This window comes from Nelumbo nucifera, chromosome 1 (genome assembly GCF_055504915.1).
Source record: "Nelumbo nucifera cultivar China Antique chromosome 1, China Antique-T2T, whole genome shotgun sequence".
In the NCBI taxonomy this organism is placed as follows: domain Eukaryota; kingdom Viridiplantae; phylum Streptophyta; class Magnoliopsida; order Proteales; family Nelumbonaceae; genus Nelumbo; species Nelumbo nucifera.
The window spans coordinates 133,080,101-133,141,048 of NC_142649.1; the positions used below are offsets into that span (position 1 = coordinate 133,080,101).

The window sequence follows — 60,948 nt, forward strand, 5'->3', positions numbered from 1 at the left end:
ATTGAAAAACAATTTCAGAAAATAAAAATTGTAGAAAAAACACAAAAAGTTATAGAAAAACACAAAAATTGTAAATAAATAACAAAAATATAGAAAAAATTATAGATTGTAGAAAATAGAAAAATGTAAAAAATAGAAATTATAAAAAACATTGGAAATTATAACAAAACACTAAAAGTGCAAAAAAAAAAACAAGAAAAATGAAAACTGAAAAGACCATTTTCCTCTAATTCGCCATTCAAGGGTAATTTGGTCATAAAAATTGTTATTTATGCTGACATAGACACCTCTGTTCAGAAACATTAACGGTGCACTAATGGAAGATGAGTTTTGAAAAATAAAATATGGTTAATTTTACACATTTTAAAAAGTTGTGAATTTAAGAGAAATATTAAAAATACATGGTCATTTTAGACAATTTCCCTCTTTTTTTCTTTTATCGTGGACTGACCGGTGAGAACGGTGACTGCTGCCTGCTGGTGTTGGTCCCGTCCCTACTCCCTACGGGATTCCTGATCCTGAACGCCTCTGACACTTTCATGATTCCATTAGAAAAGAGCGCCCAACCGATGAGAACGCTCTCACTGAGAGTGAGAGTCACTCATCAACATTCCTATCCAAAACAGAACCCAGAACCCAGAAGCCAGATAAATGACTTTAGGGTTGTCGAGTGAGAGCGCTCTCATCCCATCACTATCCAAAACAGAGAGGCCGAGACGAATTAACTACCGAGCTGTCATTTCGAACATAGACAGGGATTTCTTAGGGTAAAGGATGTCAGCAACATCTGATCAAAACCAACCAAAGCTCCTCTCATGACCTCCACCCAAAAAGTTCACTGTTCTGTTCCGACTTCTGAGTGGCCTGGCCTGTTTGAAACAGCAGAACCCCAGTCCCCTGGAAATCCAATCCAATCCAAAACCCTTGTCAGAAAAGAAATCAGAATAAAACAAAGAGCAAATCAACGTAATGAACAGAAGAAATCAAGCTTCGGTGGCAGAAGACTCCGAAGGAGAAAAGAAGGAAGAGGAAGAAGGGCAAAGTAGTTCCTCAGACTCAGAGACCTGGGTTTTGTTAAGGAGATTGATGAGCAAGAGAAGAACATGGGCGTGTCTGTTGGTGTTGGTGTACGCTCTTCTTCTGTCTTCGTCATGGAACCTCCTCCGTTCCATTCTATCTTGGTACAATTCCAACGTCTCTTCCACTTCTTCTAATGGAGCTGGAGCTGCTGGGTGGCCGGCTCTTTACGCCTCGGTGCTCTTCGGCGCCTTGTTCGGTCTGCTTTCTATGGTGGCAGCGCTGGCCGTTGCCGTCCCTGCAACCGTTGTGACATGGATTACTGTGCTGGTGCTCCTCACTTTCTGCGGAAAGCCTCGCCGGTCTCTGGTGCTAGAAGGAAGGAAGATCACGGCAGATATTACGGGGTTTGCCATCAAAGTTGTGATCAGGGAAGGGAATATCGTGGCTGCCGTGTGTGCGCTTCTTGGGTACTTGGTGCTTGTCAGGAGGGCTGGTGAAGACGACTGATTTACTCCATTCACTGGTTCTTCCTTCTTCCTTCGTTCTCCTTTCCCTTCGTTCCTTTTCTTTTAGTTTTAGAGTTGGTTAATTAATGTAGTTATTCCCTTCAAGTTCTAGTCTGCTACTGATACAATACAACTAATCTTAGAGCTTTTTCTTTTCTCTCTCTCTCAGCTTGTTCTCCAAAATGAGGCATGTTATTTGTGTAAAATAGTACTGTTTACAGATTCAAGAGAAGTTTTTTTGTTAGAATGCTTAATGCTTTTGTTTCTTTTCTTGATACAATTGGCCATTACTTATGATTTTGCTTTTTTGAAATCGAAAACAGTTATGTGATATTTGCTTTTTTTTATTGAAAAACAAAATCATACACTCCATAAATTGTTTATGAGCAAGTCCTACCAATTATAGAATTAAACATTTTTGTTGAGGTTTGGTCAACTACTAGATCCTAATTGTCTTCATGAATGGATTTGGATGTAAACCCCCCGAGGCGCGAATTGGGCGGCTTTTCCCGATCTTAAACGGAGATGGAAAATTATTTTTGCTCTGAACCTGGAATGGATGGGATAAGGACGGGATTTGCATATAATTCCTAGAGCTAGCGTTTGAGCGAGAAAAACCGAAAAACTAATTTAAACCAAATCGAAAATCTGGTTAATTGAGTTGGGGGGGGGGGGGTATATATATATAGAAAACTGATCAGTATACATATATTTTTATATATTTTATTTATATTATATATATTTTAAATTAATAAATATGCACTATATATATAAATATAATATTTTATATATTGCTAGTTTTTTATTATTTATATATTTTTTATAATATATTGTAAATATAAAAAACCAAAAAATTAATGAACTAAACCAATGGTTAACTGAATCAGTTAATCAATAAATCGGTTGGCTTTGGTTCGGTTTCAATTACTGATTTTTTAGAAACTGGTAATACCAGTTCAGTTTGAAAAATAGGCCCATGGTTCGATACCGAACCGTGAGCACCCCTACCTTGAACTCACCCCACCCATAGTAATTATTAAAAATGTGCTTATGTTTCATATTAATTTCTAAAATATCCTTAAAATTTTCCCTAAATTCTTTAAAACCTTTAGTATTCCATAATCCAAGTTTTAAAATGCCCCAAATTCTCATAATTATATTTCTAAAATATCCCATGTATTTTTCGGTAATTGCCTCAAGGCGAGCAAAACTCAAAGATTCCCTATCGGGGATGGGAAGGTGCCCCACCCCGAACCAACCCCACCCACAGGGATGGGGAGGGGTTGCCCCACCTCGAATCCACCCCATTGCCATTCCTAAAACCCACTCACTCTTTATCATTTTCTATTACTAGTAAGTGTGCACATGCTTTGCACATGACAATTCTAGATGGCGATAATGATATTAATAGTATATCCAAAATTTTCTATAAATTTTATGTATTTTTAATTTTCTATTATTATTTTTTATTATTAATCGGATGCAAATTGCAAGGTCCAAATCTGATTAGATAAATACCTCATCCAAATATGTGGTAATCAAATCTAATTGTGAAGTTTCAAATATCATTGGCAGGCCTGCCTACCTACTCAACTAGATTCTTCATTTTGTAATGTTTATCTTTCTAATCTATCCTTTTTTTTTTGTTCATTTATCAAAAAATGCAAGATTTAAATAAAGAGAGTTGAGGTGAAAAGTAATAGTTCAATTTACAATTTAAAACCTTACAATTAAATAGGGACTAAATTAGAAAATGAGTATGTATTTTAGTCAAAAGAAAGTTTCACAATCTTATTCATATTTGTAATAGTAGTGTAAATATAGAATTATAGATGTGTTGAATTTCTTTTATATTTTTGTGTGTAAAAATAATTCTAATATACTTTTTGTTTAATATGATATTATACATGTGCTTAAATGCTTTTTTTTGCAAAGGTTGATATAAAAATATATATTTCATTTTTATATTTTGTTAATTTTTATTATTTATTTATGACATTAAAGGTTAACACATTTAACCCAAAAGTTGAACTATTTATTACTAATTTTTATATTTCATTTTTGGCTACTTATAAATTATATATTTCATTTTCATTATCAATAAAAATAATTCTTGTTTATTACACTTATTTTTTTATTGATTAATAAAAATATCATAAATGTGCCTATTATTTTTACATTTTTGTAATTTTCTTTGTTCATTTCTATTTTAAATGTTTTATTACCTAAGTATGACTCCATAGGTTGATTAATTTGATTCGGATGGTTGAATTGCTTAGCCACCACTTGGATAAAGAATTGTTTTGTTTTTGAGTCAGTTTTAATATATATATATATATATTTATTTTATTACAAATATTGACATAGATCTAATTAGTAGCATTTATTAGTGAAAATAATTTAAATATAGGATTTAATAAGAGAAAATGAGATTTAATACTTTAAGAATAATACTTAATGAGAGGGGATTAAATGAAATGGAAAGTAATAATTGAAGTTATATTTTCAACCTTTACAATTAGAGATAGACTAAATACACAAATATGGGCATTTAAGTAGCCACTAAAGCTAGCATTTAAGGTATAATAAAATGACTTTTATACCTTTTCTCAAACAAAGAAATAGAGGATAATTTTAGTCCAAAAAAAATTCATATACAATATTTTTTCTTATTCTATTACGATCTTACTCTTAAATTCTTCTTTTTTAAACTTAATAAATCATGTCCAACAATCGATTTCTTTGTAAATGATGATTTTATTGTCTACACTTGCAGTCGAGGGAGAGGTCCTCTCTTGTCGGGCAGTGTATGATCATTATGGGCTGAGAGGTTAAGTGTAAGACCATTGAGGATAACACCTGATGGGCTAATCTTGCATCTGCCCACAGTCCCTGGGTGTTACAAGGTGGCTTGGCCCAGGGACCACTTAGTGTAAGTGTTGGGCCCATAGAGCTCATTTGATGGGTTTCAGGGGGTACACTGTCTTCAACAGTGCATTCGGTCAGGCCTTGTAACAAAGGCTGGGCTGAACCCATGTGGCTGATGTGTAGATCAATGCTTGGGTCCCACGCCATACAAGGAAGCCCAACTGGGCAGCAATTTGGAAGGTTTTTGAGTACATAACCTTAAATGGGCCTTAAGCCCATTTCGAACTGGGCTTATTTGATCAGTCATCTAAAGGGGGCGAATTCTGAAGTGGGTCAGCTAAAAAGATTGGGCTTAGATCCTATCCACTCAGAGAGTCCAAGATCTAAATAAGATTTAGATCTGGAAACCTCCTAATTAGATTAGGAGATAGCTGATCTGATCTGTAGATAAGATAAGGATTATCCCTTATCACTAAGGGACTTCTAACCCAAATATGATTTGGATTAGCAACTCCTAATTTGATTAGGAGTTGATCCCTTTGAGATTATAAAAAGGGGAAGGGGGCGGTAGCCTTGGAACACACACAACATAATCAACAGCATTCTTCTCTTTAAAGAAAGAGAGATTGAGAGATTTCCTGCATACTGCGAATTCTCTTCTGCCGCCACCTTCCTGCCATTGCCATTCCTTCAGTTTGATCTCCAGTTCTTGGGAGCAATCAAGATTGGATCTTGATTTCAATCTTTTGTGAAAAGATTGGTTGGAGCTGTACTCACAAGCCGTCCAGTTGATTCTTGTGAAGGGTCAAGTTCTTTTGAAGAACGTTGCTGATTCTGCTCCATCCTGCACTGCGCCATCTTCAGTGGGAGCAGTCTTTGGATCATTCCTTGGGCGTGAACACCTCCATTGGGAGATAGTATTTCTCCGTATCAGGTATAATCCTCTCCCACTCCTTTTGGTTCAGATCTGGTTCAGTTTATGGTTCAAGATTGATCATTGAAAATATGATTTTCTAAATAGGGAATACGATTCCCAGTTGAAGGGAGAGAAAAAATTTTGAAATTCGCCCCTTATTCCGCAATCTTTGGGCGTCCATAGGATGGATCTCTCATCCCTTCAGATTTGGCCCTCCAGTGAAATTGTGACACATGGCACCTCGTGACAACTAAGCGACACCCAGGCAATAACTTACCAAGTTGGTGTCCCACCCGGGCACCGGCCTGGCGCGGCCTGGTGCGCGGCCTATGCATTGCCCGGCGCGGCCTGCGCGACCTGGCCGACCTGGATCGGCCTGCCACATGATCCGACCTAGCCGACCTGGATTAGCCCGGCACATGATCTAACCTGGCCAACCTAGCTGACCTGGATCAGCCTAGCACAAAACCCGACCTAGCCGACCTGGCAACCCATAAGACATGCCCACCGAGCTCGGTAGTTCACCAAGGAGCTCGCCAAGGAGTTCGGTAGCTCGCCAAGGAGCTAGGCAGCTCTCCAAGGAGCTAGGCAGCTCGGCAGAGTTCGCTACAAGGAGCTCGGCATAGCTCCCCCGGGCAGCTCGCCACTTGTAGGTAGCTCGGTACAGAAGAGCAGTTTGGCGTATCGTAGGAAGATCTCCTGCCTGACAACCGTACCTGACAGATCTGGAGACCTGCGCCCACGTCTCTCGCCAGGCGGCGCCTTGCCTGGCAGAGCCGTACTCTGCAACAGTCGCCTGCACCCGCCGCCTCAGCTCTGACAGCGACGACTACGGCAGAGAGACAGAGGCGGTTATGCCTGACTTGACAAAGGCGGTCACGCCTGATTTGACAGGACACCGCTATATACGGACTCCAACCCCCAAAGGCAAGGGGAGAGAAGGAAAAAATGGAGGTAATCCCTGCTCTCTAACTCTCTCATTCCTCTAATATCATCTTCAAGCTCTCGACAATCAGAGTGCTAACTTAGGCATCGGAGAGTCCCCGCCGAGTAAATACCCCCGGGCCCCATGGTTTAGTTCTCGCAGGTCCCTCAGCTCCCGCCGCCTACAAAGGAGAGGAGATCACCTCATGCAGAGGGCAGTTGGGTTGTGCTACACCAGGGAGCTCCACCATCCTCTGAGTTACAAGCCGCCTAGGAGCAGGTCAAATGACAAGTCCACCAAGGTAGCTCACTACCAGGGAGCTCAGCATAGCTCTCCCCCGGGCAGTTCGCCATCAGGGAGCTCGGCATAGCTCTCCCCAGCTTGGCATAGCTCGGGTAGCTCGGAATAGCTCTCCCCTAGGCAGTTAGCCATCAGGGAGCTCGTCACTAGGCAGCTCACCACCAGGGAGCTCGTTACCAAGTAGCTCGTCACCAGGGAGCTCGTCACCAAGTAGCTCGTCACCAGGCAGCTCACCACCAGGGAGCTCGTCACCAAGTAGCTTGTCACCAGGCAGCTCACCACCAGGGAGCTCGTCACCAAGTAGCTCGTCACCAGGGAGCTCGTCACTAAGTAGCTCATCACCAGGGAGCTCGTCACAAAGTAGCTCGTCACCAGGTAGCTCACCACCAGGGAGCTCGTCACCAGGTAGCTCACCACTAGGGAGTTCGTCACCAAGTAGCTCACCACCAGGTAATTCACCACCAGGGAGCTCCACCATCCTCTCTTGGGAAAAGGTCAAATGACGAGGCACTTAGCCAAAAAAAAATTGATACATCACAAAAAAATGATACGTGACCAGAAACGGTTACATCAATTGGCGTCGTCTGTGGGAACACGCTACAAAAAGCTATGTTCTCATCCTACAAAAGCTAAGTTCTCATCTTACCAAAGCTAAGTTCTCATCCTACAAAAGCTAGGTCCTCTTCTCCCAGAAAGCTAAGTCCTCACTTTTTAGAAATTGAAGTTATCGCTTTATAGTTTACACTTTTTAGGAACTCAAAGACTATGCAAGGTGCTAACAGACTAAGTAGCTCTACCAACCTTACTTTCAATTCAGATAAAATCTCATCAGTCCTCTCCGCAAGGTCCCTTCTACAAAGATGAGCTCTTCGTGGCTTCCGCGGGAGTTAGCGGCCAACAGACTACATAGGCACCCTTGTTGGTCGAGCCTTCCAAGGCTCCCGTGTGAGTTGGTGACCTAAAGATAGTAGTGCTGCCCCCGAAGGTCGAGCTCCTAGTAGCTTCTTGTAGGAGTGGGTGACCGGCATTACGAGGCTGATTCAGCTCAGCACCTGGTCAGCTCGGCACCTTACACGTAGCTCGGAACCTAGTCAGCTCGGCACCTTACAGGTAGCTAGACACCTGGTCAGCTCGGCACCTCACTGGTAGCTCAGTGCCTGGTCAGTTCGACACCTCACAGGCAAAGCCTACGGGCCACATTACTGCTAAAGACTCAGTCACCTCTTCGGCATGGGCAAAGTAAAAAAAGAGTGGACTACGAGTCACTCCCAAAGCCTACAGGCCACATTACTACTTAAGACCCAGTCGCCTCTTTGGCATGGGCAAAGTCAAGAAGAGTGGACTACGAGTCGCTCCCAGAGCCTAAGGGCTACACTACTGAACTGGCGGAGACCTCCTCACCTTATAGACAACTCGCTACTTGTAGGCAGCTCGCCACATACAGGTGATTCCCATGGCCTAAGGAATTAGATCGGCATTTACTAGCTCGTCGACTTACAGGCTAAAAGAAAAATATTCCCTTCACTGAGTTACTCTCAGCTCGGGAGTGGGGGGCAAATGATGAGGGCAGATTTGGCCCTCCAATGAAATTGTGACATGTGGCACCTCGTGACAACTAGGAGACACCCAGGCAATAACTTACCAAGTTGGTGTCCCACCCGGGCACCGGCCTAGCCGGCCTGGCGTGGCCTGCGCATTGCCTGGCGTGGCCTGCGCACTGCCTGGCGCTGCCTGCGCGCAGCCTGCACGACCTGGCCGACTTGGATCAGCCTGCCACATGATCCGACCTAGCCGACCTGGATTAGCCCGGCACATGATCCGACCTGGATCAGCCTGGCACACGACCTGACCTAGCCGACCTGGCAACCCATAAGACATGCCCACCAAGCTCAGTAGCTCACCAAGGAGCTAGGCAGCTCTCCAAGGAGCTCACCAAAGAGCTCGCCACCAAGGAGCCAGTCAGCTCGGCAGAGCTCGCCACAAGTAGCTCGGCATAGCCCAAGGAGCTCGGCATAGCTCCCCCGGGAAGCTCGCCACTTGTAGGGTAGCTCGGCACAGAAGAGCAGTTTGGCATATCGCAGGAAGATCTCCTGCCTAACAACCGTACCTAAGAGATCTGGAGACCTGCGCCCACGTCTCTCGCCAGGCGGCGCCTTGCCTGGCAGAGCCGTACTCTACAACAGTCGCCTGCACCTGCCGCCTTAGCTCTGACAGCGACGACTGTGGCAGAGAGACAGAGGCGGTTATGCCTGACTTGACAGAGGTGGTCACGCCTGATTTGACAAGACACCACTATATAAGGACTCCAACCCCCAAAGGCAAGGGGAGAGAAGGAAAAAATGGAGGTAATCCCTGCTTTCTAGCTCTCTCATTCCTCTAATATCATCTTCAAGCTCTCAACAATCAGAGTGCTAACTTAGGCATCAGAGAGTCCCCGCCGAGTAAATACCCCCGGGCCCCCTGGTTCAGTTCTCGCAGGTTCTTCAGCTCCCACTGCCTACAAAGAGGAGGAAAAGATGGAGTTCTAGCAGGTCCCTCAGCTCTCGCCGCCTACAAAGGAGAGGAGATCACCTCATGCAGAGGGCAGTTGGGTTGCACTACCAGGGAGCTCCACCATCCTCAGAGTTACAGGCCGCCTAGGAGTAGGTCAAATGACGAGTCCACCAAGGTAGCTCACCACCAGGGAGCTCAGCATAGCTCTCCCCCGGGTAGTTCGCCATCAGGGAGCTTGGCATAGCTCTCCCCAGCTCGGCATAGCTTGGGCAGCTCAGCATAGCTCTCCCCTAGGCAGTTAGCCATCAGGGAGCTCGTCACCAGGCAGCTCACCACCCGGGAGCTCGTCACCAAGTAGCTCGTCACCAGGCAGCTCACCACTAGGGAGCTCGTCACCAAGTAGCTCGTCACCAGGCAGCTCACCACCAGGGGGCTCGTCACCAAGTAGCTCGTCACCAGGTAGCTCACCACTAGGGAGCTCGTCACCAGGTAGCTCACCACTAGGGAGTTCATCACCAAGTAGCTCACCACCAGGGAGCTCCACCATCCTCTCCTGGGAGAAGGTCAAATGACGAGGCACTTAGCCAAAAAAAAATTGATACATCACAAAAAAATGATATGTGACCAGAAACGGTTACATCAATAGCTTAAAGTGCAAGAGAGCTAGATAGCAGAGATTATGTGTCCCTTTCATTCCCCGGGGGGGGGGGAGGGAGTCTTTATATGGTGGAGCCTTCGCAGGTTTTGCAGAGTGGTTTCGGGATCCTCGTTACGATGAGGTCTGTTTCCATGTTAATTGGGGATAACGCTGCTAACTTATAAGATTCATCATTTCTGCCCAAATCGGTCAGGGAGATAATGCTAGCTGTTACGAGGCATGATCGCATAGGGCGTGTTATCTGGTGGCGAGATCTTCGGGGTTGCCAAGCAGTGGTCGGTCAATACTACTCGAGCTAGTGCCCTTTGGATCTGACCTGGTATGAATGCCAAAGTGCCTTGGGACTGAGGTGGTCCTGATGCAATCGTGCCCTGAGGTGAACTTGTCCCGAGGTGGACTTGTTATCCGAGCTCTATTCGTTGTAGACTTGGTGCGTCGGAATGAGCTGTCATCCTAGTAGTTAGGTCATGTCCACGTGTCCCCCTATTACTAGATCGGGCCAAATCACCCTACATCAATTGCTCCCTACTCACCGAGCTAGGGGGTCCTGACCCAGTGCGGGGAGTTCATGACGAGTCAAGTGGATTTGGTCCGAAGTCCAGGCAGCTAGCCAGATGAATCACGGGTCGGACTTGTTCAGCTACCCAACTCAACCAGGAAAACCCAGGTCGCATCTGGCCTACGCGCGGACATCACACGATCTATAAATTTCGCGGACGTCAAAAAACACGCTAAACCGATTTTATCCTCGGGGGTCATGCAACCGGATTTCCTAGGAGCCATTGGATTGCTTCGATCTTGACCGTTAGTCTTCGGACATAGCGGCTATAAATAGGGGGTCCATGACTCATTTTTCTTGCCACAAATTCTATGATTGACCTTTTCCGAGGTCACGTCGGAGGAGTCTTTCAGCTCGCTTTCTCTTTGTTTTTGTGTTTCCCTTCGTTTGTTTCTCCTTTGTTTTTTAATCATGTCTAGCTCTAGCGTAGACAGGCTTTTAGGTAGCTCTAGTGAGGTTGAGGGTGCCGTGGTGCAATCCGCGGCCCCTACTGGGGAGGTCAGCTCGCCGCTGGGTGACTCCCCTATAGAGGAAACTTCCGTGCCCGAAGTTGAGCCATCTCGGCTCAGGGAGACCAAGGTTTGGGAAGAGGGTCCGTCCTCTAGAACGGAGGTTCTATCTTCTTCCCATGGTCGGGATCCAGATGACTTCGGTCCTTCTACTCTGACCTCGGATAAGCTAATGTACCTAGTAGCTCGCTATCGTCTTCCCGATAGCTTGGTCTTTAGTATTCCTTTAAGTCAATATCCTTGGGTTCATGATCACCATGAGCTCACAGTCTTTGAGGAGTAGCTCGCAGTCGGGCTGTGCTTCCCGCTCCACCCTTTCATTATAGAGGTAGTCAAGTTTTTCAACATCACCATCGACCAACTACACCCGAACTCTATCTGGAATATAGTTGGTACTATCTCCTTGTTCAACACATATAATCAGCCTCTATCCCTAGATACCTTTAGCTCGATCTGTGCGATCAAGTGAAATTCTGCTTGTCTGCGCGGGGACGTCAAACAAAGCTATTATATCTCACCTTGGCCTGGGTTCAAAATCCTATTCAGCTGCCCGAACAAGGTTCCAGCGTGGAAGAGGAGGTACTTCATTGTCCGAAATCCTGAAGGGTGGTCTTTTCCAACTCACTGGAGGGTGGCTATCATGGATCCCAGGGTGAGCTTAAATGCAGAAACTAGGGAAGTTATCAACTTGTGAAGGGACCTTGGCCTCAAGATGAAAGATTTCTTGGCCGAGGAGAAGCTTGTGCGAGCTGGTCTGAGCCCTCCTAGTAGGTTTCCACCTTGGTTTTTTACTTTAAGGTTCATTTTAGTTCGCGGCTAACCTTTTGCTCTTGTAGTTACCATGTCGGAGGTCGATGCCGAGAACCTTCTCAAGAGCTCTCAGAGAGGGAAGAAGAGGAAGGCTTCGAAGAAGCTTCGCCGGGAGGCCGGTCCTTCAGCCCCTGCCCCATCCGAAGTCCTGGCCGTGAAGCCAATCTCTGCCTAGCTCCCCGAGGAGGAGGTTCGTCCTCAACCCCCCGTTGTGGACCTGGATGATGACCAGGAGAAGGATGCTCAACCTCATGAACCGGGGAGCACTTCTATACCCGAGCAGGAAAGCGTCCAACCTCACAGGCCAGGGAGCGCTTCTACATCGAAGCCCAAGTCCTCCAAGGAGAGCATAATGACTCTTCGGCTCAGAATGCGCAAGAGTAGGGTTGCTGTATTTCCTGAAGAGGTTGCGGAGTGGGCTGACATGTCTACAGTCATGCTCGAAATCCGAGCTGCTGGTTATTGCATGGTGGTAAGTATCTTACTTTACATTTTATTTCTTTGTCAACTCCAAATGTACTTACCTCGGTTTTATTTGTTAGGTGAACTCCACCATTCATTCATTGATGTGTTAGTCCGAGATCCGCCTGAAGCAGGCTCGGGATGCTGAGGAAAAGGCGCGGCAGCTTCATCGCGAACTGGACATGGCTCGGGGCAAGATACTTCGAGCCAAGAATGGAGCTCAAAGCTAGCAGAAGCTGATATTGGTCATGACTGTTGAGAAGAAGAAACAACAGGAACTAATCTCCACACTGACCAAGGAAAAAATGAAGCAACAGGAGAAAATCTCAACGTTGATCGAGGAGAAGGCAAAGCTTCAACGAGAGATCGAGAATCTCGAAGTGACGATCCAGGAAAGGACTAAGATCTTCGAGACCACCATCTAAGAGGTGCGAGCTGAAGAGAGAAGCCACGCCATCGAATGCTTCAAGGGATCCTCGGAGTCCCAGGATCTCCTGGTCGAATATGGATTGAGCTCCTATCGTTTCGGGTTCAAACTGTGCAGGTACTTAGTGCCTTACCCCCGAGGAGTGTTAGACAGTTTTGTATGCCCTTAGCTTTAATCAGAATGATGTACTTTATGAGTTTATTGTAAATGAATAAAAGTGCATATTTGATTCATGTTCCCTTGGTATGTTTCTGTGTAATACTCTTAAACTGGACACTTAATGAGACTCGTGTTAGTTTAGAATGTTCACAGCCAGTGGGTCGGTCTGGGGAGACCTATCCTGACAAGGCTGACACTGTGGTGCCACCAAGTCGGTTGGGGTGGCCTGTCTCAGCTACTAGGGTGAGACCCTAAGCACACACAGTGTAGGATTAATTGAATCTATGAACTGGACCAGATTTCCAGTATTGCCCTGGACCTTGGAGATTGATGGGCAAAACTTGAAAGTTACACTCGACCCCTAGACTCGATTATGATACTGCACTAGGTGTCGGATTGGGCTGTCTTTGATGTATCAATCAGTGAGATCCTTAACAGGGGTCAAAACCTGGGTATGTTGGGACAGTCCAAGAATTCATCTGAGTGGGTGATCATAGTGACAGGATCAGCCCCTTTGTCGAACAAAGGTAATGATCGGGGATGCACTCTCACTGATGGAAACCAAGACTGCCGGCAGCCGATTTCAATCGTTGAGATTTGTTTTGCAAAGTATATTTTATATGAGATATAAAAGTATATATATTATGGTTTCTAAAATGTTTGCAAAAAGGTTTTAATTCCCGGGATCCATATAAGCTGAGAGTGCAATACTGTTCCTTGTAGCCGAGGAAGAAGTCCTCTCTTGTCGGGTAGTGTATGATCATTATGGGTTGAGAGGTTAAGTATAAGACCATTGAGGATAATACCTGATGGGCTAATCTTGCATCTGCCCACAGTCCTTGGGTGTTACAAGGTGGCTTGGCCCAAGGACCACTTAAGGTAAGTGTTGGGCCCATAGAGCCCATTCGATGGGTTTTAGGGGGTGCACTGTCTTTAACAGTGTATTCGGTCAGGCCTTGTAACAAAGGCTGGGCCGAACCCATGTGGCTGATGTGTAGATCAATGCTTGGGTCCCACTCCATACAGGGAAGCCCAACTGGGCAGCAGTTAGGAAGGTTAAGTAAGCACATAAGCTTAATGGGCCTAAAGCCCATTTCGAACTGGGCTATTTATTTAGTTAATAATGGGGCGAATTCTGAGATGGATTAGTATATTGACCCTATCCACTCAGAGAGTCCAGATCTGAATGTGATTCAGATTTAGAAACCTCCTAATGAGATTAGGAGAAAGCTAATCTAATCTACAGATAAGATAAGGGTTTATCCTTATCACCTAAAGAGAAGGCTGATCCAAATATGATTTGGATAAGTAACTCCTAATGAGATCAAGAGCTGATCTTTTAGGTTAACAAAAGAAGGGGGCGGCAGCCTAAGAGATACATCATCAGATTTTCTTTAGTGCTGAAATCAAGAAGAGAGAATTTTGCACCCTATGAATACTCTCTTGCCGCCTCCCTGTTCTTGCCGCCCTGTTTGCCAGTTCGATCTCCAATTGTGGGAGAAGTCAAGATTGGATCTTGACATCAGTTCTTTGAGAAAGGATTGAAAGGAAGCTGTGCTCACGTACCATTCTACTGATTCTTGCGAAGGACAGAGTTCTTGGGGAAGAACACTGCTGATTCTGCTCCATCCTGCACTGCGCCATCTTCAGTGGGAGCAGTCTTTGGATCCATCCTTGGGCGTGAACACCTTCGTTGGGAGATATTACTTCTCCGTATCAGGTATAATTCTCTCCTACTCCTTTTGGTTCAGATCTGGTTCAGTTTAGGGTTCAAGAATGATCCTTGAAAATTTGATTTTCTAAATAGGGAATGTGATTCCCAGTTGAAGGGAGAGAAAAATTTTTGAAATTTGCCCCTTATTCCGCAATCTTCGGGCGTCCAAGGGATGGATCTCTCATCCCTTCAGTGGTATTAGAGCCATGGTTCAAATCTTGAACCAGTTTGTTTCAGATCTGAACCTGCGCAAATGGGCAGAAGGTGTTCTACCTGATTTGCGCAGATATGGGTTTTGGGAAATTTGTTCCCAAACATAATAGGCGAATAATCCGAAATTAATTTTACATAAATCGGATTATTATTTAGAATTGTTCTTTATGATTTTCTTGATTTATGGGCTGTTCGTACAAGAGGAGATCGAATTCTTGGTTTGTGCAGGGAACCTGCGATTTTGCAGTTCTTGAATTTTGGCCTGTAAATATTTTTTTTTATTTTCTAGACTCAACGTATAGGTATTCGATTTGATGTAATTATTAATAGAAATAGGATTTCTATTTATTTTATTTTGGATCGAAGATGGCGGCACAGAAAAGGAGATTTCGCAGAGAAGGAGATTTCGCAGATGGGAGAATCGCTATCTGCGATTTGCAGCTTGTGAAACTGCATTCTGTGATCTAACCTCTGTTTTGCAGGATGGATTGTGCGAACAACCCTGATTACAGATTCTTGTTTTTCTTTTATCAGTATTTAATTTCAGGATTGTGCGATCTAACCTCTGTTATGCAGGATGGATTGATGTACTTTTGTTATTTAGTGGAAATAAATAAAGTGCATGTTTGATTCATGTTGTTTGGTTTAATTTTGTGTAAGACCCTAAAACTGGACACTAATAGAGACTCGTGTTAGTTTTAAATGTTCACAGCCATTGGATAAGTATGGGGAGATTTATCCTGCCAATGCTGATATTGATGTGCCACCAAGTGTTAGGATGGCTTGTCTCGGCCACCAGGGTAAGACCCAAGGCACATGCAGTATGGGATTACTCAGGGGTTTACTGAGTTTTTCAGTGAATTCGGCTGGGCCGAACCCATGTGGCTGGTGTGTAGATCAATGCTTGCGTCCCACACCATACAAAGAAACCCAACTGGGCTGCAGATTGGAAAGTAATTAAACACTGAACACTTAATGGGCCAAAAGCCCATTTCGAGGTGGGCTGATATGAGCACCCTTATGGGGCGAATCTGAGATTAATGTTAGCAAAAAGGATAGGGCCTTTAACCTTATCCACTCTAGGAGACCAAATTCAAATTAGATTTGAATCTGCTCACCTCTTGATAAGATCAGGAGTAAGCTAACTTAATCTGCATATAGGATTAAGATTATCCCCTATCCAAATACTGATTTGGATTGGGATAACTCCTAATTAGGATTTTCTTAATCAAGAAGAAAAGAGGAAAAACAAAGGGGTGGAGAAATATCAGATTTCAAACCACCTTTTGATATACAAGGGATACCTCCTGCGAATTGAGATCAGATCTCAATTGTACTCTAGAGAGAAGAGAAGCAAGTTTAGCCATCTTCGTTCTAGGAGTTCTCCTCCAGCCGCCACCATTCCCTCTTGCAAGATTCGATCTTTGCAGCAAAAGGAAGTCAAGAAAACAGTTCTTGACTTTAGTCTTGCAAGAAAGACTGAAATGACTCAGTGTTTAGTGTTTCCAGAGGGTTCTTGCGAAGGATCCAATGTGTAGGACACACCCTGCTGGTTCTGTTCCATCCACAGCTGTGTCATCTTTAGATCTATTTGCTGTTGGATCTGTCAGAGTGTTTCATAAGATGATAGGGGCATCATAGACCGATGTGGGAGGGGCTTCACCAGAAAATGGAAACTCTCTCACGGTACCTTGGCGTAACCTGAATATGATGGGTAAGCACTCACTGGATAGAAAGGTTTACCTGAAAACGACTCTGAACCTTGTCTGACAGAGGCCAAAGGGAAGCTCATTTGATGAGTGGATGTGATCCGTCACAGAAAGGTGGTGGGGTTATGCAGCTGAAACAGTTGGCTTCACGCACCCCATGTGATTTCCTACATTTCCAGAGACATTTCGTCGTCTTTGTCCCTGAGAAAGGAGGGAAATCTCAGAGATGAACAAATGGGAATGGAACATAGATTAAAAACCATACCTATGTAGGTAACATGAATCAAACTAAGGTTGTGGACTAACGTCTTTGCTGTTTTATCAGAAAATGGCAAACGGTCAATTTGCAAAGCTTCTAAATGATAACAAGCTTAAGGGCCCAAACTATGCCGACTGGTACAGAAATCTTATGTTGGTCCTAACTTCCGAAAGGTTAGACAAGGTGGTGAAAAATCATGCCCCGGAACATCCGGGTGATAGGGCTTCTGAGGCCCGTAGGAAGGACTACTAAGATTGGGAGGATAAGAACTCCCTAGCCCGCTGCTTTGTCATTGCCTCATTAGACAACTCAATACAGAGGCAGTTCGATCAAATCGAACTAGCCAAGGACATATTGGACAGTCTAAGAACAATGTATGAAGAGCAAAACCGTTCTACTCGACAGAAGGTCCTGAAATTGTTCATGACCGCGCAGATGTCCAAAGGGCAGAAAGTTCATGACCATTGTCTTCGGATGATGGGATACATTAACGAACTAGAATCTCTTGGATCCGGGCTAGATCTTGGCACGCAAGTGGATGCCATCCTAAATTCTTTGCCCTCTTCCTTCAATGCGTTCACAATGAACTACAATATGAATAAGCTAAATGTTAGCGTCCAGGAACTCAGCAATATGTTGCAGAGAGCCGAGGATCTACTCAAGAAGGATGAGCCTGTGGTTATGCTTGCTGACGCTAACAAATCGGGCAAGAAAAAGAGAAAGGCAAAGAAGCCCTAGAAGAAAACTACCAAACCTAAGAAGCAGAAGAAGAACAAGGCATCTGATGTCTGTCACTTCTGCAAGCAGACCGACCACTGGAAGAGGAATTGTCCTGCATACCTGGAATCTAAGAAAGGTAACATCGAAACTTGTGTCATAGAAACTAATATGTTAGTTACTTCTGTGTCCGGGTGTGTTGACTCCGGGGCTTCAACTCATGCGTGTAACTCACTGCAGGGGTTCAAAGTTTGCAGAAGGTTGAGTGAAGGCGAAGTGACACTGTTCTTGGGAATGACTGCAAGTGTTGCAGCTGCGGCAATAGGAACCGTAGAATTAGTTTTTAGAGAATGATTACTTGTACTTAAAGATTGTCTTTATGTACAGAACTTGAGAAGAAATTTAATTTATGTTTCCAAACTGTGTGCTGATGGATATACTGTTTATTTTAGTAATATGATTACTGTTAAACGGAATAACAAATTCATCGCATGTGGGGAACTGGAGAACGGTCTCTACGTTCTACATCCTTCTCTAGAAACTAACTTAACCAAAACTACGTCGGTCGAAAATCCCAAGAAAAGGAATCATGATACAGTAAATCCCACGTGCCTTTTGCATTACCGACTTGGCCATATCGGTGTTGACCGAAACACAAGGCTGGTAAAGGATGGTCCTTTGGATTTTCTAATCGTAGAAAATCTTCCCACTTGTGAACCTTGCCTTCAAGGTAAGATGTCTAAGCAGCCATTTGACGATAAGCCTGAAAGATCTGAAGGCACACTTGACCTAATACATACTGATGTATGTGGTCCCCTGAGTGTTAGGACACGGAATCAACACGTGTATTTCATCACCTTTACAGATGATTTTTCACAATATGGTTACGTGTACCTAATGAGACATAAGTCTGAATCCTTTGAAAAGTTCAAAGAGTTCAGACAGGAAGTCGAGAAACAGTTAGGGAGAGAAATTAAGGCCCTTCGATCAGATCGAGGTGGCAAGTATCTCTTTGACGAATTCAGGGACTACTTAAAGGTCAATGGGATAGTGTCACAATTAGCTCCTCCTGCTACATCTCAACTCAACGGTGTTTCAGAAAGGAGGAATAGGACCTTGTTGAACATGGTCCGATCACTTCTCGTACGCTCAGAATTACCCACATCCTTTTGGGGATACGCATTAGAGACTGCTATCTACGTGCTGAATCGGGTTCCAACCAAATCAGTTCCGAAAACTCCATATGAACTTTGGACCGGAAGGAAGCCAAGTGTAAGACACTTGAAGATTTGGGGTTGTCCTGCACACGTTAAAAGAACAAGTGCGGACAAGTTGGAATCTAAAACCAGTCGTTGCCTGTTTATAGGCTACCCAAAGGATTCGGTGGATTATCAATTCTATGACCCAAGTGAGCAGAAAGTGTTCTGTAGTCAAAACGCCCAATTCTTAGAATCCGAATACATCCTGGACACCCATCGTCAAGAAATAGTTCTTGATGAGGAGAGCTCAGGAGCAGTGAGAGATGTCCCACAAGTTCTAGGTAATGACCAACTTAGAAGGTCCACCCGGGTATCCAGACCACCAGTCCGATATGATTATGACCAGGATAGTTACCTGGTGGAAGCCTTGACTAGTGAAGAGGATCCCGTGACTTACGCGAAAGCTATGTTAGACATAGATTCCCAGAAGTGGGTGGAGGCTATGAGAGCCGAGATGGACTCGATGGAGACCAATGGAGTTTGGACTCTAGTAGATCCACCCTCCGGGGTAAAAGCAATCGGTTGCAAATGGATTTACAAGAGGAAGAAGGGCCCCGATGGTAAGGTTGAGACCTTCAAAGCTCGTCTGGTGGCGAAAGGGTACACTCAGAAAGAGGGCATCGACTATGAGGAAACTTTTTCGCCCGTGGCCATGCTTAAATCCATTAGGATCCTGCTGCTGGAATAAATTTGATGCACTTTTGTTATTTAGTGGAATAAATAAAGTGCATGTTTGATTCATGTTGTTTGGTTTAATTCTATCCAATTTGATGCACTTTTGTTACCGTTAGACAGTTTTTGTATGCCCTTAGCTTCAATCCAATTTGATGCACTTTTGTTATTTAGTGGAATAAATAAAGTGCATGTTTGATTCATGTTGTTTGGTTTAATTCTATGTAAGACCCTAAAACTGGACACTAATAGAGACTCGTGTTAGTTTTAAATGTTCACAGCCATTGGATAAGTCTGGGGAGATTTATCCTGCCAAGGCTGATACAGGTGTGCCACCAAGTGTTAGGATGGCTTGTCTCGGCCACCAGGGTAAGACCCAAGGCACATGCAGTATGGGATTACTCGAATCCTTGAACCGGACCAGATTTCCAGCATTGCCCTGGACCTTGGAGATAGATGGGCAAAACTAGAAAATTACACCTGACCCCTAGACTCGATTATGACACTTCACTAGATGTCGGATCGGGCTGTCTTTGATATGCCAATCAATGAGATCCTTAGATGGGGGTCAAAACCTGGGTATGTTGGGGCAGTTTGAGAATTCATCTGAGTGGGTGATAATAGTGACAGGATCAGCCACTTTGTCGGACAAAGGGTAATGATCGGGAATGCACTCTCTCTGATGGAAACCAAACTGCCGGCAGTTAATTTCAATCGTTGGAATTTAGTTTTGCAAAATTTATATATATATATATATATATATATATTTATATATGTACGGTTTCAAAATATTTGCAAATGGTTTTAATTCCCGGGATCCATGTGAGTGGAGAGTGCAGCACTGTTCCTTGCATCCGAGGGAGAGGTCCTCTCTTGTCGGGCAGTGCTTGATCATTCAGGGCTGAGAGGTTAAGTGTAAGACCATTTAGGATAGTACGTGATGGGTTAATCTTGCACCTTCCAACAGTCCCTGGGTTTTTATAAGATGGCTTGGCCCAGGGACCACTTAATGTAAGTGTTGGGCCCATAGGGTCCATATGATGGGCTCAAGGGTTTACTGAGTTTTTTAGTGAATTCGGCTGGGCCTTGTATTAAAGGCTGGGCCGAACCCATGTGGCTGGTGTGTAGATCATTGCTTGGGTCCCACGCCATACAAAGAAGCCCAACTGGGCAGCAGATTGGAAAGTAATTAAACACTGAACACTTAATGGGACAAAAGCCCATTTCGAGGTGGGCTGATATGATCACCCTTATCGGGCGAATCTGAGATTAATGTTAGCAAAAAGGATAGGGCCTTTAACTTATCCACTCTAGGAGACCAAATTCAAATTAGATTGGAATCTGGTAACCTCTAGATAGGATCAGGAGTAAGCTAACTTAATCTGCAAATAGGATTAAGATTATCCCCTATCCAAATTGGATTGGGATAACTCCTAATTAGGAGTTTTCTTAATCAAGAAGAAAAGAGGAAAAACAAAGGGGTGGAGAAATATCAGATTTTGAACCACCTTTTGATATACAAGGGATACCTCCTGCGAATTGAGATCAGATCTCAATTGTACTCCAGAGAGAAGAGAAGCAAGTTCAGCCATCTTCGTTCCAGAAGTTCTCCTCTAGCCGCCACCATTCCCTCTTGCAAGATTCGATCTTTGCAGCAAAAGGAACTCAAGAAATCAGTTCTTGACATTAATCTTGCAAGAAAGACTAAAATGAGTCAGTGTTTGTAGAGGGTTCTTGCGAAGGATCCAGTGTGTAGGACACACCCTGCTGGTTCTGTTTCATCCACAGTTGTGTCATCTTCAGCAGGAACGGATCTTGGTGTTTTCTTTGGGCGAGAACACCAACTTTGGGAGATACTGCTTCTCCGAATCAGGTATATTCCTCCCTTTTACCTTTTAGTTCAGATCTGGTTCGATTATGGTTCAAGTAAGATCATTGAATATGGTATTCTAAATTTAGGGAATACGATTCCCAGTTGGAAGAAGGTAGGAAAATTTTTGAAATTCGCTCACCCATTCCGCAACCTTTTTGGCGTCCATTAGATGGATCCTACCATTCTTTCATTTGTGGCATTTCCGACTTGGCCACATCGGTGTTGACCGAATCACAAGGTTGGTAAAGGATGGTCCTTTGGATTTTCTAACTGTAGAAAATCTTCCCACTTTTGAGCCTTGCCTATAAGGCAAGATGACGAAACCAACACGTGTATGTGGTCCCCTGAGTGTTAGGACATGAAATCAACACGTGTATTTCATCACCTTCACAGATGATTTTTCACGATATGGTTACATGTACCTAATGAGACACAAGTCTGATTCCTTTGAAAAGTTCAAAGAGTTTAGACAAGAGGTCGAGAAACAGTTTGGGAGAGAAATTAAAGCCCTTCGATCAAATCGAGGTGGCGAGTATCTCTCTGACGAATTCAGGGACTACTTAAAGGACAATGGGATAGTATCACAATTAGCTCCTCCTACTACACTACAACTTAACGGTGTTTCAGAGAGGAGGAATAGGACCTTACTGGATATGGTCCGGTCGCTTCTCATACACTCAGAGTTACCCACATCCTTTTGGGGTTACGCATTAGAGACTGCGATTTATGTGCTGAATCAGGTTCCAACCAAATCGGTTCCGAATATTCCATATGAACTTTGGACCGGAAAAAAACCAAGTGTCAGACACTTGAAGATTTGGGGTTGTCCAGCATACCTTAAAAGAACGAGTGCAGACAAGTTGGAATCCAAGACCAGTCGTTGCCTATTTGTAGGCTACCCAAAAGGCTCTGTAGGTTATCTATTCTATGACCCAAGTGAGTAGAAAGTGTTTTGCAGTCGAAATGCGCAATTCTTGGAAACCGATTATATCCTAGACACCCATCATCAGGAAATTGTTCTTGATGAGGAAAACTCAGGAGCAGTGGGAGATGCCCCACAAGTTCCAGGTAGTGACCAACCTAGAAGATCCACTCGGGTATCCAGGCCACCAGTCCGTTATGGTTATGATCAGGGTAGTTACCTGGTGGAAACCTTGACTAGTAAGGAGGATCCCGTGACTTACGCGGAAGCTATGCTGGACATAGATTACCAGAAGTGGGTGGAGGCCATGAGAGCAGAGATGGACTCAATGGAGACCAATGGAGTCTGGACTCTCGTAGATCTGCCCTCCGGGGTAAAAGCAATCTGTTGCAAATGGTTTTACAAGAGGAAGAAGGGCCACGATGGTAAAGTTGAGACCTTCAAAGCTCGTCTGGTGGCGAAAGGGTACACTCAGAAAGAGGGCATCGGTTATGAGGAAACATTTTCGTCTGTGGCCATGCTTAAATCCATTAGGATCCTACAAGCTGTAGCAGCATACCATGATTATGAGATTTGGCAGATGGATGTCAAAACTGCATTCCTGAATGGAGATCTTACTGAAGATATCTTTATGCAGCAGCCGCAAGGCTTCATTGCTGCAGGACAGGAAAACATGGTATGTAAACTTAACAGATCCATTTATGGACTTAAGCAAGCTTCTAAAAGTTGGAACATCCGTTTTAACTCTGTTGTCAAATCGTTTGACTTCGAGCAGAATCCGGATGAACCCTGTGTCTACAAGAAGTACAGTGGAGATAAGGTTACCTTCTTGGTTTTGTATGTAGATGACATTCTACTCATTGGGAATGATGTGCAGATAAGAAGAGAGCTAATCTAATCTGCAGATAAGATAAGGGTTTATCCTTATCACCTAAAGGGAAGGCTGATTCAAATAATATTTGGATAAGCAGCTCCTAATGAGATTAGGAGCTGATCTTTTAGGTTAACAAAAGAAGGGGGCGGCAGCCTAAGAGACACATCATCAGATTTTCTTCAGTGCTGAAATCAAGAAGAGAGAATTCTGCATCCTGCGAATACTCTCTTGCGGCCTCCATGTTTGCCAGTTCGATCTCCAGTTGTGGGAGAAGTCAAGATTGGATCTTGACATCAGTTCTTTGAGAAAGGATTGAAAGGAAGCTGTGCTCACGTACCATTCTACTGATTCTTGCGAAGGACAGAGTTCTTGGGGAAGAACACTGCTGATTCTGCTCCATCCTGCACTGCGCCATCTTCAGTGGGAGCAGTCTTTGGATCCTTCCTTGGGCGTGAACACCTTTGTTGGGAGATATTACTTCTCCGTGTCAGGTATAATTCTCTCCTACTCCTTTTGGTTCAGATCTGGTTCAGTTTAAGGTTCAGGAATGATCCTTGAAAATATGATTTTCTAAATAGGGAATTGTTATTCCCAGTTGAAGGGAGAGAAAAATTTTTGAAATTCGCCCCTTATTTCGCAATCTTCGGGCATCCAAGGGATGGATCTCTCATCCCTTCAAGGTGGCGAAGGCGGCAAATGAAGAGCTCAGCTCATCAGAGGAGGAAAGCGACGACGAAGTCGAAGACGTGGAAGAGCATATGGAGACTGACCCGGCTGACAGTCCTCATGAGTGATTCTGGCTTTTTCTTCTTTCTGTGTTTTGGATGTACGCCCCGAGTCAACCGAGCTCGGGTTACACTGATATCTTTGTACCTACACTCTTTTTATTAATGAATTACAAACTTTTCTAAGAAATCCTTGTGCAAAAAATATTCTAAGTGTAAATGACTCCCGATCTAGGCAATAAGTGTATAGGTTACCCAAATTGTCGAGCTACCGAGTTGGACAACAAGCAAGGATAACCAAAGTAAAAATTTATCTAAGCGTTTGTTACCCCAAATTGTCTACTTGAACTATTAGTAGGGGCAACTTTACGTAATGTACACCGAGGTGAGCAACATTGCAAGGTATATATGATGAGACTAAAAAGTACCCTATTTTTATCCCCTAATATTCACTCTTTTACATTTATTTAGCACTTAAATGGACTCATTACTCTTGTATTTCGATTCAAAGCAAGAAAGAAGGCAATTGGAAGAAAGCAGGGCAATTCGGATGATTTTGCACAGTTTCGGCAATAGTCAATAATCTGGGCATAACTCTCAATTCCGAACTCCGAATTGGACAATTCAAGAGGCATCAGAAAGATGAAAGAAAGGCCCACAAATTTTTGTTTTGGGTTTTGACAGATTTGGTCCACATCGAATACGAAACCGGGCCCGAAGTCGGAGCAAGTTCGTAGCCAGGCCTATTTCACAGCTGAAGCCCAACTCGCAGAAGTACCTTGAAGCAGCCCAAGTTATCAAGCAGCCCAACTCGAATTCAAGAGGCAAGAGCCCCAATTTCGAATGTAACCTCCAGAAAGAGAGTCTTATTAGATTTAAATTCTTGAATGTAATCATATCAAGATAAGAAGATTGGATTAGATCACTAGATAAGAGATAGGATAGGATTAGTTCAAAGCAGAACAGGACTTTCTAATTTGAGGTTAATCTCCTAGAAGGAGTTGGAGAGAGAGCCCCTCCTCCTAAAGCTATATAGGGGGGGGGGGACCAGCTTTAGGCATCACTAAATCCAAGATCCAAGAGATCATCAAGCAACTCAAGCTATCAAGAAAGCAGTTCGGCCATTGAGAAGCAGAGCATGGAGAATTCGAAGATCATGAGCAGCTAAGCTTTTCGTTTCTGGTTCAAAGGGGGAGGTTTGATTGTGCCATTGTGAGGTTCTGTATTTAATTTAAGATGTTTCTTTTTAATTCAAGTATTCATTGATTCTTGTGCATATTTCCATTGGATGTTAATGTTAATTAGTCTAACAAACTGAATTAATGTTGATTTTCCTACTACTATCCATAGTTCGGTGATCCGTAATTGTCATGAATAATGGTACAAGTAGCAATTAGGTTAATATCTTTCTGGGTCAATTGTTCGTGACAGCCTTTGACCAATGTATTGACATGTTTTAACCTAAAGGGAATCGATGGAACAGAATTCGATAATTGCAGCTATCTCAATTATTGTTATTATGGTTTAACTGTTTCCACAAAGCTTAATGCTGTCATTAGTGGATATGGAACGCTATCGTACCCAGTCGATTAGTGATAAGTGTTGATCGAATGTTGGGTTTGATCAGCTAATTTAGGAAAACACAAGGTTTATTATGGCTATCCTAATAAATCTAAGGTTAAATGCTTGAATTGCAAGACCACCGAAGTCTACCTAGGATCGATGGCCAATTGACTAAACCGAACCCTTGAACCAGAATTCGGTAAGACTGATTATTTCTTGTTAGTTGAATTTGCTATTGCTTTCTTGTTCTTTTAATTTCAGTTATTTAATTTTCCCACTCAGTGATAATATTCATTCAGCTAAGAGATTACTGTTAACTCCTGTGGGATTCGACCTAGTACCACTTTTACTACAAATATTTTATTGTGGGACTAGTACTAATTTTGAGGGCTTCGACAACCCGTCAAGATTTTGGCGCCGCTGCCGGGGAGCAACTTTAATTTCTTAGCTATTGCCTTCTTTTGTTAACCTTCTTGTTTTATGACTCGTGCTTCTCAACGAGGTGAACTCGAGTACAACCCCGAAATTGAGAGGACTACCCGTCATTTAAGGAAAGAGGCAAAGCAAAGGAAGGATCGTTCACCTAAAAGGGTGAATTCAGATTTCAATCTACCAACTTGTGATCAACCCATCTTCGAAGTGGAAGAAAGGATGGCTGATAGAGAGAGAACATTAAGGGAGTTGGCTGCACCGATCATGAACCAACAGCCCCTATGCATAACATATCCCACTCTTGAGGTAGCTTTCGAACTGAAATCTGGTTTAATACAATTACTGCCTATTTTTCATGGTTTTCTAGGTGATGACCCCCATAAGAATCTAAAGGAATTCCATGTCGTCTATTCGAGCATGAAGCCCCAAGGTATGACCGAGGACCAGGTAAAACTTATAGCTTTTCCATTTACTTTACGAGATAAAGCAAAGGATTGGTTATATATTCTTCCTCCCGGTTCAATACGCACATGGGATGAGATGAACAGGATATTTTTGGATAAATACTTCCCTACATCCCGGACTGCAAACATAAGAAAAGAAATATGTGGAGTTTGGCAATTTGGTGGTGAGACGCTATATGAATATTGGGAAAGGTTTAAACAACTTGTTGTTAGCTGTCCACACCACCAAATACCCGAACAACTGTTAATCCAATACTTCTATGAAGGGCTCCAACCCATGGATAGAAGTATGGTAGATGCAGCCAGTGGAGGAGCTTTAGTGAACAAAACACCCGAAGCTGCCAGGGAATTAATTTCCAACATGGCCAAAAATTCATAGCAGTTCGGTGCAAGGAGAAATGGTACCATTAGACATGTAAATGAGGTAAGCCATACTAATTTGGAAAATCAGATTTCAGATTTAACTGCTTTAGTTAGGCAACTCGCTGCAGGACAATTGCAACCAGCCAGGGTGTGTGGTATTTGTTCGATCCCTGGTCATCCTACGGACATGTGTCCATCACTACAGGATGGATCGATGCAGCAAGTAAGTGCCGTAGGAGGATTCCCGGGCCAGCCCCAACAAAAATATGATCCCTACTCCAATTACTACAATTCAGGGTGGAGGGATCATCCAAATCTAAGCTATGGGAACCAAGGAGGACAGCAGAAATACCAGCCCCAATTTTTCAGTCAACAACCCCATTTTTCAGCACATATCACAGCACAAGGCCAACCCCCAAATTTAGGTATGTCATTAGATGATATAGTTAAGGCTCTAGCTACTAATACTCAGCAATTTCAGTAGGAACCAAATCAGCCAACTTTCCACTTCCATTAGCAAGTTGGAGGCGCAGAGCTCCGGGAAACTACCATCACAAACGGTAGTTAACCCAAAGGACTAGTGCAGTAGTGTTGAGAAGTGAAAAGGAATTGCAGCCCCAACCAAGCTCACCATCGAAGGCAGCCAGGGAAGAGGAAAGACAAAGGTTAAACGACAGCTCCATTGAGGTAATATTCGACCCTCCTCTCCCTAAAGTTACTAACGATGTTGTACCACCTTTTCCTAGCAGGTTGGGAAAGTCCAAAAAAGAGGAATATGAGCAAGAAGTGCTAGAAACCTTCAGGAAGGTGGAGATCAACATCCCTTTGTTAGATGCAATAAAACAAATCCCAAAATATGCAAAATTTTTGAAAGAATTATGCACTAACAAAAGAATGCTGCGAATCGATGAGAATGTAAGAGTTGGAGAGAACATTTCAGCCATGATCAAGAGGACCTTACCAGAAAAGTGTGCTGATCCAGGTATGTTTACCCTACCTTGTGTGATTGGCAATAAACGAATCGAGCGTGCCATGCTGGACTTAGGTGCATCTATTAATGTCATGCCATACTCGATTTACTGTGCCTTGAGACTATGTCCTTTGAAAGAGACTAGAGTTGTTATTCAATTAGCTGATCGTTCTAATGCCTACCCAGAAGAGATTGTTGATGATGTATTGGTGCAGGTTAACGATCTAATTTTTCCAACTGATTTCTACATCCTGAAGATGGAGGAGGACACAACCACAAGCTCAGCCCCACCTCTATTAGGCAGGCCATTCTTGAAAACGACCAAGACCAAAATAGATGTGGACGAGGGTACCCTCTCTGTCGAATTCGATGGAGAGATTGTAAAATTTAATATTTTTTAAGCAATGAAATATCCTACTGAATGTCATTTGATTTGCTCTATTGATACCATTGATTCGATTGTGTAGGAAGTCTTTGGAGAGGAGGACATGGATGATGACTGGAATATAAGGCCCAATCGGACAAGGAAGAGGAGTTCGATGCATCCTATGATACTCTATAACCGATGCCGGAACAAGAGGTAAGCAATTCTCACACAAAATTGATGTCTTCTGTTTTGCAGGCTCCGGAGTTGGAACTGAAGACCCTACCTGATCATCTTAAATATCCATACTTGGGCAATAAAGAGACTCTGCCCGTGATCATTGCAAAAGGGTTGACTGAGGAGCAAGAGGAGAGGCTCATCAAAGTCCTAAAGGACCATAAAGCGACGATTGGTTGGACCTTAGCCAACATAAAGGGGGTCAGCCCCTCGATTTGCAAGCATAGGATCCTTTTGGAAGATAGCGCCAAACCTGTTAGAGAACCACAATGAAAACTCAACCCGGCAATGAAAGAGGTAGTAATGAAGGAAGTTCTTAAATTGTTAGATGAAGGGATAATTTATCCAATTTCAGACAGTAAATGGGTAAGTCTTATTCATGTTGTACCTAAGAAAGATGGGATTACTGTAGTAAAAAATCAAAATAATGAACTAATTCCCATGAGGGTACAAAGTGGCTGGTGAATGGTAATAGATTTTTGAAAACTTAACCTGGCCACTCGAAAGGACCACTTTCCCCTACCCTTCATCGATAAGATGTTAGAGAGATTAGCAGGTAAGGCCTTCTTTTGTTTTCTCGATGGGTTCTCAGGATATTATCAGATTGTTATTGCGCAGGAGGACCAAGAGAAAACAACCTTCACTTGCCCATTCGGCACCTTTGCTTACAGACGAATGCCCTTTGGTTTGTGTAACGCTCCAAGCACTTTTCAAAGATGCATGATGAGTATATTTTCTGATTTTATTGAGAAATGCATTGAAGTGTTCATGGATGATTTTACTGTTTATGGTGATTCGTTTGATGACTGCCTAAATAGTTTAAGTAAAATTCTGAATCGGTGTGTGGAAACAAATCTTGTCTTAAACTATGAAAAATTCCACTTTATGGTGAAGGAATGCATTGTGTTGGGACATGTCATTTCAGCTAGAGGAATAGAGGTCGACAAGGCAAAAATTGATTTGATTGTGAGCTTACCCTACCCTACAAATGTTAGGGAGGTTCGTTCCTTTCTTGGATATGCAGGGTTTTATCGCAGGTTCATCAAGGATTTTTCAAAAATTGCCCTACCATTGTCCAATTTGCTGCAAAAGGTTGTGCCTTTCGATTTTGGTGATGAGTGCTAGGAAGCATTTGACAAGCCTAAGAATTTATTAACAATTGCACCCATTATTCAACCACCCGATTGGAACTTGCCCTTTGAGATCATGACCGATACAAGCAACTATGTGGTAGGGGCTGTTCTAGGTCAACGAATTGATGGGAAGAGCCACGTCATCTACTATGCTTCCAAAAAATTGAATGTTGCACAGAGCAACTACACAACTACTGAAAAGGAGCTATTGGCTATTATGTTTGCTTTAGACAAATTTTGATCATATTTGCTTGGCTCTAAAATACTTGTATTTTCTGACCATGTAGCTTTGAAATACCTAATAGCGAAGAAGGAGTCAAAACTGAGGCTGATAAGGTGGATACTCTTGCTCCAAGAGTTTGATTTAGAAATTAAGGATCGAAAGGGAGCTGAAAACTCGGTGGCGGATCATCTAAGTAGGTTGGTGAAAGATAAGGACTCCTCACCCATCTATGAGTTGTTTCCTAATGAGCTGTTGTTTCACATGAAAGGTATAGTTCCATGGTATGTTGATATTGTGAACTACTTGGTCACCGGATTTTTGCCTAATGACCTTAGCAAATCCTGATGCGATTGTGCCCTGAGGTGAACTTGTCCTGAGGTGGACTTGTTATCCGAGCTCGATTCATTGCAGACTTGGTGCATCGAACTGATCTGTCATCCTGGTAGTTAGGTCGTGTCCATGTGTCCCCCTATTAGGTGGGGCCAAATCACCCTACATCAGTGCATTTTATGAAAATTGTTGCAACATAACTCAAAGTGAATGAACCAATTATAAGGTGATACATCTCAATAACATCTTTAACGTGATTTATCCAAATTTTAATGTAACATGCCCTAAATATTTTAAAATGCACTATAGGTACACTTTTCTTATAATTACTTTTTATATAATTTGTTTAAATTATTTGATTAATTTGAATTGTAATGGTTTAAAAGGGTATGATTTCACAAACAAGAATGATGATTTTTTACCAAAGCCAACAGGTTTTCAACTATTACCAGATTTAAGGTAAAATGGATTATCAACCCCGGCCCAACCCTAATCATTGGACTTAAGGTCCAAGCAGACCAAGCTCATACCGAGCTTGAGGTCAAACTTGATCTTCATCTTCCCAATTCATGCTCATTTTGAATTGAAATTCAACATAATAGGGTGAATTCGGATCTCCTTCCAACAAAAAAGTCCCAATACATTCCCACATGATACGTGTTTGCATATCTCCCGATATGGTGGTGCTAGTCTTATGATGAGATGTGCAAACAGCCAAACACAGATCATGCTGGAAGTATGCTGGGACAGTTTCTGTTGGGAGGAGATTCCAATTCTAATAGGGCAGGGCTGCTTAGGCATAGTATATAAAATATATATAGCAAGACAATTCACCTCATCTTGCTTCTCTTTGCTCCATTACCCCAACCATGCTTTCTCCTTGACTCTCTCCTTTCCACCTTCACATCACTCCCAATTTGTCATCTCAGCAACCTCTCTCTTCATTCTTCTTCCTTCCCGGTTCTCTCACTTTCTATAACAAACTAACTTCTCTCCATAATTAGCTCAATATATGTTTTATCCTCACCATGATTTATTAAAATATTGTTTAACAAATCAAACAATATTTATATCTATAGACATGATTTCAATGAAAGAGAGGGGAGCAAGGGGAATTCGATGTTTCCTATATATTCATGGCATCTTCCATTATTGTTAAATAATCTATTATTAAATAATAATATATTTTTAAACAATTCATTAGTTATGAAAGTTATTAAAAATTTCTAGAAAATATTCTACCAAAAATTATGAAATAATTATTTCAGAAATAATCCATCATTTAACAAATATTAAATAATATAATAATCTACCAAAAATTAATAAACAATCCATTATTTAATAATTTATTGTTATTAATAAATGTTCAAAATTTCAACGCTTAGCATAATTTAGATTAATCATTGTAATTAAATAAAATTTTATTAAATTTTTACAATAATAACTTATTGATAAAAGATATTACTAATTAGCATAATTTACTAATTTCTATAAAATCAATAATTATAGTTAAAAATTATCAAATAATTTAGGGAAACTCTTTAACTAATAATACATAATTATTTTTTAAATAAGTAATTGAAAATTAGGAAATTACTCTATGAAAATATATTCTCAAAAACTATTTAAATAATAATCCACTATTATTATTAAACTAAATAATTATTAAAAAGTTAGGAAAATTGAATTAGAAAATTAATCTATCAGAAATTATTTCATAATTATTTAAATAACAATCCATTATTGTTATTTTAATAAATAATTATTAAATAATTTAGGAAAACTATTAAATCCATCCACACCGATCTAGACCACTTGGTTGACTTTGATCATACATGGTTTTACATTAATTAACAATAAATGGTTTGCTTTTAATTAAAAATAATGTAATTTACCATAATTACATTAGTTTACTATAATTACATTTACTTTAATTAATAGTAAATAATTTAGGCTTAAAAATAAATAATTTAAATTAATTTATTGTTATTGTAAATAATCAATTTATTATACATTACTACTAATCAATAGCAATTTCAATAATTTTTTGGAAATTATCATAAAATATTGTAATTGATTGTCATTTAATTTACTGTTAGTTAATTAGTAATAGAAAATTATTATAATTATAGGGATGACAAATTTCCATATAAAACTAGAGCCCTACCTTGCCCCACCCCTAACACTGCAAGTTTTCTCAAATCTTAAACAGGGATGAGGAAGAGACAGGGTGGGGACAGGGAAAATATTTTTGCCCCAAATTAGAGATGGGGTTTGCATATAATTCCCCAAACCCAATAGTAAACTAGTAAAATATCTAAAGATTTAATATTCAATTTTAAAAATATCTCTATGTTTTCCTCATACTTATAATCCTAGGATACAATAATTTCATTTATAAAATATCCCCAAATTGTCATTTTCCAATTTCTAAAATACCCTAAAAGTTCTCATAATCCTAGTTGTAAAATTTCCACAAATTAAATTTTTTTAGGCGATTGTGTCAGGGTGGAAAAATTTGGGGATTCCCTATCCCTAACGGGGAATGGGTGCCTTGCCCCAAACTCGCCCCACCACTGGGATCAGGTAGGAATGGAGTAGAATGTTTTGACTTATGGGGGCAAGTAGACCTGTTCATGGGCCGAGTTGGGCCAGGTTTGGGCTGGGCTTTGCCTCTTTATCAACAGAAAATGTCCAAGCCCAAGCCCAAGCCCGACCCGACCTTCGGGCCTAGATCTTGAGCCCGAGCCCAACCCTTATATAAGGCCCAAAGACCGAGCCTAAGCCTGAAGCCTGATCTGCAGATTCTACACATAAAACATCCTATTTGTTGTATAATTTAATAAACTAATATTATATTAATTTGGTAATAATTTAATAAATTAATTCATATTTCCTTAATAGTAAATTAATATTTGATAATAACTAGGGAGATGTTCTCAATGCACAGTGAGATGTGTCTGTGAGGTCAATGTGAGGCACCATGTGTGAGTAGCAGATCTGGTCTTGGATGGGTCAGGCTCAGCTTGGGCTGGGCCCGCCCGCCCTAATTGGTCCCCGTAGGCCTAAAGATAATACTTGGTGAATGAAATCGATCTAGCAATTGAGAGCTAGGCGTGTTGTGTTTCTGAGAGCTCACTTGGGCAAAATGCTGATTTTGGGATCATTGCTAGATCGAGAGAGATGTGTTCATTACTGCAGTGTTCATGTTTCCTGCAATTGATGGAGGCCATGGCAATTCGATTACAAAGAATTGGTGACCATTTTGTTTGAGGTTTGAACAAAGGAGCTGGGGGTTGTGACTAGATAGGCCAAAGATTTGAACTTCATTGGTATATTTGAATTCAGATCAAATTAGATATCCAGAGAAGGAAAAAAAATTAGATTTCTGACTGATCCAAGTGACCAACGAATTTTTTCAAAGCCCACGTAAAGTTATGAAAAGAAAAGCTTTAGCTTTGACGTTTATTTCATGCTTTCCGATCCTTATCTACTGTAAAAAATGAGCTTTGTGTCTGATCTACAGAGGTCAGATGGTCCATTTTCTAATCTGGAGTCTATTATGGCAGAAAATGGTCAAACCGGCCAATTCATTTAATCTCATTTACATCAGCCACCCGCTACTTATTCCAGGTATTCAAACTGTTGTCCTGATTATCAGGATTTGCCCGGCTTTGTTAGATAGAGGGATCATTTAGAAATTAGAAGTTTTGACGATTCTATTCAACCATTCACGCGTCATTTGAAATGCAATAAAACAGAAAATGGAAAGATGGAAAAGGAAATAGAAAGTACAAGAAGAACAATCACCTTGTATGATTCAAAAAGTGATCAACAAATGAGATGGATACGCGAAACCCAACACGAGAATTGAAAGACAGAGAAAAATAGGTAGAGAGAGAAACAGAGCGAGCGAGAACGATTTTCTTTTCTTCTCTTTTGTTGTTGTTGTTGTTGTTATTGACCACATAGCTCATTTCTTTCGTGGCTCAAACTCCTCGTCATCGTCTTCGTCTTCGTCTTCATCTTCATCACCATCAAAGTCGTCGAAATCACCCTCGTCCATATCTTCGTCGTCAAACTCATCGAATTCTTCGTCATCGTCCTCGTCGGATTCGCTGCTGCTCATAACAGGTCGGCCACGAGCGAACCTACGCGACTGATCTACGCTGAAAGGCGACGGCATGGCAGGACCCCAGGAGACAAGATGATAACGTACAGGGTTTATCGGAGCAGCGACGATTTGCCGGCAATAGAGAAGAGACGGTCGGGACGAGGCACCAACCAGCCTCAACACCCTCGATGCGATTGCCGCCGATGACCGCAACATCTGGACGACCTTTTCTATTTCTCTGTACTCTGTAGTGAGTTCAGGTGGCGGCGAGCGCCAACGGAAATACGAAAATGGAAGCAGAGAGACTTGCTACTACGACGGTTTCGAGGTTAGGGCTTTGAGTTTCTAATGTCATTTATAGTGAGAATAAACTGAGACGTGTTCCTTCCTGATATGAACACGTGGCATAGGAATGTGCTAGAAACCTTGAAAAGAAGCCTACCGTTAACAGTAGGGCTTTAATTTTTACCAGGTTGCTATAACGTTCATAAAGTTTTTTACCCTTGCAATTGCAATTACATCCCTAATCTAACATAGTTACAACTTAGATAGAATGTTCTACCAAGAGGCTCAAAATTTTGAAAATACCCATGCAGTTACAATTGACATTGAATTTTATAAAAAAAGACAATAAACTATATGCGGTCTCCGACAAAAACCCCCTGTACTTTATTATGAGAAAAAACCCCTTTCGGTTAGATTTTCATCCAAAAAGACCATTATAATATTTTTTTAATTCCCATATTACCCTTATAATAAATATTTGAACCAGAAAAATATTATTATTCATTTTCCCCGACCTCACAATGCACAAATAGCAACGGCGATAATCCCCGTATGGAATGGGATCGTGAGGCTAGTGAAACACCTCGCTTCAACAAGAATGTTCAAATTCGCTTGTGTGCTGTTGAAATGTTCAAGCACACGACTCTTGAGTTCATTTCAACAGAGATCTCTGTTGAACAGTTCGCTTGGCAGAGATCTTTCGGACGATAAGCCCATTTCAACAGCAGAGATCTCTGGGACGATGTTGAACAATTCGCAATTCGCTTGGCAGAGATCTCTGAGTTGGAAGTTGTAAGAATGGGTAGTACTGGCTTTCACGGCCAATGCTGCCATGTCAGAAGCCATCAGGCAGTAGTGCATCCGGGTGAGGGGGAGGACGAAGTAGAGTTGTCCAGACTGGAGTTGCTGGGCGGGGTGCAAAGGTGGAATGAGGGAGTCGTAGAAAAGCTTGTTGGAGTTGCAGATGAAGCACGGCGACATGTACTCGCAAAGCTTGCCGTTGACGAAGATGACTTTGACTGTTGGGGAAGCAGAGGAGTTGCTAGATTCGGAGGAAAAGCAAGAGCCCATCTTCGAGACGGTTGGCGTTGTCGTCGGTGTCTGACCAATCTGAAGGGTACCCAGAGCGAGGCGGCCAGCTTTCCCATGATCGCGGCATCGTCGGCAATGGCTATAGAGACGAGATTGAAGACGGAGAAGAGAAAAAAGGAAAGATGAGAAATAGGTGAGGGAGGGGAAAAGAAGAGAAGAAAGGGAAAACAATAGGTTAAATAAGTTTTAAGAGAAAAAGGACAAAAAAAAGAAAATAAAAAAAGTTTAGTGTGGTATTTTAGTAATTTAATGTATTCTGTTATTTGGCTTAAGAGTCAAGGGAGGCTTTTGTCTCAGGGTTATAGTATAGGGTTATAGTATAGGGGGTCTTTATAATTTACCCAAAAAAAGAATTTAACTTTACCGTTTAGCAATTGATACGAAGGGTAAATTTGAAAAATAAATCGATTTCAGAAAAGAAATTGGAAGGGTTTAGGGTAGCAGTTGAAATGAAGAGAAAATTTGGAAAATAAAAACTTTAGTCAAAAGTAACTCTACATGAGTACATGGGTATTTAGTATATTTCCAAACCTATTGTTAGATGATTTTAACATAGGGTCTACTTGCAACTAGACCTGTTCATGGGCCGGGTAGCCTGATGGCCTAGCCTACACCCCGATCGGGCTTGGTCATGTAATTAGGCCCGCAGGCCTGACCTCAAGCCTAACACAGAAAGCCCGATTGTGTTTCAGGTCAGGCTCGGGATTTGTCAAAAAAGCCCGGCCCCACTCAGCATAATATATTTTATAAAATATATAATATGTATTTTATATATTATGTAAAATATATAAATAATATAATATTTATTAAAATATATATTTATAATTTAATATATAGATTTTTTTATTCTTTTCTCTCTCTCTCTCTCTCTCTCTCTCTCTCTCTCTCTCTCTATTCAGCCGCTAATAGTATGGGCAAAATTTCGGGCTTGGGCCCAGGCCCGGGCTTCGGGCTTTTTATGAGGGTCGGGCTCGGGCCCAAGTTATAGGCCCGATGGCCGGCCCAAGCCCGGCCCATGAACAGGTCTACTTGCAACCAAGGTTTTTAAAACTAATCTAGAAACGGAATCGTTTTGGGCACCGTTTTCCAGTTCAGCAGTTCAACCATCTAGATCTAACGGTTCAACCTGTGACATCATAAATAAATAAATAACAAAAAATATTCATATATAATAAAAACACCATAAAAATTTAAATAAAATACAAAAAGTATATAGAAAAATACAGGAAAAAACAACATATAAAAAAATAAAAATATCCAAATATAAAAATAATAAAATACAAAAAAATCCAAAAAACACAGAAAATTTTCCAAAAAAATATAGAAAAAAATCCAAAAAATACAGAACCCAACTAATGGTGTGCTACCAATATTAATTTTTTTAGAGACGTAGACCTGAACCAAAGCTAATACTAGGTCATCCGTCTAAACTAGACAAAGAAAATTATTTTATTGATGCAACCCAACTATAGCTATCTATTGTGCAGATCTCTAAAGTCAACAAGTTTCAAAATATCTTTTTGTTAGGAAAAATTTGAGGTGGGGAGGGTGAATGTTCAATCCCAGGTTAGTATGAAATACATCTTATCACTTTACCAGATGAGCCAGCCGAGTGCCGCTGCAAATTTTTCAGATAGCTACTGCAAGCTCACCGTCCACTGTTGCAAGTCATTGCTACAAGTTCTGGTCACCATTGGTCGGTGTGTGTCACCGTCGGATGCCGAAGATGATTACTGTCGTAGGTGGTCGGTCAATAAGGTGTGAGGGTTGAGACTTGAGAGAACTAAGGAGCGAACTCGAGAAGGGTTAGAAATTATAAGCCTAAAGCTAAAGGGATTCGAACTGGGTTGAGATATAATAGGTATTTTATTTTTTTAAAAACATTAAAAATAAAAATACTAACCTACGGACAACTGCCCGGGTCAAACGGTTTAGCGGTCCGATCGCCCAGGCAAGCGGTTTTCTGACCTTTTCAACATTTTTTTAGCAATTTCCTGTTTTTAGTAAAACCGGACCCGAGGGATTGACCGGTTGCCGGTTTTTAACAATTTCCTGTTTTTAACAATCCGATTTTGAAAACCATGCTTGTAACTGTGTTAGAAAATTCAAGGGAGATAACTGCAATTACCAAACTTTAGGATAGTTTCAGCAATTGCCAGCCGCTTCAATGGAGGTTTTATCAATTGACCCAATAAAATATATGAAAGGTAAACTTTAAATAACCCCCAACAGTTTGGGACTTATCACTTTAACTCCAAAACCTTTTTTTGGTCAAATTCCCCCAAAATTTCACTCGTTATATCACATGAATCACTCAATTAGCATTCCATCAAGGAATGGATGTAATATGTGCATATGACTTGTTAGATATTTTAAAAACCTTAAAATGCCCTTATCTTCATTTATTTGTAAGATGGTTTTAGGGTTCGATTACAATACATTTTGAATGTATGTGACATGTTAACCCTTATCTTAGATTGGGTTAAGTTTGAGGTCTTGGGCAACTCGACCCAATCCAGACCCAACATGTCTTCAAATATGTGTATGCATCCATCAATGTTTATATCTTTTCACAATGAACCACATCAAGTTTTTGGCGCCGTTGTTGGGGATTTATGGAAGCAATATTAAAAACTATTGGTCATTCTTAATCTGGTTTTTAGTATTGCATTCATGGCTGGTTTTCAATTTTTCATCTTATTTCAGTCTTTGATGCAATGACTGCATTGATGGAGCCATGTTTCTTCTCTTGATACTTGATTGTTCCATCCTTTGTTTCAGTTTTAGTGTAGCTGAACTAGATCTGATTTCTCTTTTTTTGTGATTCTCTTATCTCCAAAAAGAAAAAAAAAATCTTTAAATCTCAAAATGAGTTCAGATTTGAATTGCATTCAGCAATCAGACCTACACTCATCCAAAAAGATTTTGGTTGCCTTGCTGTTATCTGTTTTAGCTTTCTTCCATTCTAAAAAGAAAAAGAAAAAATATAGAAAAGGAAAAGAAAAAGAAAAAAATGAATGAAAGAATGGCATGTGAGCTTTCAGATCTGAAACTCAAATTTGAGTTCAGATCTGAGCTCAACTGCTTGTAGGTCTGAATGCATCTGGGTTCCTGAACCCACTCAATTCTGATGTGAATTCGGGTAGTAACAGCACCCAATTCACAATTTGATGCATCAGACTTGTCTCATTGATGAAAGTATAAGCAATGAATGGTAAAATCAGATCTGAAGTGCATGAGAATCTGAGACAGTATGAGATCTGAAATCTCTGTGGACTGATGTTTTGTTTTAGATCACTTGCACCCAATCTGAAATTTCTGAAGACTGATGCTTTGATTGGTTGGGACTGATGTTTGTGAGGCCTAAAAGATCCAAAAAGGGCATCATATTTTGGATTGTAACTTACTGGCATCAGAACTGAATTAAGGTTGCTTACAATATAAAATTGCATACCTAATTTCAAGCTTCTACAATTACTTAATATAAGAGCTACACAAATATGGACTGATATGGACTAATATGGACTAATATGGACTAGTATGAGATCTGATACAGAGTATGATCTGAAATATCTATGGACTGAGTTTTGTTTTGTAAAACTGCTAACATCAGTTCTGAATTGCAGCTGCTAACAATACCAGACATTGCAGACCTGATTTCAGGTCTTAGAAATTATTTGATATATATGAGCTATACAGGTTTGGACTTCAATTGCAAAGCTTAAAACCCTTAAACCAAGCCTAACTCAGGTTTGGTTACAGTTTATTTCAGGTCCTTTTGATATATTTTAAGATTTCAGATCAGATCTAATATCAGCCCTATAGTATAACAGATCCGATCCCAACCCTAATTGATGTATCCTTGAGTGCAGCATTTTTTTTTTCAGATCCACTGTCCTAGCATCTGGTAGTTGTTGTATATGATTGAATAAACAACTGTGTATTTGATTTCAGCTGCTATAAAAATTCACAATAACCACTGATTTCAGTATCAGTGGCTACTGTAATTTCAGATCTAAACTTAGATCCAAAGGTGGTTGTTTTCAGTAGGTAAGTTTGCAGATCTGATTTCAGGTCTATGCAATTAATTGAGGCATACAAGACATATAAGTTGGGACTTGAAAGAGAAGTCTTAAGCTCTTGGGATCAGACTTATTTTAGACCTAATTGCAACAGATTTTAGACCTACTTATTGATATTAGGTTTGGAATTTTTGTAAGTGATCCAACTTAGTACATGTATGAGGAAAAGGGGGGCTGAATATGTCTTTCATCATGATTAGCCTTAACTACCTCCATTTATATGGAAGCTCTTGATTTCATCATTAATGGTCAGTCGAGCTAGGTCACACCTGAATTGCTATGCATGAGATTCAACAAATGCAAAAGGGACAAAGCCCAAATTGACTTTGCTATTCTAAGCTAAATAATAAAACTAGCAGCTTAGAACATGAGTCTTGTTATCTGCCTCAAGCCTGTGACCAGTGTGAGATGGAGCATAAAATGCACTCACACTAAAAGCGGAAGAAAATGGTGAGATGGAGCATAAAATGCACTCACCCCTAGAAAAAAGTGACAAAGAAAATGTGGTGACAACTGAGGTTCAAAGGGGCATAATGAAGTTGAATTCTCAATGAGATGTAGTTATAGATATGAAACCCAGTTCAAAGTGATTATAAATTTTGACAATCAAGGAGCTGATCTATATATCGAATGGGAGTGAAAGTTGGAACTTGAAGAAACTCATATTCTCCTTTCCTTGCCTCTTATACATGTGTTAAATGGTAGTTTACAAGAATAGGAGTTGAACACTTGCAAAAGTTTCCTGACCACTCAATCCATTTCCCTCCTAAAAATTCACCCGGTAAATGATGAGAATAAAAGGGGGGAATGTTCAGTTTATGGCTGATGTCTTTGCTTGAGGACAAGCAAAAGCTTAAGTGTGGGGGTATTTGATGAACACGCAATTTACCTATAATTTATGAGGTCTTTGCATGGAGTTTTATGCCGATTTAATTAAATTTCGCCCTATTTTAGCTTGATTGCAAGAAATATTTCAAGGGCAACCAACTCAAGGAAAAGAATGCTAAAAGCAAGAAAAGAAAGCCAAAATTTTATCAAATTCAGCCCAGCCCAGCCATGAGAGAAAGGGAGTATCATTCGGCCCAAGTAGTGCAAGCTAACTCTTTGAGAAAACCCAAGGAAATAAGCCTAGCAAGAAGGAAATTTCGGCCTAGCAAAGTGGAGGCCCATTTTTTAGCCCAAAGAATAGCCTAGAGTGCAACTAACATGTGCTCAAAAGCAAGATAAGTTGCAGCTCAAATAGCAACCCAAAGGGAGCTAGGGGCGGCAACTCCTAGAAGTTTCTTGAAGAGAAAGAGGGAGCACTCTAGAAGGTTCAAAAGGGGTGTAATACACCCAATTCTAGAGGCTTCAAGAAGAGGCAAGAGCTTCCTTGAAAGCCTATATAAGGAGGCCTCTAGAGGGGGGAGAGGTGTTTATTTGCTCAAGTTCAATGCTTTCCATTCCTTTGGGGTTCGAATTCCTTGAAGAGAATAAGAGAGAAGAATGAGCTAGGCGCAAGAAGAAGAAGGGCTGAAGAGATTCAAACAAAGAAGAATAGAAGAAGGTGAGTTTGAAATTGGGGAAATTTTGATTGAGAGATCCTTTATTTTATTCCTACTTAGTTTTTATTTTCTTGAGTTCGAATTCAACTTCTATCTATGTAATTTTCTCTTTCTCTCTTTCATTCTTTCTTGTTGTAATCAATGTTGTAAAATTTCAGATTGAGTAATCAAATTTCTTTATCATTCGAGTAGACCATATCTCTTCTTGTTGTTTCTTGAATAGAGTGTGAATTCTAGATCAGATTGGCCGATTTTATCTCTCACAAACTCAGATCTGAAATCTCAGATCTGAGATTTGTAAGATCTAAATTGCTTGAGAAAGAATTCAGATCTTCAATTTTCAGGTTGGCTGATTTGATCTAATGCTTGAAATTTCTAGAGTGCTTGAGAGAGACTCTAGGAATTCATATCTACTATTCAAGAACTGAATTGCATGCAAGGTTAGAGATAACTTGCACAATTCAATTGATAATCAATTCATATTTGAATTGATGCCCTTGATGTGTTTGAATTAATGCATGCATGAATGATCAAATCCTTGATAGAGATATAAGGACCACCATTCATGCATATGATGAACATGCTCTTGAAAAAGGTTGTTCGTGACCTTGAGGTTTCACCAAACCAAAGCTAAATCATGGCCTATTCGAATGAATTAAGTAGTTTGTTTGCTGAATCATGAAATTGGATTTTCTTGCTTACTCTTTTAACTTGAATAGAAGGTATTTGACCCAACGCTTTTTAGCTAGATTTTAGCTTAGGTTTTAATTTTTGAATAAAGTTATGATGTTTTGTTAATCAGATAAGAATTGGTCAATTTAATATTAGTAGTTGTTTCCTAAATCCTCATGGGAACGATACTCTATTCACCTCTTTACTATTTGAACGGCTAGTGCATTTGCTAGTGTCACAATGAACCACATCAAGTTTTTGGCGCCGTTCATGTAGTAAAGAGGTGAATAGAGTATCGTTCCCATGAGGATTTAGGAAACAACTACTAATATTAAATTGGTCAATTCTTATCTGATTAACAAAACATCATAAATTTATTCAAAAATTAAAATCCTAAGCTAAAATCTAACTAAAAAGCATTGGCTCAAATACCTTCTATTCAAGTTAAAAGAGTAAGCAAGAAAATCCAATTTCATGATTCAGCAAACAAACTACTTAACTCATTCGAATAGGCCATGATTTAGCATTGGTTTGGTGAAACCCCAAGGTCATGAACAACATTTTTCAAGAGCATGTTCATCCTATGCATGAATGGTGATCCTTATATCTCTATCAAGGATCTAATCATTCATGCATGCATTATTTCAAACACATCAAGGGCATCAATTCAAATATGAATTGATTACCAATTGAATTATACAAGTTATTTCTAACCTTGCATGCAATTTAGTTCTTGAATAGTAGATCTGAATTCCTAGAGTCTCTCTCAAGCACTCTAGAAATTCCAAGCATTAGATCAAATCGGTCAACCTAAAAATTGAAGATCTGAATTCTTTCTCAAGCAATTCAGATCTTACAAATCTCAGATCTGAGTTTGTGAGAGATAAAATCGGCCAATCTGATCTAGAATTCACACTCTATTCAAGAAACAACAAGAAGAGATCTGGTCTACTCGAATGATAAAGAAATTTGATTACTCAATCTGAAATTTTACAACATTGATTACAACAAGAAAGAATGAAAGAGAGAAAGAGAAAATTACATAGATAGAAGTTGAATTCGAACTCAAGAAAATAAAAACTAAGTAGGAATAGAATAAAGGATCTCTCAATCAAATTTTCCCCAATTTCGAACTCACCTTCTTCTCTTCTTCTTTGCTTGAATCTCTTCAGCCCTTCTCCTTCTTACGCCTAGCTCCTTCTTTTCTCTTCTTCTCTTCGAGGAATTCGAACCCCAAAGGAATGGAGAGCCTTGAACTTGGGCAAATGAACACCTCTCCCCCCTCTAGATGCCTCCTTATATAGGCTTTCAAGGAAGCTCTTGCCTCTTCTTGAAGCCTCTAAAATTGGGTGTATTACACCCCTCTTGAACTTTCTAGAGTGCTCCCTCCTTCTCTTCAAGAAACTTCTAGGAGTTGCCGCCCCTAGCTCCCTTTGGGCTGTTATTTGGGCTGCAACTTAGCTTGCTTTTGAACACATGTTGGCTGCACTCTAGGCTATTCTTTGTGCTGAAAATGGGCCTCCACTTTGCTGGGCCGAAATTTCCTTCTTGCTAGGCTTCTTTCCTTGGGTTTTTCCAAAGAGTTAGCTTGCACTACTTGGGCCGAATGATACTCCCTTTCTCTCATGACTGGGCTGGGCTGAATTTGATAAAATTTTGTCTTTCTTTTCTTGCTTTTAGCCTTCTTTTCCTTGAGTTGGTTGCCCTTGAAACCTTTCTTGCAATCAAGATAAAATAGGGTAAAATTTAATTAAACTGGCATAAAACTCCATGCAAAGACCTCATAAAGTATAGGTAAATTGTGTGTTCATCATCTATGTATGAATTAATAATTTAAGTTGACGAGGGCCTTCTTTTTTCGGATTTTGAGAAGGGGGAGTTGGTCAATGGGATTTTGATTCCCATTGACCAAGAATCTCATGTTCTTTTTTCAGATTTATGTGAGGAGTAAGGAAAGTTTATTTTCCTGGGTATTACTTACCTGGATAAGTGGCACCCATCTCCTAGGTGGATAAATAAATTTTCCACCTAGAGGGAAAGTTGGTGACACTTGAATGAGACAAAAATACATTTTTTAATAATGAATTTTTATAGCTAAAATAGTAATTGCCTTATTTATATGACAAATAAAAGAAAAAGGGTAAATGCACTTACCCGGGTAAGTGTTTCTCAGGAAAAACTTACCCAACTAAATGCATTTACCCGAATAAGTAACTTACCGAAAAGAGAATGGGGCCTAAAAGAAAAAATTTTCTGTGCTCCTAAAGAACTAGAATTAGCCAAATTCGAAATTAAACTCGAAGCTATTCTGGAAAATGTGCAATCTCATATTTTTGGTCCCATTTTACAGTCCATTTAACAGGAAAATCAGACATAAATTGCATATTTTTGTATATCAAATCTAAAAACTCTTAAAGTATGCTTTCCAACACCTTAAGTAGAGCAGAATTTTGACTGTGGGATTCCAAAAAAGCATTAAATACAAATCTGTCAAGTTTCTCTATGCATATCTCTACTTTCTAAATCCGTGTTTTCTAGAGCAATTCATAAATCTTGTGATTCATTGTAAATAGTTTTCGTATTATTTACAGAACTTAAGGGGTTATTTTAAGCAAATCTATATAAAGATGTCTTAATTCAATTAAATACAATTTGAGCCTTTGGCTTTTCTTTTATTTATTTATTTTTTTTTTTGATAGGTCAGGGAGTGCAAACAAAGAAAACTAAAAAGATTCATGACGCTTGGAGAAATGCCCCCAAGCATCAAAGAAGCAAATAAAGGGTAACTTCACATCAGAAATACTTAGAATTGAAAACTGAAATACTGTGTCCTAGGTACACAAGACGATCAGCCGCGAAATTCCCCTCCCTCATGACATGCACGCAAGAAACTTCGGGCTTATGTCTTGTACACATCTCCTGGCATTCTTTGATGAAACTGTTGATGTTCCACAGGGGCTCCATCTAGCCATGCAGACAATTGATGACGATACTCGAATCTCCTTCAGTAATGCATTTGGACTGAAGAAACTTGGCAGCAACAATGTGGGGCTTCGAGGGCAGCCCAAGCTTCAGCTTCATTAGAAGTGGAGACTCCAATATCACGACACCTAATTCATACGTCCTTCTCATCTCATCTCTCATGATGACCCCAATCGCACACTTACCATCTCCATCTTTTGAAGCATCAAAAATTACCTTAAGACTATGTTTGGTTTGAAGGAAAATGTAGGGAAAGGTAGGGAAACTTTTACAATCCTTGTATTGGTTTCTCTTTCTTTTCCTTTCTTTTCCTACCTTTTCCTTCAAACCAAACATAACCTAAGGGAACCCTGGTCCGTATGTTTCCATGGAATTAGAATGTTTTTTTTTTTTCCTGACTAGGGGGTGTAAGGTTTTTTGCTATCTAAGTCAATTGTCATTCTTATCCTATCCAGGAGGATATGATTAGGAGTGGATTTGTTTTGAAAAATTGTCATTCTTATTCTTCCACATACTTTTTTCCATAGGGACTCACCATTAACAGGTTTTATCTTGCTCTTATCTCATTGCTCTTTATCTCTTTTGTAGATTTCTTAGAGTGGCAAGCTTCCCTTTTTGACTTATCCCTTGCATCTCTTTCCTCAACCCCATTTATGAAAATTTTTCTAGCATCGGGTTGGTATCCGAGCATTATTATAGTTTTTCCATTATCATATAAATAATGCTAAAGTGAATTAAACTTGATATTAAGTCCAAAAAACAAGAAGATATCAACTAAAAGAGGTGAAGCAATTTGGCCAATCTGATCCCAACCCAGCCCAAAGTCATCAGATTGGATTAGAATTTGGCTTGGGGTTCCAACTGGTTGGGTTAGGCTTGATCTCAACCTGACCTAAACCCGGTCTAACTTTTACCTCTAATGCTTTTAGTTAACACACAAAGAATACATACACGAGCGCTACTTATCCCACATTCCTAGTTCCCACCCACTCAAGCTAAATCCTTTGCTACCAGATATGGGTTTAAACAGTCAAGTGACCATAGTTGGGACACATTACACCATGATGACATCTCTCTGATTCCTACAGGTTCCTCCGACACCATAAGGCCGGCCCCATATTCTGAAGGGAGCAGCCATGGACTCATGGCCTCTTATATACCTTTGTAAAGCTAGAGGGTCCTTAGATCCGATACTCTTCTAACACAGAATGTTGACACCAATGTTTTAAAAACTGACCCGGAGGTTAAACCATTTTTGCCTCTGGGTCATGGGGTCACTGGTTCAACCGTCCAAATTAAATGGGTCAGACCAGGCCACATCAGCAATACGTATATATAGATTTAATTTATGCCTTTAATTCAGTTTTTAATTTTTTATTTGTACAAAATATTAAAATTTGCAATTTGATTCAATTTGCATACACAAATGTGTAACCCATGACCTAATCACCAGGTTGAATGAGTTAATGGTCCAACCACTTGGATCGGATTATTTTTTAATGGGTCAATGGTTTTGGACTAAATTTCTAGGTTTTACTAAAACCGGACCAAAAATCTTGACCAGGTGACGGTTCAAACTGTTCAACCAACCAAATCAACAGTGGGTTGAAAACACCAAGGGACGCATAATTAAGAAGAATTGCTAGAGCCTAGGGAGTAGGAGATGCCGACTTCTGAGGCCATGGTCCCTTGTCATCGCCAAAATCTAAGGCAAGGTGAAGGACGGGGGTTCATCATGGTCCTAGAGGCCAGATGATCAAATTTCCTCTTTCTTCAAAGTTGAAATGTGGTTTCAATGCACCAATATTTCTCAAACATTAGCATTTTATTGTTTCTTACTGTCATTGGAAGCCACAGAAAAACATAAAAACATCCAAAATAATATCATTAATCTACTAACAAGCCATCAAGCAACATAGTTACATCTCCCGTTGAGTTAAATAATCGTCCCTCAACACCCATAAAGTAATCAACAGACCATTATGCAACACAGTTACATCACCATGTTCTTCTTGGTTATTTACTTAATTAATTCAGCATATGCAAGTATGCAACAAACCTCAGTAATAAAAATGAATACATTTTTCTTTGCTGGTTGAGTGGGCAGAGACATAACAGCTATCTTTATTCTTTGTCAACCATGCATAACTTCTTTTCTCTCTCTTTTTTCCAGAATTCTTTTGGAACTAAGGTACACGAGTACAGAAAGTACAACCTTTAGCATCTTAGATATGTCTACGACAAGTACCTTAATGATTACATACTTATTTTTCCACACCATTCCCTGGATCAATGAATTGGCTGCAATCGAATCCCTTGTTTGTAAAACTCTTAACAAGTTGGGGGAAAATCTTTGCTAGCATGATCCTGAAACCTGTGGAACTGCGCCTTTGAGTTTCTTGCTCAGCCACTCCACGTCCAAATGCACAGCCAACTGGGCAACCTTCCATATATTCCTTGCAAGCGAGGAGAATGGAGCGTGAGCGACTTCGGAAGTGCTCTTCCACCAGGGCCTCAAAATGCTGGATCAGATAAAAATTAATAAATAAAACTGATCCTGTTCAACTTTTTTGTGATACTTATGAAGAAAGAGTTATAATACTAAGATTTAAGAATGGATACTTTATCGTACCATGGGTGGGTTTCGTAGAACGTATAGCATGGACTTGCAAGAGAGAAGGAAAGCATTCTCATTATATGTAACAGAATTTTTCTCTCCCTCAGCTCTTCCTATATGTTTATCATATCCCGCCTCATTGAAGTATGGCTTCTCATTAAGTACAAGTGCCTGGAGGGAAAGGAGGACCTGAAGAATGGTGGAGTTTACTGGATTCCATACTTCTGTGCCTGTGCCTGTCCATGTCTTGAGGAGACTGAGACAGATCCTTCCTGACTCATACAGATTTGGGTTGAGACGAAGCCCTCCAGAATTGTAGTGCACCAACTGCACAAAATTTCGTTTAGATTGGACATTCATGTTTGCAAATATACACATTAAACCTACATGCCTTCACAATACGTGCATACTTAATTGCAAAGAAAGTGTGTAAGTTGCCCAAGAAAATGAGACAAACCAGTATTATTAGTGCTGACTAGTTGCCCAACTAGTCAGTCGATGACTGGACTAATGCTTCACTAACTAGTCGGACAATACGTATACTCATGTTGTAGTCACCTGGGATAACTAGCATTGACTAGGTCGACTAGTTGATCACAGTTTTTTTTAGCTTTATTTGCTTGTGTCTATCTCCAATTACTTAAAATAATATGGTGTATGCTTTCATTTTTATATGTATCCCATTGCTTCATGTATTTTTTATTGAACATGGTTGGTTGATGGCATATAAAATAGAAAAAGGTAAAAAATTAAGTGGAAAATAGGTTCTTTTTTCTTCCAAGTTCCAACAAATTGTTTGCTGCTAAGCATCAGTCCAAAAATGGAGGCATAGATCAAATCCATAGAAATGCAGACTCTCCGTGGTATTACATATTCCCCACTAATGTGAAATGTGCAATACCACCAAAAAGAAAAACCCTGTGCTTCTATGGAGTAGCCACAAACAAGGGGTTCAACAAAGATTGTAAACTGAATCTTTAATCTATGGAGTAGCCGCAAACAAGGGGTTCAACAAACATGGTTGCATTTTTTTCTTTTAAAAAGAAGGCTATAACTCTCCATCCTAGCATATCCAGCCTAACTTCTATTATGTTTGCAAAACAAAGATTGTAAACTGAATCTTTAATATCATCATTTTAACTTTTTTTCATATTTTCAATCTTTATTTAACTTATTTATGGATTGCATCAATCTCTTAAATTTAAAATACATCTTTTTTCTGGTCATCTAATCAGCACCTAGGCACTGACAAGTAATTGCTTCAACTAGAGAGGCCAAAGAAAGTAGTCATTGCTTCAATGCAATGATAAAACTGAATGAAAATACTAAAAAATGACACACTTACAGGTGGTTCATGGGGATAATCTGGAGGAAGGAAAAAGTCAAAGAAGAAGAGGCCATCATGATATGGAGTTCCAGGTGCCCCAACAATGGCCGCCCTCAAAAGATCCATCCTTTCTTCATAAATGCGAACATAGATTGTATCTGTTGAGATTGAAAAGTCATTACTTCTAAGAGAAAAAGAAGTATATTTGCACAAAAAAAAAACCCTTTCTCAATATATTCCAATTCAAGAAATGGCAGAGCACAATAGTAAGTAAATACATATATGGCACAAATACAAGTATACAACATAGAAAACGTTTGTGTAATTTCATCTAGAGAAAAAAGAATAGTGAAAAGATGTTACTTCTAAGATAAAAATAAGTATAGTGAAAATTCAGTCAAAAGATCCGTCCTTTCTTCATAAATGAGAACATAGATTGTATCTGTTGAGGTTGAAAAGTTATTACTTCTAAACAAAAAAGAAGTATATTTTCTCAAAAAGCCCTTTCTCAATATATTCCTGTTAGAGAATATCAACCTATTCAAGGACCTCACCTAATAGCTTAAGCTTTTAGGTTGAATGGTTCTTTGAGATGGTATCAGAGCCATTTAGACCAAGTGGCCTAGTGTTCGATCCTTGTCACCCCCATATATGGCACAAATACAACATAGAAAACGTTTGTGTAATTTCATCTAGAGCAAAAAGAGCAGTGAAAATTCAGTCGAATAAAAATGATGAAGTATAAGATCGGCTAAATTTGTGTTGTGTTCAATACAGTTTCATTTAAAGTCATAACAAGCATGAGTATCTCCCCTTGAACCTCAGAAGGAAACAGAAAGTGTTGGTTAAGAGCTTCCGACTCTAGGATATTTCGCCTCACCCCCTTAATCAAATATAGACACACACAGTCACTCTTCTCCCATCCAAGATCATCTGAATTGAGCCAATCATCTCCTAATGTTTTAGATGTATAAAATTATAAATGATTTTTTTTTTCGTTCTTTCATTGTTACTCTCTCTATGAAATGATCAACTACCGTTTCCTAATCAATACCTATCATAGAAAGGTTAAAAAAACTACCATATTCATAATGGTTTAACGATACGCACATTACTAATATTTAAATTTCTTTAAAAAGTTTACTCTGTTAAATGTCATTGAGATATCTAGAACAGATCCATGGCAAACTATTTGTCATTGCCATAAGTTCTCAAGAGGAAAGTTCAATGAATATCTCTCAGTTTTTATGCCTAAATTGGAGAGTTGTTACAACTGATTACATTAACTTCTTCATTTTTATTATCATATCATCCATGTAAGTAATTGCTTTATATCTGACCACATTTGTTGTTCTTCAATTCTTCTTAGTATATGACGATCTTTCATACTATAAAGTAACCCAACTTTAACTAAAATCAAGGTTCAAAGTATATACACATGAACTTGCACATTGGGTGTTTAAAAAGTACGTCCCTCTTTTTTTTTAGTTTTTTCCAAATTTTCATAGGGCGTCGGTCTTAGGCCTGGCTACTAGGGGTGTCAATTGGACTGGATTTGGTCCAATCCGATCCAGTCCAATGTAAGTCCATTACAAATGGACCAGGCCCAATCCAATCCAATTAATATTTTGGACCGGCCCAATTCAATGTCTGGACCGTCCAATCTGTTCAAATTTGTTTTAATTTAGATTCATTCTAACCCAAACCTGGTCCATTGACACCTATATTCTTATCTTCTTTCAATGGACCAGATATTGGCTCAATCCAATAGAAATTCATTACGGATGGACCAGGTCCAATCCAATATGTCTTCTTGATCCGTCCAATCTGTCCAAGTTAATTTTGGTTTGGATGGGGTCCAGTCCAAAACTGGTCCATTGACACCCTTACTGGTTACCCCCTGAAAATCATCAAACCCCAAAATACCTTGTATTTAGCATATCAGGACACCCCTACTGCCCCAATATGTTGCAATTTTTTGTAACTTTTACAAAAATAAGCATGGTATTCTTTCATGTATCTTATGTTGCATGAATGTATCTTGAACGTTTTCAAGGAATAAAGATAATGACAAGAATCTGGACATCAATCAGGGTCAAATACCAGTATCTTTACTCAAAAGAGCCACGGGACCAACACAATAAAGCATCAATTGAGCATCAGCATATCATGTAGCTGGGAACTTACTGGTGCTACCACATTACTAGATAACATGATACAGAAAACCAATCTTGACTAGCAATTTAGCAATAATGCAAATAACTTGATAAAATGCTTTTAATGTGATTCAAACTCAAACAGGAGAAAAGGAAAAGGACTGACCAGGAAGATCTTTCTCTAGAATGCTCCACTCTTGCTGTACCTTTCTCAACCAACATTTTTTCATCTGTTAAGGAAAAAAACACAATTTTATCTTGACTGGTTTGAATGACAACCATAACTGGTGTAGCTAAAGATATTGATGGATCTTACCTGAGACAATATCAATTCCTTTCCAGAACCATTGACAAAATGGTGGTCTTTGCAATTACTTACAATATCAAATTGCTTAAAAAGTACCAAATTCTCACTGCCTGATTGAATTAACCCTTTTTCCCCTTGATCCTTTTCTATCTTCTGTTTCAAATTTGTCTCTCTAAATTTCAGAAGATCGTCCACAACTGAAGGTCGTCCCTCAATGTTCACATTGCAATATTTAAGCTCTTCTTTCTCATGGAGAGATCCTGATTTGGCCATGTTTTCTAAAGGTGTCCTGTTGAGATCAGGTTTGCATTTTCCAATGAGACCACCAAAATGACTGGAATTCATTGAGCCTGAAAGTGAAATGGAACCACAGGAACCAAATAAACTTGCAGCAACATTTGAGAAAAACCCAATAGCAGCTCGCGGAAAAGAAAAGACACTAGTTTCAAATATATCTTTCTTGCATTCTTCACCAACAGCTTCAAAAGCCTTCTCTGGCACCTGCATGAATAGTACCTTTTCATTTTATCAAGTTCATGCATATGGGTGCATAGACATAAGACAAACATTCTGACTTACTGACTGAAAGAATTTTTGTTGGGCCTCACCTTTTCTTTCAATTCCGAAGATTGTTTGCCATGATCAAGCATGCCTTTACTCAAACTATCCTCAATAGCTCCATCATATGGCACATGAGTTGCAGCTGATTCTGATTCCTCAGATTTTTCAATTCCAACAATTTCATAAGGCCCAACCTGAAAACAATTTACCAGATCCTTAACCCACAGTTAAAGGCTCCTTATAAATACATAAAAATCAAAAGAAAAAGAAAATGGCAAGATGGATTAAAAAATGATTTCTAATCTACAACTGCAACCCTGCCAGCTAAAGTGCAAGTCAACAAAGACAATATGGCAGAATATCCATATTCATGGAGATATCCACAAAATGACTGTTGATTATCCTTCTGATTCTATGATCTTTGAAATTGAACTTTTTTACAGGCCTCAAGAATTGCCCCCAACGGGCTTCCTAATTGGACTTTCAAGAACAGCTCACCAGTTCCAGATCTTACCTATCAAGATCTATTTTCTTGATTTTCCCTCTTCATTCCTCATATCTGGTCAGGCCCAAAATTTTATCTATATTCATCCATAAACCTTGCTGTAAACGCTAAACCTTAATTTTTCGCCCTAACTCCATGTTAGAACCCCTAAACCCTCTTGATCAACAATAAAACATATTGCCATATTCCATCATCCCTAAGACCTTTTAATAAATCCTAAAACCCTTTTCTACTTGTAACCTGCATGACCATAACCTTTCAGAGCTTAACATCTGTTATCCACTCTGTATATATAAAAACAATATATAATACATATAGATGTAATGCACATATAGGGGCCATTGCCTGGTGTAATGGTAAAATCTCGGGCTGGCATGTGTGAGAACACAAGTTTGAATCTGAGGATTGCCACTTTGTGTGGAAGAAAAATGCAAAAGGTTAGGACATAGCCAGTCTACCCCACCCAAAACCCCAGATTGCTAGGTCCAACATTGGGTAGTGGCCTTTTAGGCATGAATGCACATATATACACTTTGTTTTAAGAACCATTATCTCTTGTTTACCATTCCCTATGAAGTCAAGTTATTAATTGCTTATGAGATCCATTCTGCAAAAAAAGAAAGAAAGAAAGAAGGAAACTCACTAGCAATATACCCAGCAATATTTTTAGAGGAAAACTAATATTACACTGATCTGGCATTCATTCAAAATTAAAAGAAAATGCATCAACCATCTTGCATCACATGAAAATCTAAACTACAAGTAAAGCATACAGTTTTAGAAAGATGACAAGAACTTATTTACATACCTTAGATGTAAGACCATTGGCCCACCTCACTTCAATGCTTCCATTGAAAAACCCAGTAACTATTCCTATGCAGGATAGATAACAATTATTAGTGAAGTGGTCACAATCCTCTATATTGTCCTTACTTTTAAGATGGCTCTCTCCTGACAGCTGAAAAGAACACTTTTCCATGTCAGTTTTCAGGTGATTGTCATGGTTTTCATTCATGCCTTCAGCTTGAATATTATTCTTTTTAAATTTGAAAACAACATCCCCGTGGGAATAAGAGCAATCAGGATGCTCAATCAGTTCATATGCACTCACAGTTTCCTCAACACACTCTATGCCCAAGTCAATTGCTTGAACAAATGGAGTTCTCCATTTTACATTCACAGTCCGTTCCTTTGCATCCACACTTTTCACAATACCCAATCTTTGGCCACTAGAAACATGTAAATCATCATTGGTGCACTTCTCAAGAACAAGTTGTTCAGGCCAAAATTCATGATCACCAACACTGTTTACTGGGAACAAGGACTGTGAATCTAAGCCAATTGAGTGGCTACCATCCTGCCATAGGACATCAACTTTAGTTTTTATCTTCACGATAACATACATTTCTTGAAAACAGAGATTGAGATCAATTTGTTGTTGTTGTAATCTTTTCCTCCAGTTGGTAAGACTTTGAATATCAAAATTAAGAAAAACCTGCTCCTGAGTACCCCTCTGATCATCAACTGGAAGTAAACACCAATCACCCAGCTGCCAATTAGCATAAGGAAAGCAGGACAATAAAGTTAGGTCCTTCGAATCCTGCTGACAAGAAGGAGCAGGGAGATTCATGTCATAACCGACAATAGCAGATGCAACCCAATCAACATATACCAATCCTGCTTCCACATGACACACAGTACCTTCATACCGGTTTTCCTTCCATACACCAGACAGCCACTTTGCTGTCTTGAAAATAGTGGAAGAGCTAGCACGGACATTTTGACCAGGATAATAAGGATACTGTGCATCATCAAGCAAGTTGGAAGACATAGGTAGGAGAGTTTCTGGACCAGCTGCAGTTAACTCGCATTTTGCCCCATCATCAAATACAATAGTGACCCGATCAACTACTTTGTGAACTCTTCCAAGCCATGGCCCATGAACTACATAGTCTCCCGATGAGAAAGAGCAGATCCTTAGAAGGTTCTTACTGTTTACATTTTTTATAACTTCACCACAAACAGTTTCTAAATCCACAACCATATCCACATCCATCACTCTTCCCATCTGCCCAGACGGATCGGTTGCTGAGCATACAATGTCCCCATGTAAAAATCCTCTTTCAAATGCAAGGAAATCATCAATCTTTTCAATGCTCTCCTCCAGGTTTGATAAAATGCTCTGAGCCTTCCCACCATACATGGATTCAATGTCATCTTGATAATCACTGCCACTACTCTCACTGAAGCTTTCACAATCCGACTCACTAAGGAGAATTTCCATCTTTTAGATGCCTGAAGAATTTACCAGAGATTAATTTCAAAAATCAATTGTGTATAATTTCTGTGCCTATGCATATACATAAGCGTCTATATAAATATACATATACATATATACATCTATATATATATGGAATTACTTTGCTAGTTGGGACATTAGTGAGCTTTCCTAAATGACCTACAGATCTTCCATGTGGCAACTTAGTTTGGACCTCAGTAGGAGTCTCCAAATTCCTCTCTCCACCCTAAAAAAGGTTAGCTAAAATGCCTTGCCAATGTTCCAATACAAGCTCGGGTATAGGCCTGATTTGAATTATGGAGTTGAGAACATGACCACTCTAATAGGTCCAATATCTGGCAGATGGTGTGGTTCAGCCACAAGATCCCTCCATGGCATTAATAGGTGGAATTGTGTTTGTTAGCATCAAGTTCTTCACTCACAATCCAATAAAAGGATGCTTTCCTTGAATGAATAACTTATGAGAAAGCAGATATATCTAACCAGGAATAAAGGTGACACACAATTGAAAGAGAATGTTTGTTGAAGGATCATGTAATGTAATTAGAAGAGTAACTTCTGTACAGAGATGAAGCAAAATAAAATGTAGATATCAACCAAATACATCTAGTCTTTTGTAACGTGGAAATATATGAATGCACTTCAGGAGTTCTAAGGTTAAAACAAAAGCCAAAGTAAAGATAAATGAATACACATGTGTGAGAGAGAGAGAGAGGACCACCTTCAAATTTACTGTTGAAGAAATTTAAACAGCAACACCTGAAGCCCAATCTTTCAGATATTGTATTGTATAGACTGCAATAGGGATCTGTAGTTGGTATTCAACTTCAACATCAAATGAGAAATAGTAACAGTAGTGCACTACAGAAAACCTCGTTTTGAAAATTCCAAGTGCCAAAGAAGATTTGCCCAGCAACCAGAGATCTCCACAAGGATTAGCTGCAAATGGAGATTCTCCAAACAGCTGCTGTTAAATATTCAAGAAACAACTACCAAAAGGAGATTTTCCACTAGGACAGTTGCCCACGTTTTTCTGAACAATCAGGGATAAAGTTTCCACCAGGTCTAGTTGCCAAAGGAGATTTGCCCAACACCCCTAGCTATGTGGACATAAGGACTGACTGCTGAAGGATGTTTGTGCAGGTACTGGAATGAAGTACCACAAGAATAAATGCCAAAGGAGATCTGCCCAATAACAGATAAACTTGCTTTAAAAAGTTATCACTTCCAAAGGGGATTTGCCCAACAGATCTGAATCTTTTAAGTTTGTTATCAAATTCCCTGAGAAAAATAATTCCAACTGAAGTTTTAGTGTTCTCAAGTACTCATGTACTGCCAAAGATCTTTCTTGAAAGATCAATAATCTACTGCTCCTGAGATTTATTGCATCAACAGTTAAAGTTCTCTATAGCTTCTCAACATAGGAGATGTGCCCTCAAAAACACCAAAACACTTTAATGCCAAAGGAGATTTGCCCAAAGAAAAGCATTCTCTCAACCAATAGAGAACATATCCAGTTTGATTCGAGCCACGTTACAGCCAAGCCACCAAAATAACTTGAAGGTTCACAAGTGGAAATCTTAACAACCTTGACTAGATAAGAGTTGAAAGAGATGCTGAATTCACTCAACTCTGCTGCCAAACCTGTAATAAAAAAGCATGTTAATTCTATTCACTGAACAGGGAGAGAGAGAACAATCTGGGAATACAGGACTCTAATACTGAATTGTTTTTGGTTTCAGTCTGCATGGTTCCCAGTGTATGAAGAGAGAACAGCATCTAAGAAAACAGTTTAGATCAATAGGAAAATAAGGGCCATTACCTAATGATGGTGCTGTTATTGGGGTCTTGTGAGGGTAGACTGGATACAGACCAAACCTTTGACTTTTTTTTTTTTTTTGCTTTTTTTATAAAATGGTCGTTCTCAGACCCGTGCTCTCAAGCTTGTCAGCAAGAAGACATAAAAAGAATCTCAACCAAATAAAATCTCCTTCCTAAATCCAGTGAAGGAATTGAGCATCAAGTTTTTCTTCATGAAAGATTTAGTTCTTTGAGTACTGAAACCTAACATCTAACGTCAACTGTTAAATAGCTTTCCACCTAATGCCTATTTGAATGAATAAAAATAACATCCTTGGGCAACCAATTCCAGAATTTTATCTCTGCGGGAGGAAAAAAAAGGAACTAGACATTAAAACTGCCAGGAAATTCAAATTCATCCCTGCTCCTTTTTCCTCTTGTCGAGTGAAGACATAGTGATCAACTATTATAATTCCAGAATAAACAAATTACGTGAGTTTAATGTTGAATATATGCCTTCTAGAAATTCAAATTCAATTCACCCTTAAGAAGTCTCATGATGAAAATATATATATATAAAAAAAGCTCAAATTTCAGAACTATTTCGTTTAGAGTTGAGTAGAAGAAAAAAGGAAAGGAAGAATCAATATCACCAAGTAAACCAAAACATGGGATAAACATGGCTGAATTCCTTTGGTATCACCAGAAAACTAAATTAGAGTGATTCAGAAAGACCCAGAAAGTAAAGGCAAAAGCAGAGAACGAAGTCAATGTTGCAAAATAAGTAAAAGCATCACCTGTTCTAATGGTAACCAATCCAACTGTAAATACAGTCGAGCAAACTGCAGACTCAAAGAAGCTTGAATTCCCAGCCTAGAGAACGAAGTGATCAAAGAAGCTCGACCCAGAGCTGGATCAATAGCTTTACGTCGTTCTTTTTCTCTTCTCCCGTCCCGTTCTTTCTTCGCCAAAGAAGCTGATCACAGACAGTGGCCACCCAAGAAAAGGGAAGTATTTGGAATTCAGAGAGGCCAATACCCTCCCCAAATCCCATCCATCATTCCATTTGGAACCAGCCAACCATGGCAGACCTGCAGAGAAGATACTTCTCTGCTAACCTACTGAGCTTTCTTTGTCCTTGCGTTCTCTGTCTCTCTTGTCTAGTTAGTGACTTCAAGCGGCAAGGTCTCTGAGTGCTTTTACGTCCAACGATACACACAAAGATATAGAGTGGAGACTATCAAATTCATAGTGTTAGAAGAGAATATACCAGACCGGTATGATCATTTCTCAGTTGAATAATAAAAACAAGAAAAAGATGGATTTTTTTCACTCTAAATGCTACATTTTGTTGAGCCTTTCCTTCTACAGTTGACGTGTGACAGTGACAAACAAAAAAAAAGGTGTTCTCTTAGATTCCAACCCAACGGTTCCCATACGGAACTATATATTATTATATTATATTACCATTTCATACAATTTCACAAACTAACCTGCAAAAATATGAAGAGATATTCGAAAATGCTTGCTGCTTTACACGTAAACAATTAAGTATGGAAATTTCCCAAATAACCCCAGAACAAAGTAAATGACCTGCTTTGACCTTGGGAGCTGGACATGGGCATGGACTAACATTTAGCATTTTTTTTATTTTTTCTTTGGAAACTCTATGGTTTGATCCCTGTCACAGAGTGGCTGTTCTTACTTTCTCTTCAGTTTGAGATTTTACCATTAAATCAAACGATGACGAGGCTTCGGTAGAGGTTTAGTTAATTAATGCCATGGCATGTTCTCTTGTATTAACTCAAATTTCAGCTGAAACCAGATCTGTGTACTTAGAAAAGCTTGCCTAGAAACACATTAGGCTGTAATGACATATTTTGAGACAAGCACATTTATTAAGTCTCTTAGTGATGGATACTGCTCATAGAATTAGCGCTAGTGCACTACAGCTATGGCCACTTGAGTTCCTGATTGATTTCTAATCAAAAAGTGGTTTACAAGTAAGTTAAACAATTGATCATTTGTATTCATAAAATGTTATTATTAGAATAATTTTGTTTCATAATATTTTGTTAATTTTACTTTTGTGGAAAAGTTAGGAGATAAATATTAATATAATATTACCTTAAATAAGTGGGTCAGTGATATTCCTGAAATTAAAACGCAATTTACCGTAGGACTCACGCTTACCAAAACATGGAATCCCTCTCAATTTATAGAAAAACTAACTGGGCCTTTATGGCACATGGGTCCAAACTTTGTGATATAACTTGTTAACTCCAATTTCCTATCCATAATCATTTTTCATAACAATTTAGGCCCCGTTTGGTTTGTGGGAATGGATGTCTGGAATCGAAATTAAAATGGATTATTCTGATTGGATAGAATCAGAATCCCATTTTCATTCTTGCTGAAATGGCATTCTCCTATTTGAAAGACTGATTCTCATTTCTATTCCTATTTCCGTCTGAACCAAACAGAATATGGGAATGGACCACTCCGATTCCAATTCCAAAAGATTTCAATTCCGACTGTAAACCAAACTGATCCTTACATTTATTTAGTAGAAAATGAGATGCTTGAATTAGTCCTCTTGGGTCGAGAAAGGATTAGGGCATTGGTCCATTTCAAAAAGAACTAGTGTGAGTCAGTAACAGAAGAGTTTATTTTTGTTTCTTTTATTTAGTCTATCTTTTAGGTAAAATCTTGATCCAACAAGGGTTTCAGTCAATTAGTACTGAAGTGCTCTTGCTAGGAAACTAGTAAACCTACTATTAAAGATTTTAGCAATGATATCGACTGATTCCTAACCACCTTTTCCACTTCATAAAGAAAGCTTAAATCCGCAGCATGTTTTATATTCAAATTCCAAAAATCCTGAACGCCACATGCTTCTTATAATATTGAATTCAAGTGGGTGAAAGCCTACAGTTGCCAGAGTTTACCAATTACCAAATTAGAAAGATGAACAGATTATTTCTAAACCTAACCAGAGCATTATGTTTACTAACTTTATATTGATCATTCATAATTTGAAACGTAACCCAACTGATGAACCACAATCAAAAGATACCAGTTCAATCCATCAGTGAGTCAGCACATTTCTATTAAGGTGCAGCTTTTGAGGGCTGAAATTGGTTTTAAAAAAAGTATTCAGTTGGTCTGTGGAATAGGGAATGGGGATATTCTTGGAGGAGCTTAACCGTTGAAGCATCGATCAGAATAATTCCCCAGTATATTACTTCCTCCATTGAAAAGGCTCACAAGGAAGTGGGCTTACATGTTCTAGAATTAAAAAGTACGTTTCTCCTAACAAAAACTATTCAAAATGTCGCTCTTCTAATGTCCAGAAAAGAATGAAACATTCTTTTACAAACCCCACTGCAAAACTGATCTGAATAGGTGATCACATGGCCGCTGGATGACTGCTAAAGATTTGTGACCCTTTTTGTTATTTAAAGTCATGGAAGCTGGCTTTACCCACATGGTTTTGTACCTGCACAAATCAGGCAAGTCCCCCCAACACATGCTTCTATTTTGAATAATTCAAACAAGTAAAGATTGGTTCTGTGTCTGGGTCCATTACTAATGATGGTCGTCTTGAAAAAAGTGATCCAAAGTTGAAGAAACACTTACTAATGATGGTCCACGAATCCTATGAGATGATCCACACCATCCATGAATGATTGTCTGTCTGTGCCTATCCGCCTGCTCTAAGGGTACACGAAGTCGAATTGTGGCCTGACAAACACTTACTGATTGATGATCCTGAACATCCAATCAGTGTATGTTTTTGTGGACTTTTGCTCACTTTCCAAGGGCTATTCAAAAAGGAATTGACTAGACAATCATGGTTGATTTGCATGATATCTTTTGAATGCTAAATTGCCAAGTGAAAAGATATATATAGAGAGAGAGAGAGATTATGCAACTCCTTCATGCATCACCCCAAAGACAAAACAAAGTTAAACATGAGTCCCAGTGTGGAGGTATTCAAGAGCTGCATAAACCCATTGTTTATTAGCATTCTTCCATATTCTATGGCTGGTTGATCTGGTTGATACAGATTATGTTTTCAATGAAACAAACACAATTTAAGGCCAAAACTTAAAAAAACCCTTCTCAATTCTCCTCTCTCTGAGTCAACCCTATTATTCATTGAAGAAGAATAAATTCCAGTAAATATTTAACTAGACAACTCTTGGTGGGGGAATATATTTTTTCTGTTCAAATTGTTGTTGTCAATAATGAAACAAGCACAATGTATGGCCTAAACTTTTTCACAATTCTTCTCCCTCTTTTGATGAATGAACCTTATTAGTCATTTAAGAGGAATCCCAGTACTAAATAACCAATTTAATTAGGCAACTCTTGGTGGAGTATAATTTTTTTGTTCAGAACTTCAGATTGTTGATTAGAAAGAAACACACACAATGTAAGGCTTATACTTTAAGTAAGCCCTTCTCAGTTCTCCTTCATCTTTTGGTGAGTGAATTCCCTATTATTCATTGAGTATTCCAGTAAACAACCAATTTAGGCAACTCTTAGAAACTTTGCCCCAATTACATGGTGGGATCATGGTCCCACATTGTTTTTAGTGTTAAAATTCAAAGAGTTGCATAAAATAATAATTACTAGCATTTCTCTTCATTTAAAATGAGAGAAAGAAATCCAAAGATTGACTTATTATAGATTTTCCAAATTATTTTATGGTAATTGGTAATTCCAAATTCCTTTGCAAATAGAGTATTTCACAATGCTATCTCTAAGGTTTTAAAAATCGACAACCAATTAACAGGTATCATAAAAATGATAACCAATCAGATGGTATTTATCAAAATTCGCATGGGATTTAATCGTTCAAAGCCCTTCCAATATCATGTCTTTCTAGCAGCATAGATTTTTCCAATACAGGACACATTGTATGGGTTTCCAAGATAACCAACGCATGGAATGGGTGAAAGCCCATGAGCC

At 39.8% G+C, this 60,948-nt stretch overlaps 2 protein-coding genes and 1 long non-coding RNA gene across 3 annotated transcripts; 2 read left to right on the forward strand and 1 right to left on the reverse strand.

Annotated features, from left to right (window-relative positions):
* Positions 1–488: 488 nt before the first annotated feature.
* LOC104608222 (uncharacterized) lies at positions 489–1,777 on the forward strand. The gene has a single exon (XM_010274147.3). It carries the CDS (start codon positions 970–972, stop codon positions 1,525–1,527), a length of 558 nt encoding a protein of 185 aa, XP_010272449.1. The 5' UTR covers positions 489–969; the 3' UTR covers positions 1,528–1,777.
* Positions 1,778–40,643: 38,866 nt separating this feature from the next.
* On the forward strand, positions 40,644–44,511 carry LOC148803842 (uncharacterized). Its single transcript, XR_016080181.1, has 3 exons — positions 40,644–40,747; positions 44,117–44,199; positions 44,373–44,511. It is a non-coding gene; the product is annotated as an uncharacterized LOC148803842 (long non-coding RNA).
* A 1,881-nt stretch (positions 44,512–46,392) lies between these two features.
* Positions 46,393–57,291, reverse strand: LOC104608223 (putative ubiquitin-conjugating enzyme E2 24). The gene is made up of 9 exons (XM_010274149.3): positions 56,769–57,291; positions 54,893–55,815; positions 52,681–54,167; positions 51,415–51,561; positions 50,816–51,307; positions 50,666–50,729; positions 48,362–48,501; positions 47,032–47,343; positions 46,393–46,921 (listed from the first exon to the last, which is right to left on the reverse strand). Exons 3-9 carry the CDS (start codon positions 54,154–54,156, stop codon positions 46,664–46,666), a joined length of 2,889 nt encoding a protein of 962 aa, XP_010272451.1. The 5' UTR covers positions 54,157–54,167; positions 54,893–55,815; positions 56,769–57,291; the 3' UTR covers positions 46,393–46,663.
* Positions 57,292–60,948: the final 3,657 nt, after the last annotated feature.

Coding starts and splice junctions, on each gene's coding strand:
- LOC104608222 (XM_010274147.3), top strand. CDS start 970: ATGAACAGAAGAAATCAAGCTTCGGTGGCAGAAGACTCCGAAGGAGAA.
- LOC104608223 (XM_010274149.3), bottom strand. CDS start 54,156: ATGGAAATTCTCCTTAGTGAGTCGGATTGTGAAAGCTTCAGTGAGAGT. Junction 51,562..52,680: donor CCAATGGTCTTACATCTAAG/GTATGTAAATAA, acceptor AATTGTTTTCAG/GTTGGGCCTTATGAAATTGT. Junction 47,344..48,361: donor ATTATCCCCATGAACCACCT/GTAAGTGTGTCA, acceptor AATTTTGTGCAG/TTGGTGCACTACAATTCTGG.